The sequence below is a fragment of the Dermacentor variabilis genome, unplaced genomic scaffold (assembly GCF_050947875.1).
Source record: "Dermacentor variabilis isolate Ectoservices unplaced genomic scaffold, ASM5094787v1 scaffold_18, whole genome shotgun sequence".
Taxonomy (NCBI): Eukaryota; Metazoa; Arthropoda; class Arachnida; order Ixodida; family Ixodidae; genus Dermacentor; species Dermacentor variabilis.
Window position 1 is genome coordinate 2,590,291 of NW_027460346.1, and position 72,089 is coordinate 2,662,379.

At 46.0% G+C, this 72,089-nt stretch overlaps 2 protein-coding genes across 3 annotated transcripts; both read left to right on the forward strand.

Annotated features, from left to right (window-relative positions):
- The first annotated feature begins 11,975 nt into the window (after positions 1-11,975).
- LOC142568386 (uncharacterized) lies at positions 11,976-19,127 on the forward strand. 2 transcript variants are annotated; one of them, XM_075678383.1, is made up of 5 exons: positions 11,976-12,237; positions 13,786-13,950; positions 14,738-14,837; positions 16,430-16,525; positions 17,032-19,127. In XM_075678383.1, the coding sequence occupies exons 1-5, from the start codon at positions 12,098-12,100 to the stop codon at positions 17,395-17,397; spliced, it is 867 nt and encodes a 288-aa protein (XP_075534498.1). In that variant the 5' UTR covers positions 11,976-12,097; the 3' UTR covers positions 17,398-19,127. The 2 variants fall into 2 exon arrangements, with proteins under 2 accessions (XP_075534498.1, XP_075534499.1); XM_075678384.1 differs by having other exon boundaries at positions 13,791-13,950.
- Positions 19,128-37,905: 18,778 nt separating this feature from the next.
- LOC142568345 (uncharacterized) lies at positions 37,906-45,152 on the forward strand. Its single transcript, XM_075678349.1, has 5 exons — positions 37,906-38,152; positions 39,704-39,863; positions 40,651-40,750; positions 44,182-44,277; positions 44,784-45,152. The coding sequence occupies exons 1-5, from the start codon at positions 38,104-38,106 to the stop codon at positions 45,150-45,152; spliced, it is 774 nt and encodes a 257-aa protein (XP_075534464.1). The 5' UTR covers positions 37,906-38,103.
- The last annotated feature ends 26,937 nt before the right edge of the window (positions 45,153-72,089 follow it).

A 72,089-nucleotide genomic window follows, 5' to 3' on the forward strand; every position in this document is an offset into this window, starting at 1 on the left:
GCCACTGGTACCAGGCGGCCGGGGACTGGAGCTGCCTGCTGCGCCGCGAGTGGTGTTGCTTGGCGAGAACACCCACCACGGTGGCGATTTGCCAACCACGGTCGCCTCTCGTTGGATGTCGACGTCTCGCGGCATAGCGCGCAAGCCGGCGCCTTCGTTTGCAGTACCAGGCGGCTTACCAGGAAGCAGAACCATCGCCACTCCCGCCGGTTGTCCCAAAAGGCAGCCTCCTGCACCTGACTGCCGGAGGCAGACACGATGGGCAGCGTGGCGGTTTCCAACAGGGCGAAGCTGCAGCCGGCTTTCGCAACGTCCTCTCCGCCTTGAAACCACTTGCATGGCTGCGCGGTGGGCCTCAGCAAGCCGACGAGAGCAAGGCTGAGCGTCTCGATTGGTGCTCCCACCTGGACAACCCGAAAAGGCCCTGAGCGTGCTCCAGGGACCAGAACTGTCGATGTGTTCGTGAGGCGGATGCCCGTCACTTCCTTCAGTAACCTGCAAGTTTTGTTGAACGGGGCCTAGCATCAGGCGCCGAAATAGGCGCTTCGTTGTCGCGGTCGGGCCCAACTTCGGAGGCAGGTACCCCATAGCCGCAGGACTAGCGGCTACGCAGTGACAGCTGCGCTTCGACCTGGCCACGGCGTATCCTGCAGAGGGTGAAGATGGAGCGTCGCATCCTCGATGCTCACAGGGAAGCCTGGGCAATGGATGTTCCACTGAACCGTGGCTGCCAGAAGCGTGGCGGTCAGCAAATGTACGTGGCTCGCGACGGCTTAGGGCGACGTCGCAGAGGTGGACGTTAGCTGGAGCGAAGCCGCCCCGCCGCCTGGAGCGAACTTGGCAGTCGTCGACGCGGACGGCGCGTGGCAGCGGAATAGCTTGCTTCGGCAGAGGTCCAGGCGATGCTGAAGGAGCTGTGAGGTTACCGGACACAGCCGGCCCAGGAAAACGTCGCTGTCCACGCGCCTGCATCCACTTACGTGGCATTGGTTGGCGTTCCTGGTGCGTTGCATTCGATGAACAGCCCACAGGAGCGACGGGGATCCACGGACCTCGTTCTCGGAAGAAGCGCCAAGAGCACGCCGAGTCTGATGTGTTCTCGAGCGCGCGCTCGTTCTAGAGCTACGTGTCCTTCTGGCAGGTAGACTTCCACCAGCTTCCGGCAGGTAGACTGATGACGCGGCGAATGGCTGTCGGCTGGCTTGCCTACCCCTTAAATGGGCATCGGATCACGAGGCACGCGGAAAAAACGTCGTCGTCTCTCCTCGGGGCGACTGCCACGTCGATCTGCTCATGTGGATTTCTCTAATTTGGGCGTTGGAAGAAAGCGGACAGAAAATTTACGGGAAACTGGCGTTTGATTTCATATTTTCGTGAGCTGAAGTGAGAATTAATCCCGTGTAAACAATACAGGGCACAGGATTTGAAGCGAATTATATCATTTTCGCTAGTCAAAGACGGAGACACAAAGAGAATAGCGACAAAAAAGAGTGATGATGATGGTGATGATGATGATGATGATGCCTTATTTAATGAGACTATCCAACTGTGGGGGATAGGCCACGAACCGGGGATAAAATGATAAAAAAAAGGATCCACTAGAAACCGCCTCCTCTTCTGTGGGTCGTGTGTTTACAACATATTATACGCAGAAAGTCTCATTGGAGAATGATGTTTGAGTGCATTCACTTATTGCAGAGTAAGTTTGGATTCACTGCTCAATATTTTGAGGTTGGGGTTTGCTTTGTCCCTCCCTCCCTCTTAGACAGCAAGTCGTCGTCGTCGTCGCATCATCATCATCATCATCATCAGCATCAGCAGCAGCAGCAGCAGCAGCAGCTTAGCTTATGTCCACTGCAGGACGAAGACGATCTCCAATTACCCCTGTCCTGCGCCAACCGATTCTATAGTAGCGCCTGCGAATTCCTTAATTTCACCAGCCAACCTAGCCTTCTGCCATCCTCGATTGCGCTTCTCGTCTCTGGGCACCCATTCTGTAACCCTAATGGTCCACCTGTTAACTAACCTACAGATTACATGGCCTGACCTGCTCCATTTGTTTCTCTTAATGTCAATTACAATATCAGCTATCCCCGTTTGCTCTCTGATCCACACCGCTCTCTTCTTGTCTGTTAACGTTACGCCTAACATCCTTCGTTCCATCGCTCTTTGCGCAGTGCTTGTTCTCGAGCTTCTTTGTCAGTCTACAAGTTTCTGCCCTATATTCCAGGTGAGTCAGCACTGGCAAAATGCATTGATTGTACGCCTTTCTTTTTAATTATAATGGTAAGCTTACAGTCAGGATCTGTCAATGTCTGCCGTATGCTGCTCCAACCCATTTTTATTATTCTGTAAGTTTCCTTCTCATGATCAGTGTCCCCTGTGAGTAATTGACCTAGGTAAACGTACTCCTTCACATATTCTAGAGGCTGACTGGCGATCCTGAACTCTTGTTTCCTTTTTCGGCTATTCATCGTTATCTTTGTCTTCTGCATATCAATCTTCAACCCCACTTTTACACTGTCCTTGTTAAGGTCCTCAATCATTTGCTGTAACTCGTCTCCAGTGTTGCTGAAAGGGACAATGTCACCTGCAAACCGAATGTTGCTGAGATATTCGCCGTTGATCTTTACTCCTAAGCCTTCCCAGTTCAATAGCTTGAATACATCTTCCAAACACGCAGTGAATAGCATTGGAGAGATTGTGTCTCCTTGTCTGACACCTTTCGTTACAGGTATCTTTCTACTTTTCTTGTGTAGAATTAAGGTAGCTGTGGAATCGCTGTAGGTATTTTCCAACATATTTACTTAAGCGGCCTGTACTCCTTGATTCTGTAATGCACCTATCACTGTTGGTATGTCTACTGAATCAAATGCCTTTTCCTAATCTATGAAAGCCACATTGCTATTTGCTATTGTGCTGTGCGGATTTATCGATTGCCTGATTGACGACATGAATGTGATCCATTGTATAGTATAACTTTCTGAAACCAGCCTGTTCCCTTGGTTGACTAATGTCAAGTGTTGCCCTTAGTCTCTTGGATATTACCTTGGTGAATATTTTATATAATACTCGAATTACGCTGTTGGGCCTGTAGTTTTTCAATTCTGTAACGTCTCTCCTTTTGTGGATTAGTATAATGCTTGCATTCTTCCAGTTTTCTGGGACCCTTGAAGTATATAGACACTTCGTATAGAAGTGCCAGTTTTCTAAGAGTTATGTCTCGTCCATCTTTGATTAAATCGACTGTTATTCCATCTTCTCCTGTCGCTTTTCCCCGTTTCATGTCTTCCAAGGCCCTTCTAACCTCATCGCTAGTTACAGAAGGAGTCTCTGCAAGCTTTTCATTACTGCTTTGAATGGAGATATCGTGGCTCCTCTGGGTACTGTACAGGTCAGTGCAGAATTCTCCGCTGCTCTTCTATATGTTCAAAACTGCTGATGATATTACCCTGGTTATCTTTCAGGGCATATATCTTGGCTTGTCCTATGCCAAATTTTCTTCTCAATGATTTCATGCTGCATCCATTTTGTACTGCTTCCTCAGTCTTTCTCACGTTATAATTTCGAATATCCCCTACTTTCTCCGTCTTTATAAGTTTTCACAGTTGCACACATTCTATCTTACCTCTTGAGTTGGACACTTTCAGAAGACGACGTTGCGAGCGGTCGCATGTTGCCTCGGCTCCTGCATTTTTTGTGCCTACCCGATCACTTCAAGAGCCTGATTTCCTGCCTGGACCTTTGTGAGTGTTATCGGCACTTCTTGACAATTATTTTAGCAACTCCGACGTCCCTTACGTGAGCCGCAGCCCTTTTTAGGGCTCTCTGCTGACCGTCTCGCTGCTGGGCCTAGCTCCGTCTAGCATGGGCGCAGGAACGGAGCGCGATGGCGCGCGCACCTGGCGCGAGGTCCACGATAACCTCTCAAGACAGCGTCAGCTTCATTCGCCACCAGCACCACAGTGGCTCATGGGACTCAATCAAGAGCAGAACCGAAGCCCCCGCTGCTGCCGCGCAGCGATTATAAAATCATCCTAAGAGTTCGTGGGGGCCTCAACTGCGCTGGAATCCATGCATGCATCCTCAGACAAGTCATCCTCAAGGCTGAGGGGCTCCCTATCACCGACCGCACCAGTTCTGACCAAATTCGTGTCGACACCATCAACAATACCGTTCTAATCAGCACACCAGACATGGGACGTGCAGATCTCTACCACAACATCCAGAGTCTGCAATTCAATGGTAACCCTTACGAAGTCGCCACCCATGTGGCCGATCCCATCGATACCTGCAGAGGATGAAGTCACTTGCCCCCAGATTACTCAGAAGATGACATCGCCTCAACCCTCCGCAGATGCAACCCAACATTGATTATTGAGGGTGCACGACGCCTGGGCAATACTGAAACCATCATGGTCATATTCCAAGGCAAAATCATCCCTTTCTACGTCAACTACGACGGCTTCACTTCGATGCCGCCCCTTCAGGCAGAAGGTAGAAGCCTGCACCCGATGCCGCGGGATTGGTCATCGCCAGGACGTCTGCACTAATGCCACCGACACACTCTGCCCCACGTGTGGAATGAAAGACGCACCTATAGACCACGAATGTGACCCGATATGTGTTGTGTGCAACGGAAACCATCAAACCGGCTCCTCACTGTGCAAACAAAGGTTCAAACCGCGCCCTACACGTCCCAGGCATAAACAAGACACTTCACCCACCAACCGAACTCCCAGTCTCAACCGCACTCGCGACTCAAACCGGCGAAGAAGTCGCAGCAAAAGCAGGGACCGCGGTCCTGGCTATGCAACCCAAGACGTCGCCTGGCCAGCTCTATCATCAAGCCCTACTCTCGCCAACTCCTCGCGCAACCCACCCCAGGTAAGCTGGGCTAAGGTAGCCTCTTCCAGCTGCTTCTCAAGCGAGACTGCTAATAATGAATGCCTCCTTGAAGAAAATACAATTATAAAAGCCGAAATTGAAAGACTTAAACTAGAACTCCAATCTCGTCACCCCTCTACTTCAACCTCTGAAGCCCCTCTCTCTAACACGACCCTTTCGACTCATCATTCATCAGCCCTACCTGAAACTTCTTCGCACCGCCCCATGGACACTAGCCCCTCCACTGAACGGGAACCGCTTCACCCTCCCCCCAGCAAACCTAAAACTCCGAGCACTCCGCGATCAGAGGTCACCCTGGACGAGACAATCTTAAATTATAAGGACAGGCTAACTGCTTTGGAGACTAAATTCCATAATATACTCACTGCAATTGAAAAAAATCAATACAGATTACACAGCCAGGAATGAAAAGCTCGACAAATTTATTGAATTCGTACAAGCACACATCCAACAAACTACAAGTTGGATAGCTGGAGTCACCGCGAATCATCCTAACATAGTTGCACCTGCTCGATCCGCCTCCCCACCAGCTCCTCTTAACAATGGCCAATAACCCGACACGCTCCGAGTTTGAAGTGTGGCAGTGGAACTGTAGGGGGTTTCGAAAAAAGAAAGCACACCTCCAGCAATTTCTAGCTTTTTATTCTAATCTCCCAGCTGTCATCGCGCTTCAGGAAACTCACGGACTAATCAGCTTCCCAGGTTATAATGTCTATCAGAACAATAAGGTCTCCCGGCCCGATACGGCAATTCTTATGCAAAAGCACCTCACTTCCAATCACTCCAAATTCGACAGCGTCGATATAGAGCATGATTTTCTAGAAATTATTCCTCGCAAAAATAATGCATCTGGCCTTTACATTCTCAACATCTATAGTCGTCCACAAGACAAACATCACCGCTTTGACTCCCTTTTCGCTCAAGCTATTGACGGTGCCACCCACCACCCCCTCCTAATTCTTGGAGATTTCAACGCACCCAACCATTTGTGGGGTCACTCCGTTTCTACTCCTAAGGGCAGAGCCCTATGGATCCACATACAAGACCACAGACTCAAATTACATAACGACATCGATGCACCAACCAGGCTAGGCAATTGCGTAGATAAGGACACCTCCCCCGATCTTACGCTTACACACAGAATCCAACACGTCACATGGCACAACTCACAAGTTAACCTCGGTAGCGACCATTATATCATTCATCATCATCATCATCATCATCATCATCATCATCATCATCATCATCATCATCATCAGCCTGGTTACGCCCATTGCAGGGCAAAGGCCTCTCCTATACTTCTCGAACTACCCGGTCCGGTCCGCCGCTACACCCAAACCATGAATTTCGGACATTGCCCTTCCGACCATCTGTCCAACTTCCCCGCAATGCACTCATGTAACTCAATGGGCAGTATTTTTATAGATATTTCCAAAGACTGCCTGAATTTCAACAAGTGTACGCCCTTCTATATATTACCACTAGTATTTACGGCACTTACTTGTAACGTTTCTGCTCCGTTATAGTAGTGTATTAATACGGACCAAAATCTGCTGCAATGCAGCAGAGACGTTACGAGTTCTCATGGGACGTTGAGGATGTCATGGGTTTCGAGATATGCACCATCACACTAGCGCGAAAAATGCACTGTTGTTCTACTTAATTTTTTAACAAGCCGCTCTTTTACGCCTTGAAGCACAACAGCGTAACTGGAACGCTCATGCATTTCATCGCCCACTTTGGCAATGGATACATTGGAACTGGTGTCATACTGCAAATTAATTCTTAGAGGATACGCCTTGCAAACTCACCGGCAACAATTCCGGTATGTGCCGTAAAGTTACTAATTAAAAAGTTGAATTGGTGAATTTTTGTTAATTAGCTGAATAAATGTCCCGATTTCTCGGACAAGTAATATACGCCCCTGAATAATAGAAATCAAGAACAAGAATCATGCTATCTGCCATAGGCGATTTTTAGAAACTCTGTAAAATTTACAAATGATCACCCGGTATAGTTTTCCATATATGATCTCCTACACCCGCCGTGGTGGCATAGTAGCTTTGGTGTTGTTTCGCTAAGCGCGAGGTTACGGGATAGAATTCCGGCCGCGGCGACCGCATTTCGATGGGGGCGAAATGCAATAACACCCATTCATTGGGGGCACGTTAAAGAACCCCAGGTGGTCAGAATTGACCCGGAGTCTCCAACTACGCCGACCCTCAAGATCATATCGTGATTTTGGCGTGTAAAACTCTCAGAATTTAATTTCAAATGCTCTGCTTGCGCACGGGACGCACCTGAACTTCGGCTGAAACAGCCAGTTGCGACACAAGCGTGCATTCGCTCGTTTTTGTAGGGACGAGACTTAAATGTGGCACTGCGTGAAAGCGTGTAAATACAGTGTCCGAAAGTATGCGGTCCAGTTGTTTATTTTTTATTTCTTTATTTTATATATTTTTATTTACTCCAGAACAGCCCCGCGTTGCCCTTGGGCCTTACAGAAGTGGGGGAGGGGGTCATAGCATGGATTTGAATAACTCTTTATTTTATCAACGTACTTCGTCTTTACGCCATCTTGTTCCATTCCCTTAATGAATTTTGGAAAAAGGCAAATTATCGAACAGGCCCGTCCTCCCGGTATTCACGCATATTTAGGGTATGATCATTGCGCTTGGAAATATAAAATGGTTTCCTTATTAATCCCAACCCTATTGTAGAATATTTGAAAAATCAGCTATAACCTCACTTTTCTTCGCCGTAAAGACCTCGATTCCCAACTCAACTCTGCGATGTAAAAATCGATTTAAACGCCCCAATAATCCTTGGATGTCAGATGGTCTGCTGAAGAGATCGCGCAAAAAAGATAATTTGAATAAGAAGACTAAAAGACAACCATTTAACTGTTCTCTGAGAAATCGGTAAAAAATATACTGCAACGTTCTTAACAAGACTCTCAGAGAAACCAAAAGGCTTTACTATGAAACGGCGTTCTTGCAGAATAAAAACAATCCTAAAAAGCAATGGCAGTTGCTGAATGATTTTTTCAACAATGAGCCGCCTAAGTTAATCTCTAAAATTGTACGCGACAACCTGACTTTTTGTCAGCCTGCTCAGATAGCAAACGCTTTTTCTGATCATTTCGCATTACCTGAGAGAAACAAACAAACAACTTTTCAGCCTAAAATAGAACGCCTTAGCCATTCATTTTTCCTTCATCCTGTCACGCCGCATGAAGTGCTTTCTATTACGCGTAATCTTCGTAACACAAGTCCAGGATTAGATGGTACTGCAGTGCGCCACCTAAAGCAAGTCACTGATGCCATATGCGAACCCCTGAGCGTAGTAATTAACCTGATATTTAAATCTGGTGTATTTCCGCCATTGCTAAAGCGTGCAAAGGTTATTCCTGTTTTTAAAAAAAGGTAATAAAGAATTCATTTCAAATTACCGTCCAATTTCTATTCTTTCTTCCTTAAGTAATATAACTGAAAAATTATTTTTGATAAGAATAAGCAAGTATTTGGAAAAATTCCATATAATTAAATCCTGCTAGTTCGGTTTTCGGTCTGGAAGCTCCACCAACTTAGCTCTACTTTGCTTAACTGATTTTATTAAGAATAGTCTTGACAATAATGAATTCGTTGGTTCAGTTTTCTTAGACCTTACTAAGGAATTTGATACTATTAATCACATGATTTTATTTCGTAAACTTGAAGCATATGGAATAACTGGCCCTGCCCTAGCCTTCTTAAAAAGTTATTTGTCTGATAGGGAATTTATTGTTTATGCGTGTGAAACTTTTTTCAGTTATAAAAAAACTTAACCAATCAATACTGGGGCCTTTGCTTTTTTCTGTTTGCATTAATGATATGCCAGACGTCACTGACGTAAGTCATTGCGTTCTATATGCTGACGATACAACTATATCTATAGCTGATAAGTGTATCTCTTCTCTAGTAATCAAACTAAATAAAAGACTCTTGACCACCTAATGATTTGGTGCAATGACAACGATATAGTCATTAATCCATCTAAAACGAATTTTTTTAGTATTCCAGTCGCACCAAAAGTCACTAATTATTCCTCCTTCGTTAACCTTAGGCAATCATTTTATTCCCATTAGCGACTCCGTTTCATTTCTAGGGGTTATCCTAGACAGCCATCTGAAGTTTCACCTGCACATCAATCATGTCAAGCTGAAGTGCGCTTTTGGTATCCGTGCGCTTATCAAGGCACGACACTATTTTTCTCCTTCTACTTTGCTTTCACTCTACTTTGCGTTCATTTATTCACACATTAACTACGGATTAATCGTTTGGGGTAATACATATCTACGTTATTTTTCTTCAGTCCAGCATATACAAAATCGAGTAATCCATATCATCACCCACAGTTCACCGCGCTCTAATGCTATCGGCCTGCTTGAGCAGTACAAACTTTTATGTATAAAAAAGTTATTCAATTACAATTTAGCAATAATGTTTTATAAATTGCTTGATTCCCAGCTGACCGTTCAATATCTTCGAAGCAGCTCCCTTCGAAATACAAGCCCTACTAGGTTCGCTTCTAATTATAATTTTTTGTTACCATCAGTTCGCACTAACTATGGTAAAAAAACATCTACAATCGCTACCATTACACTTTGGAATCGTTTTCCTGCTTCGCTTAAAGTACTATATACTACAGTTCAGCGTTTCAAAGCTTCGCTAAAAGATTTTCTGCTAACCTCTGATAATTTTTCCTAATAAATATTTGTATTTTCATAGTCACCTAACTAATAAGTATCACCCGTCTTTCTTTTTTTGCAGTGTTCACATTGCGCCACATTTTTTTCTTTCTTTTTCTCTCTTTGTTCGTTCTTTTTTTTCCTTTTTGCCTTTAACAATTGTATAATTTTTGTCACTTCCGTTGTTATTTCTGTTACACTACATCGATTAGAGCATATTTTTTTGGTTTTTCTTCTTTTATCTTTCGTTATCATTTGGTTTTCTTGCAACTAATATATTATTATGCTATCCACTGTTATGCTGCCAACAATTTTACACTTCTGTTGTAGTTACTAACCGAGGGTCCCGTTTTCAGTATCATTACTTTGGGACCCTCGTCTTTATATTGCATTTATGTACCTATGTTTTGCACATGAATAAACTTCAACTTCAATGCTTGCTTCATCATGCTAACACTCTCCTTTCTTTTATACCTGCCCACGACAAACCTGGCCGCTCCACTTTGAATACACTCTATAGTTTGAGACATCAAAGTGGTTTCCGACGGATCCTTCGCGGGTTCCTCCGAACCGTTTAGACCTGTAAGTTCTCCTTGCATAAGGGTCTGAGCTGAGTCACCCTCCCTATAAAGGTGGTCTGGCCCAGCCTGACCAGCGCTCGTTCACCCAATAGCATTGACACGGGCATGACAGGTAAATTTCAGCACGAAAGGCTAACCCCGATCCAATCTGTTCGGATTCATGCGAACACCCTCTGTATTACTCCCTGCAGCATGCCATAAAGGTCGCTATAACGTAAAGCTATTCCAAACTTTTCTATTCTAAATTTGAAATCAGCCCTTCGCGATTGGTCAAAAACTTTTTTGAGACACACCACTGCGCCTGTCTGTCACACGACGTCACGGAAACCGCGATGGCTCCCCATCTGATATGACGCATACACACTGATTATGCATCATTGGACCGAACAGAAGAAAAATAGTTATTTTTGATTGGACGCCTTTTCGGAGATTGGAATAAAAACATATGGGAATAGTTTTACGTTATAGGGCCCAATATCTGTCTTTTTTTTTTAAAGCTGTTGTTCTCGGAGAACAGTTACAGTAACCTCCAACTGATCACGAGAAGGAGAGTTAAAGAAGGATAAAGATGGGTTGGTGTGCAGGCAGGCATTACCAAATCCTGACTGGGAGGTTACCACTGTTGCTGAGAATAAAAGTGCACACTCGTTGCATTTTACCAGTGTTAACATATAGGGCAGAAACTTGAAAGTTAACAAGTAAGCTTCAAATAATAACACCACACAAAGACCAATGGAACAAAAAACGTTAGGCGTAGCCTTAGCAGACGGAAAGAATGGTGCGAACCGCTAACAGAGATAGCAGATATTCTAGCTGGCAATAAAGATGGAGCTGGGCGGGTCATGTAATGCGTAGGGCAGACAACTGGCGGACCATTATAATTAGAGAATGTGTGCTGAGGGAAGGGAAGCGCGGTTGAGGAAGCCGGAAAATTAGGTGAGGTGATGAAATTAGAACATTTGCAGGCGCTAGTTGGAATCAGGTAGCGCAAGAGAGGGGTAATTGTCGTCCTGCAGTGGACATAAAGAAGTCGCAGTTTAGCCCGAAAGGCGAAGGATCGATTGCGATAGAAAATTATTAAACAGCTATAGTAGTTCCATCGATGCCGTAAACGTTCAAACTTTCTCTTACTAATTAAATTAATAAGCATGGTGGGACGAGCGCACGGGCAAACATAAACACATCTCATTCGATGACCGCGGACACTAGACAGTTTTAGTATAGCGTACGCTATTCCATTGCGTACGCTAAAGAATAGCGGGTCATCACTGCGCATGCGCTGAACGCTAAACGAAATAGCGGGTATAGCGGGCGTACGCAACGCAAACGAGTTAGCGTTAGCGTTTTTGCGGGATTTGCGGAGCTTGCGGGAAACATGGCGGCGGTCCCGGGCTGCCCACTTCGAATTGAATTTGGCGTTGCTTTTGTAAAATGCACTTCGTTCGTAGCAAATGACTGTGTAAACGGCTTTCGCTTAGTCTCAGGCCGCTTCGACGACAGAGTATTATGGATAACCTCGTGGTGTTTTCGAGATCGCTTCTCGTTTCGAACGAGTCGAAGCCTAACGAAAGAAACGTTCGAGATGTCAGCGCCACCTGTCGCTAAAGGCGCGAAATAGCCGCAACGACGGCATATGGCCTCTGAGATCCGAAGATATCGCCGGCCAACTAAAATTGCAAAAAACTTCCGCTGCTTAGAGTCCGCGTGCACGCCGACGGAAGCGCTACTGGTGGCGACCTTGCTCAGAACTCGTGGGAGAGCAAGCAGCCGACCACTGTGGTTGTCTGCGTCGTCGTTCGTGTGTCTCCGCTTCGTTCACGTTTTCGGTGTGAAATAAGCAACGTCCGTCGCACTTGTGTGGTAGCCGCAACTTCAAGGCATGTCCAATACTAATTGCTGTGTGGTAGGGTGCTCAAACACCTACAAGAACTCGCCGGCGACGCGGTTTTATTCATTCCCCGCGAGGCCTCATGAGCGGGAGCGACGGAAACAATGGATCGCCGCCGTTCGGCGTGAAAGGTGAGTGCCTTCCTGATTTTCTGCGTTAACGGTTGCATCTTGCTCTCACGCTTTCGTTCTGCCATCACTGTGTGTCCTGTATTCGGTCATGTTGACACGGGCAAGCGACGAAGTCAATCACGACGTGCCCATGTTTTGATTCGGTTCGGCCGCAGTGCAGCATGCTGGTTAAAGGCGTTCCGCTTAGGTTCTGTATGCCGCTTGCCGTATCATTGCCGCGTTGCTCTTGCTCAGGCACACAAATGCACGAACTCATCGTGCTGTGTGTTAAAGCTGCTGAACCTCCTTCCAAGCACTGATGTTGTTGGGTTTATGTGGCCCGTTAAGAAGCTTTAGCTCGGATGCTCCTATCTAAATACATGTAAAAAGAGAATTCGTTTTTCTCGGCAACCCTTGCGCCAAATTTGGCGAGGTTTGTTGCATTTAAAAGAAAAACTTAAATTCTAGTGACTGTTGCTTTAGAATAAATCATTTAGGTCGTCAATTTTTTATGAAAAAGTGGCGACAATTGGAACATTTTAGAAAACAAAACTATCAAGTTTACAACTCTGTAACTCGGCAATGCACAGTGATACCACAATTCTGTTAATTGCAGCTAATAGTACATCTAAAGCGGACAAAATTATTTTGTTACATATGAATCTCAAAAAATTTAATAATTGTAAAATAGAGCTTTACAGAACTCTTGCACACAATGTAACAAATTCACGTAAGGTATAAAATGACATATCGAATTTGTCCGCTTTCAACGATCTAATAGATGCCGTTTACAGAACCGCGATGTCTGTTTAGATGCAGAGCTATTAATTTGTAAACTTCGTGCTTCTATTTTTTTCAAACTTTTGTATTTTTGGAAATTATTTAAACAAAATTCAGCCCCTAAATCGAAATTCTGCTTCCAGCAATCAGTAGAATTTAACTTTCTCAAGTGCAGCAACTTTCAATAAATTCGGTCCAGGGGTTATCTCGGAAAAGCATTTTTCCGTTTTACATGCACTTGAATAGGCAGCATCGGAGTTGGGCCCAAGCTGAAGCTTCCTCTGAAATCGGCGCGCCAGCAGTTGAGCAGTTCACGTTTCTGGATCTATCCTATGTGTGCTTTCGCGCATGTTGACCGTTACTAATTTCTTCGTAGATAACTGTTTATTTTTTTTTTATACGAGGTTGTTACCTCGCCTCATGTGTTATGGAGTTAAATCACACTGTGTTGTTTCGGAATGATTACAGAAAAATGCTTCTTTAACAGCTTCATTATTTTCGCACGCGAATATCTTCGATGTTATGGTTGCTTGGAAAATGCGCTAGAAAAGATGTAAGGTTGCTGTTATCTGCAGCATGTGCTATGGCTGTTAGATTTAGGCAGAAAAATTCACGTCATGTTTGAGAAGGCATTAGTTTCCTATTGTCTGAACAGAGTTGCCACGCAGTGCTAATTCTAATTCTTTCTTAAAGTATTTTGCGGTGTAGGAGTGCAATGTCTGGTAACATTCTGTGTGCTTGCATTTCGTGCATGTTATGATGGACATTCTTGCGTATTGGTTCATTTAGTACAGATGGCAGTCCGTGGCAGCCTACCAAACACAGCAGGATCTGCAGCAGTCACTTTGTAAATGGCGAAAAGTCGGAGGATCAGAGAAGCCCAGCCTATCTACCAACCTTGTTTCCAAGTGTGTACAGGTCCACTAATGTTGCTGCTGCACACCGGTATGAAAGGTAAATGCTAAGTGCAGTGCTCAGTGTAAGTGTAAAAGAAATAAATTTATTCCTTTGTATAGCAGGGATCATCCATCACCAGCCTCCTGAAGTCTGCTGCAGGATATTCTTCTGCAACTATCCATACCGTGCGGCTTAAATGTTCCCTCTATACCTGTGCATTTCCTTTCCTCGTCTCTCCGCTTAGTTTTCTGCTTCTGTTCTCTCGCTATCCTATCTCTTTCCTTAATAGACCACCTTCTATCTGTTCTGTGCATTACATCATGACTAGTCCCAATCGTAACTAAATATAGATTCAACCAGGGAGACTATTTAAAACCAGTAACAGATAATTAGAATCGAAAGATGTATTTAAGCAACAAGTCCTTCACGCTGCAAGGAAGGTTACTGTACAGCACAAGTTTTGTTTTGCATGCGCACATGCCCTCCTCCTTAAGTGGAGAGAATGTTAATAATACTTTTGGTTTTATACTTGTGCTTTCACTGCATGTGACAGTCAAGCTTATCTGGTCTCTAAATTCAGGTTTTCAACATCTGCTGCCTTTATTTTAATACAGTAGTTATTGTGACATTCTAATGTTGTAGTTATAAATGGTCTGGACAACTCTTCTTGCCATCAATATAAAATTTCTCCCATTAGGAGCATTGTTCCGGCTACATTTCTGGTACACAAATGCCACCTGTTAACTTTGCCAATGTACACATGTTTGTATGAATAGACTTGTTTACTATGAACAAGTACAATCTCTCTGGTGCATAGCTCATTTTGCCTAAAAATATCATGCAGGCTCCGGTCACGTGAGCAGCACAAACAACCCACATGGAGCTGTGTGTTGCCAGTTCCTGACGACCAAGAATGTGGTGCTGCGACTACAGAGCACACAAGTGTAGGTATCCCCTTATCTGGACAGATTACAAAGTTTTTAGGACTTCAAACTGTTTGCTATTGTAGAGTCCAATATTCACAACTTGCAACGGATACACACAAAATGTTAGACAAACACTCACTACAAACTGTTTATTGCCACAAACAGAAGCCAACCTTTATGCCTTGATGCCCTTGCGTACCTTTATCATAAAAAAAATTTTTAAGCATTCCTCGACAAGATAATGTTATAAGCTAAGATAGTATTATAGACTTCTAGCAGCTGACCCTACAACTTAAATAGGAACAATCTTTAGTGCTAACTAATTCACAGTGGCAGTTGTTTACCTATGGTGTTACCAGGAGCTGAACATATTTGGATGTTGCTTACAGCAATAAGAATGCTTTTTAACACTCCATACAGCTACCGGTGTGTTGAACATTTTCAGGGTGACTTTCACCAAAGCAAGAGCTGAGAACAGCTCCATTCTCTGTCTCTGAAAGAAGGTCTGCCCCTAAAAAGAAATGTCACAGCCTCGGTGTAGATGAAATATGCGCTTGACTATGCAGCAACTCCCATTGCATACCTGTTATGGACATGCAACACATGTTGTAACAGCTGTTCATAGCAGTAATTCTAAGATGTCTAGCAACCAGGAAAATCCTATCAGGAAATTCGGTGTTTCAGGAAAGATTAGGCAAATGCCAGAACATTTCTGAGAACTCGGGAAAACTTTGCTTCAGTGTTATGACGAGGAGTACAAGCATTTTATTGATGCTTCTATTGCCATGTGCCACAAAGTTTCTCAAGCTAAAATCACAGTCGCAGCACCGACCACGCGAAAGGGTGCGCCATTGTCTTCATGGTCACAGCTTATTATGGCAAGAGGGTTATGTGTGTGTATTCGTACATTTATGCACACATCCATGCAATACCTACATGTGCACACCCTACACAAATAAGCTTCACTAGTGTTTATGCCAACTGCCTTAGAAAGTTGCGTTCATTATTTAACCAATAAGACACCTTTCACTAAATAGCTGACAAAATTCGCCCTTTGCTTGAGTTGAGTTGTTGGATGTGGTTACCTATCCTGCACTCAAATGGTAAACACAATAAAGTTGCAACGCTGGCTCTGTAGAAAAGATTACAAGAATATTGAGGGACATACCGGAGTGATTCCTATTATGTCTGTACATGTGAGTGCTACATAAGTGCTTATTTCATTTGTCATCTAGCTTTTGTTAAGGACCAACGGCTCTTTTCTCCCCTCCCTCTTGTTTTCATCCAATGTTACAAAGGTTGCACACTCATTTCAACTTGCACTGCTGGCCCTTGCATTAGCACTCAAGTTCACTCACTCTCTCTATGGCCATTTACTTTCATGTCAATTTTCGCTGATCACTTCACACTGATATCCACTCCTCAGAAGCAAGTGTGGTAAACCATGCATGATCACGTTTCTACTCTACATTTCTTCAGTAGTGCTTGCAGTCTGAGAGTAAAATAGGACAAGTGATTGCTACGCTGCTGTTGCTTTGCATAGCGCAAAAACGAAGTTGAAAGGAGAAATAGCAAGAAGGTAATCCCACTGTGGTTTTGAATTTGTGCAGGTAGGAACGCAGACAGACCCTTGCACATGGTTCTCGGAGGTGGACATGCCGAGCCTGTTCTTTTGTTGCTTAAAAGAATGCAAAGCTGAGACGCAGGTAGGCTGGGGCCTACTGAAGTAGCTTGTAAACATATGATCTCGCATGTGCTTGTTTACTGTGATGCAAAGCTACCTTTCTTCAATCACTTTAGTAGGATAGGCTTTTCAGTCCATTGTGTTCAGTAGTCGTCATTTTACAATGGTGCAATAACTGCTGAATAAAACAATAAATGACTACTGTCATACTCAGCCATTAGCTTATATCCTGCTGACTGATGAATGAATGTTTGCAGTAAGACTACAATCTGTACCCAGAAACTTCCTAATTTCATCTTAACATAAAATTTTCTGCTGGCATGGCTACACTTTCGTTTCATTGAATTTCACTCCATTACTCGAATATGCCATTGATTGATTGTCTTAAGTATTACATGCTGTGCCGAATCCACTTTCCTGTCACGTTGATATAACTTGTCCAAAGTGTTTCTCAATCTTGAAGCAATGTTTGGGCAAATAGTGGCTTTAAGATTGTTTTGTGTGTTCATTTGGTAACGTCTGCTCTAGGTTGTTCTTCCCTGCAAAAAAGAAAGCAATGCATCATGGGGAACATCCTATGACGTCAAGGACGCTGCATGTGACCCTGTGAATGTCGACCACACTATCTCAACCGCAGGCTTCCGTGGTTATGCCAGTGTCTCATCCTGCCTCAGTGAAAAAGCTGCAGACATACTTAAGTGTATTGCTGGGGTTTCACTGAGTGTTTTTACAAAGCTGCAAGGCATTGTAGTTCAGGCGCTCAATGTTAACGGGAAAGAGGAAACCGTAAGTGCTTCGAACAAACATGCTTATTTTTTTAATGAAACTAAAGCTAAACTTGTCCTACGCATCCTTAGCAGTGTTTTTTGGTTTGCACAGAACCACATGTTCTAGGCATTTTCTGCTGATCCTTGCCACTCTCCATGCAAAACTGCGGCCTGGAATTTACTGGCCGTCACGGTCAACCACACAGCTGATGATGCCTGACTGCTTCAAGCCAGACTATGTAAACTGCAGGGTTGTCATTGACTGCACAGAAGTGCCCTGCGCAGCACCAAGCACTGTCCATGAGAAAGTGCTCATGTATTCTAGTTACAAAGGAAATTATACTGTGAAATTCCTTGTAGGAATAACGCCAAGTGGCATCATAAGCTATGTGTCAAGGCCTTATGGTGGCCGTGCCACCGACTCTCTCATTACATCTGACTGTGGCATACTGCACATGCTTGAGCCAGGAGACCTTGCTGACAAGGGCTTTCCTCAAATCAGGAGTGCTCTTGTGGAGCGAGGAGTTAAGCTTCAGATGCCTATCTTTGCACGACCAAATTAGCCTTTCACGCGTGAGGAGCTTCTGAGCACATACAGGATAGCAAGTGCAAGAATACACGTTGAGCGATGCATACAGCGTATGAAGCTTTACGGGATATTGTCAGAAAGACTGTCTGCTGATCTACTTCCTCATATTGGCAAAATCATTGACGTGTGCAGTGCTGGCAAATTTGCAGGCTCCAATTATGAAAGACAAAGATTAGTTGGCATGCAACAAAATGTAAATGGCTTCTGTAATAGTGCTTTGTACATATCCATACCATTAGAAAAGAATGGTGCTGTAGCCCATATTCGCAAACTTTTTTTTTACTCAGTGCTACATCTTGTCTGTAGAGGGAAAGAAACACTCTACCACCCCTCGCGGTTCCCTAAATTTCAGAGTTACAGAAAGTATTTTATATGCTAGGAGGGCATTTCAATTCAGAAGTTAGTTGCGAGTAATGGCCTTAATCTGATGTCATACCTTTTTATATTGGCCTTAGTCTGATGTGTGTACCTCTGAGAAAACTAAGCTGTAGTGTATTGTTGCGTCTTATTACTAGTGCGCCAAGCTGCAGGCTATAATATGCTTCTTTATCCTAATTGTTCAGTGTTTGTGGGGCACGTGCAGAACACGTGGTCACCAAATTGAAGTGATGCATTATGTAGCATATGCACATGAAACTAGTCTGTAGCATTTGTGTTCGAGTCCGCTTGGCTATTCATCTTGTGAATTCGTAAGTTGTTTCAAACTTGTTTTTCTCACTGTTAGTTGGAATTGTTTTTTGCAGTATTTTTGTAACAGATTTTATTGACTTTGCAAATGTTTGTGAAGACCATTTGTAATTTATCCAGCTGTACAACAACACTAAACTTTCCTTGTTTCATCTTCTCATTATGCTGCTTGTTCATGGTAGTGCACGTAACTGTGCATGCATTTATACAGCTTTGAGATTTGTGACAGTGCAACACATTTTATTATTTTCACATCAATATAAATGTTGACCAACCAGTAATGTGAAAATGTATGATGTGATGATCTGTAGCAAGTGAAAAAAACATTTGTTTTGTTCTGAATGGTGTGTAACCATTTTTGATAGAGCTGTACCCATTTCTCTAGTAGTAGTTTAATTTTTCCGGCTTTAGTGGTTACTCACGTTTTGTACACTTTGTGTTGCCCGTACAGATGCCACTTTATACTTTGTAGTAGAAATTGTGTCCTCTGTGTACCCATGTAGGCTTCTATGGGACAGAAATGTGAAAATGGCACAAAACAGAGCACACCATTTTTGCAAAAATACAGGGTTTGGCACAACTGTCTGACTGATTTTCTGTATCAAGCATCCAGTATACATATGCACTTTGTGCTATAAGAAAGCAAGGACTGGCTGGGCTCTAACACTCAGAAACACGCACATGCCATGAATGCAGAAAAGCAATTGGACTTCGCTGCAGCACAGCAAACATATGCTCCACATCTTTTTGAGACTAAAACTGGGTATATATAAGCGGTTTCTCGGCCGTTACGTTTCGTGCGGCTACCACCCAGATGAGGACATGCGTTCTTACATTTTCTCTCCAACAGTTCAGTTTGATATGTAATAGTGCTGCGTTAAAAAGCAATGTGACATATAAGTCTCACAAATGCATAGCTCCCCATTAAGACAGACAAAACAACTTACTGGCATCAGTCACTTAGTTGATACAGCACCTGGCTGTTAGAAAATTTTTCTATTAATTATTTGCAGAAGGAGCTGAAAATCTATGATATTGCCAGGGGCAGGCTAAGGAAAAGCTTGAACACAGAGACCTTAAAATTTACCTTGTTTAATTTTATGTAAAAAATGTACATAAAATTGAACGTAGAAATTACATGGCTGACTCCAGTAAGTCATTCCCTTTCATTTTTTGACGGGTCCAGTGCATCTGGGAGGCGTACATATGACGTTTCTTTTTAATGCAGCAGCATTATAAAGATCACACTTGGCCTTTAGTGATGTAAATGTAAGGGTGCACACCCTCAGCTGGAAAGGACTCTTAGTGACGAACAGACACAATTTACACATTTGTGTGTAAAGTACCTCGAAATGTTAACTATATGTGGTGCTACCATGTGTAGGTACAAAAATTTAAGTGGAAGTTGTCGCCATCCTTTGAGTTAATGCTGGTAAAAAGTGCTTAAAGTAGAATTGCTCAAGTCGGGGGATGGCCTGTGCAATAAAGTCATTGTCAAGTGGCACTTCAATGCAGAACTGTTGGGCCCGTGAATAGACATAGAAAAAGCACTTGTTGAGGCCAAGAACGTACAGTGATATCTGCACTTGGGTGTAGTACTTGTGCGATGGCTTTAGTTCTACACACCCATTTCGGAACACCAGGTGTAAAACATTTGACACGGCTGCCTTGCTGTCAACAATTTCTTTGTCCCTGCACGAATAGGGACACTTCACTTCCAGTAATGACAATGTGGAGCCTTGCAAAACTACTGCGTCTGGTGTGCAACAAAGCCATGGCTGCTCCAGCATTATATGAAGCCCACATTTCCTAATTTGAGCCCCTGTGCTCTTTGCAAAACAGGAGACGGCTTCGTCTTCAAGGGCTATTCCATAAGCTGTTGCTTGTGAATAAAATGATTTGGCAGAAAGGAAGCTTTTCGCCAATACATTATATTCTTTCCTGGAACGCAAAATATCGTGAGGCCGGCTACTTGCTGATATGCGGCTGGCTCTCATTTCTTTCCAGTGCACCATGTCTCGACCTGAATCCCGTGCTTCCTTTTTTGTCTGCTATTTCCTCGGCAGTCATCACAATGTTTGCCATGTAATAGCACATCTCCTCGTCTGCGTTAGGTTGCATGCTATTTGCACGGTGCAGTTCAGAAAGACGAAAATGTCCCTTTACAATCTGTTCCTCGTGCACCAGAACTTCTTGTTCAGCATATTTAGGAATTGTCACTGATAGCTCATGTTTTATGGCTGTTACAAGCGAGCAGTTGTGTTCCCACAAGCCATCAAGTAATTCAGCTACCACAGTTGCATCCTGACTAGGTGGAGCATCGGGTGGCAGTTGCACAATGTCTTCCACTGCCTTGCCAAGGAAGCCGTCCAAACATGATCCCTTCTTGTACGTTCCAAGTGCACGCACAGAAGGCTTGCCCCAGAGCCTTGGGCCACTTGTGCATGACCTGTTTTCTTCACTGTTGATGTAAAGGACGACGACGGCAATGTGCTTGCACCGTCCAACTTTACCTGCCTTGCAGGTGCAGAGTGCATCTTGCAGCAAAAAGTCAGGTACTGATGCCTGCAAGAAAGCAAAAATTGTAAGCACTTCCTTTTGCATGCTAGCTGCTTTGATTACCATAGCACTTAGACCGAACACAAGTACAATTTGAGTTCTGATATTAGATTTTCAGTTTTCTGGTCAGTTACAAATATGCTTCTTCACCCTCCCCCCTTTTTTTCACTATTTACAATAGCTCGAATAATGACTCGCGAAACTCGACATATGCAGGGGTTAAGATAGTGGGCGTACATGAGCCCTCCCCAAAAATAAATCGAAAAAAAAGGTACATTAAAAGCTTCCAGCGCAATTGTGACCTGTGCAAAACTAAATATAGCTTTGGTGCATGTTGAGCTTAAGACAATAATATAGTTATCGCGGACACCTTAGAAAATGCTAGTCCGCAAAAAAAAAAAAAAGAAAACTGCTACCGTGCCCGCGATGCAATGTAGAAAAAGCTGCACAGGCAAACTGCTATAAAACAATATGGACCTTGCATCTCTGACGAAACTCCGCGTAAAGACGAAGAAACAGAGAACCTATGTAAAGCATCCGAATTATTGCTACGCGCATTAGACGATGAAACAAATTCCGACGTTGCTGCCCTACCCATCTAACTTGGCCGACGCTGCCCCGCCTTCAAATATATCGTGTGGATTCTCATCAGTAACATTAAAAGGCCAAAATACTCGTACTACAGCTGTGTATGATTTAAAGCAGACCACTAAGAGAATTTAAAGTAGCCAGAAATGCAGCGTGTAGTGCAATTCGAAGAAAGCAGCGGAACTGCATCGGTGGTGCAGCACTAACTCGCCCTTTTATTCACCCGTACGATTGGCGATTTTCTTGACGAGGGCACGCTTCTCCATTTACAATTTCACAACTGCTTTTGAGGCGACTGTGATGGTACTTATTCGGCGCTGTCGCGTGTAATCAGCGGTAGCAAGATCGCTACAATGTGTGCCGGCATCGTGCCGTGCGGAGTAGTTTCAGATTATCAGTCCGCCCGGTTAAACGACGTGCATTTATTATTAAGGTACAGAAACAGCAATTCGGCATGCGTCGAATTTTAAGAACAACAAAAAACGAATGAGACATCGCATTAGTCAACGAAACAAAGCGGCTACTTACCACGAGCTCCACTTCGTAACTGGGCTTTGTTACGCTCGTCTGAGGGACGCACATGGCACGTATGCGGACTGGGTTGTCCCAAATTCCTTTAACGTCATGCACATGTCCACTTTCATAGAGGGCCACGCCTTTCCTGCAGCTGTCGCCACAGAAGTAGCTGCCTGGCATTTGAATGAAGGGGAAATCGCAGCCTCGGACTTCAGCCATCCCCTTGCTGCAAAGCGTTGTCGGCTGCTGCGGCCTCCCATGGGTATCCCCGAGGGCGCCCGCTAGGTGGCCATCAGTGGCGCCTCTATAGGCGGTGCACGCGGCGTTATTATAGCGTATAGCGTACGCTATAGTTGCGGACGCTAAACTAAAACTGTCTACTCGCTGTCAAAAATACTGGCGTGAGGAAAAGGGGCAACAGAAGCGAGCAAATTGACCTTCGTGCTGGCCCTCGCTTCAACAACGCCAACTAAGCGGCGAGATCACAGCACACGCGAAGCTATCACGCCTCAGCGCACCTAGACTGCAATTCATCGCAGATCGCTCTCAAGATGGGGCCTGCGCGGCCGCTCTATAAGCCCTATACGCAGCCTTTTTCTTCCTTTTTTTTCCCACACTACATTTAAGTATTGTTCAAGTTGGCCGAAAATCTATCGTATATCTAGCCGCGTTCATGGCCGCATGCGTACGGGTGGCTCCGAAACCACGATGTTAGAACAATTGAGGAATACTATGCCGTGTCACCTGCTGCAATCAGCAAAGCTCCTATTGCGCGGAAAATTTCAAGCATGTTTTCAAGCATTTGAGATATATGAAATTGACTTTGACTGACTCGTAGTGAGCGCATCGTGCACGATATTATTACTATTATGTATATTTTTAGCCTAGCCGAATTCACGACCGCCTGCGTATGTGTGGTCTTCGGCACGCCTGTAGGGTTTACCTAGCCGAGTTCACGGCCGTCCGCACACGTGCGATTCCGGAACTACGAGGCCAGAACAGTTTAGAAATTGTTCTATATTGAGTTACCCATCGTGATCAGGAAAACACTTCTATCGTGGATAAATCAAAGAAGTCTTTAGGCATGTAGGGCCCTCAGGGCTGTACTTGTCGGCGATAAGGTAGCCTCGCCACCTGTGGGATTATCTGACTGAGCTATGTCCAATGCTCGGTTGCCATAGTCGGGAGTTCGAATCCCGCCATAAGAGTTCTTTTCTTTACGATGGTGAGCTTGAAATTCACCTCCTCCAGTGTACAACGCCTGCAGGATTGGAGTGACGCCTGTCACCGGCAAAAGATGCCGACAGCGAGTGGGACTATACTAATCCAGGTACAACCAAATTAGGAAGGCCCAATAAGCTTCAACAAGACACCCCTCACCACAACAGAAATTGGCCTCCCTGGTGCAGTATTCGGCCACCCCCTCGCAAATGGCTCACTCAATTACCCAATGACCTGACCAAGGCGGCGGTCAGACCTGTAACGGAGCAGAGGCTGCTAAGAATCTCTGGGTCCGGACAGGCCGCCAATGTAAATGGACCCTTGCAACGTTTAACACCCGAACCTTCTCGAGTGAGGCTAGCTTAGCAGGACTCTTTGAAGAACTATCAAACATTGTTTGGAATATCATCGGCCTTAGTGAGATTAGAAGAACTGGTGATGCTTATACACTGCTGAATAACGGACATGTCCTCTGCTATAGAGGTCTCCTAGATAAGAAGCAATACGGGGAAGGATTCCTAATCCATAAGCACATAACGGGCAACATTGACGAATTCTACGGCATTAATGAGAGGGTAGCTGTAGTTGTAATCAAACTTAATAAGAGGTATAGATTAAAGGTAGTACAAGCCTACGCTCCAACATCAAGTAACGATGATAGGAGCGTAGGAACGAGGAAGTAGATCAGCTTTATGAAGATGTTGAATTAGCGATCAGAAAAGTGCAAAATCAGTATACTGTAGTAAGGGGCGACTTCAAAGTAAAAATGGGGGAAAAGCAGGCTGGTAAACAAGCGATTGGCAACAACGACGTCGATTCTAGGAATGCTAGAGGAGAGATGCTGGTAGAGTTCGCAGAAAGGATTAAGCTTCGAATAATGAACACCTTTTTCAGGAAGCGTAGCAACAGAAAGTGGACCTGGAAAAGCCCTAATGGTGAAACAAGAAATGAAATTGACTTCATATTTTCTGCTGATCACAGCATAGTGGAGGATGTAGAAGCGATAGGTAAGGTAAAGTGCAGTGATCATAGGTTAGTAGGAGGTAAGATTCACCTCAATTTGAAGAGAGAAAGAGGAAAAATGTCAAGAAGAAACAGGTCAACCTAGAGACAGTAAGGGTAAAAGCCAACAAATTCAGGTTGGTACTTGCAAACAAATATGCAGCCTTAGAACAGAGAGATGATGATGACATAGAGCTTATGAATGAAACCGTTACTAGGTTGGCTTAAGAGGCAGCAATTGAAGTGGAAGACAAGGCACCAAGGCAACCAGTAGGCAAGCTCTCCCAAGCAACAAAGAACCTAATAAATAAACGACAAAAAATGAAAGTGTCCAACTCAACAAATTAGATAGAATTCGCGGAACTGTCAAAACTGATCAACAAGGCGAAAATAAGTGATATTCGAAACTATAACGTGAGAAAGGCTGAAGGAGCGGTAAGAAATGGACGCAGCCTGAAATCAGTGAAAAGCAAACTAAGCATAGGACAAACCAAGATGTATGCACTGTAAGATAAGCAGGGTAATATCATCAGCAATCTCTAAGATGTAGTAAAGGTAGCGGAAGAATTCTGTACTGACCTGTACAGTACCCTGAGTAGTCAGGATACCTCATTTAGAAACAGCAATGAACATGATACAGAAACTCCTCCTATAAGTAGCGATGAGGTCAGAAGGGCCTTGCAAGACATGAAACGAGGAAGAGCGGAAAGAGACGATAGAATAACAGTCGATTTAATTAAATATGGAGGAGTCATAATGCTTGGAAAACAGCCAGCTCTTTATACGAATGTCTATCGACTGCAAGGGTCCCAGAAAACTGAAAGAATACAAACATTTTACTAATCCACAAAAAGGGAGACGATAAAGAATTGAAAAATTATTGGCCTCTTAGTTTACTCCCAGTATAATATAAAATATTTACCAAAATAATCTCCAATAGAATAAGGGCAACACTGGACTTTAGTCAACCAAGGGAACAGGCTGGTTTCAGGAAGGGATACTCTACAATGGATCACATCCATGCCATTAATCATGTTATCGAGAAATCCGCTGAGTACAATAAGCCTCTCTGTATGGCTTTCATAGATTACGAAAGGCATTTGATTCAGTAGAGATACCAAAAGTCATAGAGGCATAACGTAATCAAGGAGTACGGAACGCTTACGTAAATGCCTTGGGAAATATCTACAGAGGTCCTACAGCTACCTTAATTCTACACAAGAAAAGTAGGAAGATACCTATAATGAAAAGGGTCAGACAAGGAGACAATCTCTCCAATGCTATTCACTCCGTGCTTGGAAGATGTATTCAAGCTATTAAACTGGGAAGGCTTAGGAGTAAGGATCAACGGCGAATATTTCAGCAACATTCGGTTTCCAGATAAAAGTGTTCTTTTCAGCAACACTGGAGACGAGTTGCAGCAAATGACTGAGGACCTTAACAGGGAGAGTCTAAAAGGGGAAGTTGAAGATTAATATGCAGGAGACAAAGATAATGATAAATGGCCGGGCAAAGGAACAAGAGTTCAAAATCGCCAGTCGGCCTCTAGAGTGCGTGAAAGAGTACGTTTACCTAGGTCAATTAACCACAAGGAAGCCTGATCATGAGAAGGAAATTAACAGAAGAATGGGCTGGATCGCATACGGTAGACATTGTCAGCTCCTGACTGGAAGCTTACCATTATCATTTAAAAGGAAGGTGTAGGGTCAGTGCATTTTACCGGTGCTGACATATAAGGCAGAGACTTGGAGAGTGACAAAGAAGCTTGAGAACAAGTTAAGGACCGCGCAAAGAGCGGTGGAACGAAGATTGCTAGGCAAAACGTTAAGAGACAGAAAGAGAGCGGTTTGGATCAGAGAGCAAACGGGTATAGACGATATTCTAATTGACATCAAGAGAAAGAAATGGCGCTGGGGAGGTCATGTAATGCGCCCGTTAGATAACCGTTGGACGATTAGGGTTACATAATGAGTACCAAGAGAAGGGAAACGCAATCGAGGACGACAGAAGACTAGGTAGAGCGATGAAATTAGGAAATTCGCAGGCGCTAGTTGGAATCGGTTAGCGCAGGACAGGAGTAATTGGAGATAGCAGGGATAGGCCTTGTCCTGCAGTGGACGTAAAACAGGCAGCTGGTGGTGATGATGATGATGATGATGATGATGATGACGACGACGACGACGTGAATGATGCGCCAGCTCCCGGGCATTCGCCTTGCCGATTTCACACCTATATTTCAGGCAGAATTATTATCGATTATATTAGCGTTACGAAAACTCCCCCAAAACGACTGATTAGCTGTTATTGTGACCGACTCGCTATCTGTATGTACAGCACTAACTGCATCTTTAGATACAAGAATTCAAAGAACATTTCGTTCGATGGTACCTCCGTACTTACGGAAAGTATGTTTACTTTGGGTACCGGGACATCACGGGTTACACTTGAATGAAATGGCCGATTCACTCTCACGAGCATCCCTCAATGGCCCTATCATATCTGTTTTGCCGACATCAGCTTATGTCACCGCGGCTAGGTACAGAAATTTCGCTATATCTCAAAACTCTGCAACATCCATGCTAACACCGTCTTCTGATTTCCACCATCTTGGATTCCCATGGAATAATAATTGGTGTCCTATACAAGACAATTGGAAGTTTCTTTTACAAAACTGAGATGTCGCATACCTCCGATAAATTTTTACTTACACAGGTCTGGTCTCGCTATGTCCCCTCTATGTTCTTTTTGCAGTGCACGTTAAACTACCGAACATTATTTTCTCTCCTGCCGCCGCTTTCTAAGACAAAGAAAAGTATTAGTATACTCATTCACCAAACTTGGGCTATCGCTAACCTCGCCAACCATTCTTTCTTTTGGTGCGACCTCACTGGGATCCAGCCACAGGGATGCTTTTCTTTCAATTTACAATTTTATTAGAGAGACAAAAAGAATACCTTGCTGAATTTCTAAAATTATCAATATTTTCTATTTCATTTATTTACGTTAACTTATTTTATCAAAATTATTAACAATATTTTCATCACACGTCTAAATTACAGTTCTAGTCCCACGCTCCACTATTTAAATCTAGTTTGGCTTTACTTCTAAGCATACGAAAAACCGCCTGCTTCTTGGCCAATCCCCCATAGTGGGTATGCGCCACTGTCTGGGACACAAGACAAGACATTCCGACTAGCAAAATGTATATGCATATGTGTGGTCCCGCCTTCATCCTCGCACTTGTACCAATATTTTCAAAAAACATACGTATACGAAGTCGCTAGAGAGTTATGCCGTATATAGTCGCGTATAAGCCGCACTTTCTTTCATCCAATTTTCTCCGGTGCGAGTACGCACGAATCAGGCCTATAGCTACACATTAACACACTGTAGTGCCACTGCGACTACTGTGTCAGATAATTAAAAAAAAACTGGCGACATATATGAACATTTTATTTGACTATCTATCGCCGCTTTCAAGCTAAGCACTGTCGGACGAACTCAGCTCAGCGGCACTCTCACCACTGTCGGGCGAGCTCGCCTCATCGAGGCCGCTCCTTAGGCTGGTCGTCCTCTGTGCCTTGCTGCACACTTGCTGAAAAGATGTGCGCTTCAGTCGCCCTGTTGGAGTTGTTTCGTGGTTGCCCCTGTTAATTCGACGCGCAACGATGATGATAACGGTATGCGGTGAGTGAAAAAAAACTAACTGGCGCCATCTTGTAGCGTTTTGTGGGACTAGGCACGTTTTTGGCGTGTTTCTTTTCTTAAAATTTTTGCGTTAGAAAGTTGCGGGTGTGGGCTATACACGAGGGGGCTTATACACGAATATATACGGGAATATATATCTCCGTAGCATTATTTTGGCTCAAATACATCCATTATGCGAAATGTTTTCTCAGAACTAATTTCCCACTACAACCGAAATATATAGAAAATATCAGGCAAGCAAACACACCTAATGTTGTTGAAAAATACTTTTTCTCCGGAATAAACTTGTTTATTTATCATATACTCGAGGTATATTTACCACATGGAGTCAGTGGCAAGTGAGGCCCTCTGTTGTCCTTGGTTTATTTTTTGCCGCTTACTTTCTACCTAAAAAGGAGCGGGAGAGACAAAATAAACACACCCTCTAAATATTCAGCAGTGAATCCACGCGGACACTGGAATAAGTTAATGTACTCGGATGCCCCATACACCTACAAAGCACACCACCTACAGAAGAAGAAAAGGTGGTTTCTTGTTCTTGTTCCCCAGTGAAATGGCGCAACCCACTATGTTGGACCGGCCATGATTCGGGCGGTGAAGGAACTGATGGCAAGCTTTTTTGATAAATTAGGGTGAAATTAAATATGTATCTTGCAGATTTTAGCAGTTTCTAGCGGAGCCTCGTCGCTCTTCTTCGTCGCTCTTCTTTTTGTGCCTCCGACTTTGACTAGCAAAAATGATCTAATTCGCTCCAAATCCTGTACCTTGTATTGTTTACAGGTGAATAATTGTCACTTCCGTCAACCAAAATGCGAAAGAAAATGTCAGTTTCACGTCAATTTTCTATCCGCTTTCTTCCAACGACCAAATGAGAGAAATCCACATCAGCAGATGGACGTGGCAGTCGCCCCGAGGAGAGACGATGACGTTTTTTCCTCGTGCCTCGTGATTCGATGCCCATATAAGGGGTAGGTAAGCCAGCCGACAGCCATTCGCCGCGTCATCAGTCTACCTGCCGGAAGCTGCTGGAAGTCTACCTGCCGGAAGGACACGTAGCTCTCGAACGAGCGCGCACTCGAGAACACATTGGACTCGGCGTGCTCTTGGCGCTTCTTCCGAGAACGAGGTCCGTGAATCCCCCCTCGCTTCTGTGGACTGCTCATCGAATGCAACGCACCTGGAACGCCAACCAATGCCACGTAAGTGGATGCAGGCGCGTGGACGGCGGCGTTTTCCTGGGCCGGCTGTGTCCGGTAACCTCGCGGCTCCTTCAGCATCGCCTGGACCTCTGCCGAAGCAAGTTATTCCGCTGCCACGTGCCGTCCGCGCCGACGCCTGCCAAGTTGGCTCCAGGCGGCGGGGTGGCTTCACTCCAGCTAACGTCCGCCTCTGCGACATCGCCCTAAGCCATCGCGAGCCACGTACGTTTGCCGACAGCCACGGTTCAGTGGAACATGCTTTTCCCAGGCTTCCCTGTGAGCATCGAGGATGCGACGCTCCACCTCCACCCTCTGCAGGAAACGCCGTGGCCAGGTCGAAGCGCAGCTGTCACTGCGTAGCCGCTAGTCCTGCGGCTATGGGTTACCTGCCTCAGAAGATGGGCCCGACCGCGACAACAAAGCGCCTATTTCGGCGCCTGATGCTGGGTCCCGTTCAACAAAACTGGCAGGTTACCAAAAAAAGTGACTGGCCTCCCTCTCACGAACACATCGACAGTTCTGGTCCCTGGAGCACGCTCAGCGCCTTTTCAGGTTGTCCAGGTGGGAACATCAGTCGAGACGCTCAGCCGTGCTCTCGTCGGCTTGCTGAGGCCCGTCGCGCATCCATGCAAGTGGTTTCAAGGCGGAGAGGTCGTTGCGGATGCCGGCTGCAGCTTCGCCCTGTTGGAAGCCGCCATGCTGCCCATCGTGTCCGCCTCCGGCCGTCAGGTGCAGGCGGCTGCCTTTTGGGACAACCGGCGGGAGTGGCGATGGTTCTGCTTTCTGGTAAGCCGCCTGGTGCTGCAAACGAAGGCGCCGGCTTGCGCGCTATCCCGCGAGACGTCAACATCCAACGCGAGACGACCGTGGTTGGCAAATCGCCACCGCGGTGGGCGCTCTCCCCAAGCAACACCACTCGCGGCGCAGCCGGCAGCTCTAGTTCCCGGCCGCTTGGTACCAGTGGCGAGATGGCCACCTTCGTGTCCGTCGTCGCGAAGCAGCTGGCTCGACGTGCCGCCTCGAGGGCTGCTGCTCTCGCGCAGCGCGAGGCGGAAAACCGAGAGCAGCGCGACCACAACACCAAGGTCGAAAGTGTCGCGGGCATGTAAACTTGAAGGAATATATAACAACATATTCCTTCTGGCTTCTGCCTGCCTAACTGCTGCGGGGCAACGCTTTAAAAAACGGCCTGCGCAACTGTTTCTCCGGAACCTGGCATGTCTATGTGCATTGAGCCAAGTACACCGTCGCTGCACACGTCGCCATCGGCAGTGGCTTCGTTCTCCCCGAGCCAACAGCCACGCCCACAGGAGCTGTTGTTTTGGCAATTTGCGGACGCCATTGAGTCAAGCATGATGAGAGGCGGCTGTGCGAAGCCAGGTGTTCCCGTGGAAGCACCCGGCAGCAAGCAAGTGTGCAATGCGCGAGAGTCGCTCCCTCGAGCCTTCAAAAGACGGTGGGGTCAGCGACGGCACAGCGAAGAAACCGACGACGTCGATACCATGCGAGGTGCGCTTCGCTACACGGTGAAGTTGGAGACAAAGAACACAAGTCACTGTTTAACGTAGAACTGTCGTCGCCGTGTTTGCGTTCAGTATAATCATGGGGTGTGTGAGAAACTTTTGTAATTGTGGAATTAACCGCGTCCCTTAATGCCTTCGCTATAATTTAGATGGATAATAAAATTGTAGTTCTTATATGGACACAAGCGTAATGTCATGTATATTATTCAACGAAGTGTTCGAAAGTGATTAACACAACCATTTCCCTAAATGCTTTCATAGCGCGCTTTTACTAAGAGCAACGCCACTGGATCATTATTTGCTGCAGACTCTTGCCCTGAGCTCCCAAAATGATTCGGATATGCAACATGCGGTCTTTAAGGTCCCCAATTTCACAGTTCCTCGATAAAATGTTAAGTTCATGGTGGGCTTGTAATGTTCCTTAAATTTCTTAATAAAAAAGGGCCATTCCACTCGGTAAAGGTGGATGACCAGCGTAGCTGTATATAACTATAAATAAAATAAAGTTACGAAGCAGTATTATACATATATGCATGTTATTTTTATTGGTACTTACGTTTACCTCATGACCGCAGTAATTATGGCTTTATGGTCGCTATAATAAACGCCCATGGGCTCTGTGACGACACTGGAGACGTTCTTAGGGAACGTTAAGCCTCTGCACGACCGATGGCGCGTCGTGGAGGCATTGGTCTTGGTGTAACACCGAAGGTCGAACCTTTCCAAGAAAAACGCCAAGAGCCACTTTTCATCGGGACGAAATCGACATTATATTCACCCACAATGAAGATGGGATTGGAGTTCACCGGGAGGATCGACCCAAATTTGTCGATCATAAGGTCTTTAAGGTCCATCTTTGACATTGCTGGATGAACGCTTACGGTGGCGACAGCTATTCCGTCGCCATTTTGTACGGCGCACGCGTCGTCGCATTCCACGGCAAGGCTCTCGCCCGTCGTCTGCAAGGCACAGGGCGCAACGGCCGCGCCGCCGTTGTTTGCGTAGATCGCAATGCAGCAAACCATCGCCCATCATCCATCGCCGGTTTAGACACATTTGGTTTCAAACTCGGCCGGGACACATACGATGATACCACATTGCTTTATGATTAAGCTATTTTAGCTCTTTATATGCCGCCATAGTTTTTGTCTAAGTACATCACGAAACGCTGGAAACACCACAGCTCCGATGCGAAAAAAATTGGCTCGCCATCCCGGCCCTACGAAAGTGGATGTTCAGGGAAGCTGTTAAAAATCACCACTACGACTGCTGTGTGACATATGCAATGCGTTATTGCTTTAGAGTAATCGTAGTAAAGGTAATTTTGACAGCACGCCGCCGCCAATAGCGGCGCTGCAACAACATTGAAATCATTTGCTAGGCTGGTTCCTTTACATACGAAGGGCTAGGGACGCCACTTGCCACGTCGCGAGCTGCCATCGGCGCGGCAGCTTGCTCAACATTTATCTTTGCTGGGAAACGAATGCGGGGACCGCCACGTGCCCCGCATTGTTTTCAGGAGGGCTTATCATCAATTATGTGGTTCAGATTATTGTTTTGTGATTGTTCTTTATTGAAACGTATGCAGTTCTGCATGTTGTACGTGTGATTCTAAAGAATGCATGCGCTGTTCACTTTGCTGACTGCTTGAAGCCTCTGCCTTGCGCGGGTACGAGCCACTTGCTCCTGGCCCTACGCTGCCGCCGCGATTGGCCAACATTTTTTGCTGACGGACTCGGACACGAAGTTCCCGGACAGCCGGCCACGAATTTTGGCAGCGAAAACAGCGGGCAACAGTTTCCTTCACTGGAAAGCTTCTTCATCATTTCTGTCCTCCGCTTCCTCAAACTTGAAGCTACTGTACGACTTCCAAACCTCTTCGCCTATGGTAACAAGCAACGTGGCTGAACGTCTTCTGGCTGCTTGTTCAATTGCGTAGCAGTGAAAAACAGCAGAAAGTCACTTCTATACAAGTTTTCCACGCAATCCAAGGGTCCCACAATGCGTCCTCGGGGTTCAGGGGTGATAACAGCGCCGGTGCCAACGGCACGTCGGCAGGGTTTCGCTGCCGCCATGTAGCCAGGGCAGAAGTTGGGCGAACGAGGACGTCATTGCGGTTGAGCAAGTAATATATAAAGGGAATCAACGTAGCGTAAGATATCACGTGATTATGGCTGCTTGGTGGCGACTGCAGATTCAGCCGTGCTACACCAAAGCTCGTTGGTGTGGTAATGGTTTGGAGCTTTTAGTGGTGCCCGTCTGCAACCCCCTACTATATGCCTAAGGGACCCGGGTTCTCCACAGAAGCGGCATTGCGGAGAGAATTGTGTACAGAAAGCCTATGAGGCGATTTGTGGTTGGGTGGGGGAACGCATTGACTTGCAGAGCTCGGAGCAATCTTTCCTGCTCTCTAGGTAGCGACTTGTGTGGGGGAGGGTATGTTCTGCGGTTTAGCTTGTAATGTTGTGTGATGTCTTGGTACGAGATTAGAAGGTGCATGCGCTTGGATTCGGATTCCTCGGCGTCGGCTCAGCGGGTCAAATCTCGAGCCACGAGATTGGCGATCTTGTTGCCAGGAATGCCGTGGTGAGGTGACGCCCATGTGATCATGACTCGTCTCGTTGGCGGATTTTTATTTATGATTCTGGGTGTGTTCGAATGAATGCTGCCGCCAGCGAAGCTCCGACACGTCTGTTGAGGGTTGGTTAGTTTGACTTCAACCTCTCTTTGGGAGAGCGCGTGGGCTGTGGCTGTTCCCTCGGCTTGGAGGGATTTGTTTCGAGGGAATGAAATGCTTCTCCGACGTTCTTTGTTTCACGATTACGATGGCTGTTGCGGCTGCTCGTTCGGGGTAAGACGCCGCATCCATGTAGCCTGGAGAGGGTTGATTCCTGTACTGCTTTTTTACGGCCCGGGCCTTCTCTCGATGCGCGTGGTGTACTGGGTGCATGTTGCGAGGTAGAAGAGGTACACTGATGTTGCTCCGGATAGCAGGAGCTAAGCTCACAGTCTGAGGCGGCGGGTGGCTGAGGAGGCAGAGAGCCCCAGGAGTGAGAGGATGGAACTCCCAGTTTCCGTATATACGTGCCTCGATCAGCTTCCTCGCCCGTATTTTGCACTCCTTTCCGGAGTAGACGTTGTGCGGACATACTTATCAGCAGACCCATCGCCTGCTTGTATGCCTTTCTGATCATCGTGTCGATTTTCTTGAATTCCGCCACGTTGAGTAGTGCGTATGAGACAGCGCACGTTATTTGAGACACGACAAAAGCTCAGACATGCCGAAGCATGTCCACCTCCCTCACGTCTCTTGTCTCGGTTCCTATTCGCCGGATCATGTGTGTCCATCGGGCTGTTGTATTCTTTTGCAGTGTTCACATTGCGCCACATTTTTTTCTTTCTTTTTTCTCTCTGTGTTCGTTCTTTTTTTTTCCTTTTTGCCTTTAACAATTGTATAATTTTTGTCACTTCCGTTGTTATTTCTGTTACACTACATTGATTAGAGCAAAAATTTTTGGTTTTTCTTCTTTTTTCTTTCGTTATCATTTGATTTTCTTGCAACTAATATATTATTACGATATCCACTGTTATGCTGCCAACAATTTTACACTTCTGTTGTAGTTACTAACCGAGGGTCCCGTTTTCAGTATCATTACTTTGGGACCCTCGTCTGTATATTGCATTTATGTACCTATGTTTTGCATATGAATAAACTTCAACTTCAATGCTTGCTTCATTATGCTAACACTCTCCTTTCTTTTATACCTGCCAACGACAAACCTGGCCGCTCCACTTTGAATACACTCTATAGTTTGAGAAATCAAAGTGGTTTCCGACGGATCAATCGCGGGTTCCTCCGAACCGTTTAGACCTGTAAGATCTCCTTGCATAACGGTCTGAGCTGAATCACCCTCCCTATAAAGGTGGTCTGGCCCAGCCTGACCAGCGCTCGTTCACCCAATAGCATCGACACGAGCGTGACAGGTAAATTTCAGCACGAAAGGCTAACCCCGATCCAATCTGTTCAGATTCATGCGAACACCCTCTGTATTACTCCCTGCAGCATGCCATAAAGGTCGCTATAACGTAAAGCTATTCGAAACTTTTCTATTCCAAATTTGCAATCAGCCCTTCGCGATTGGTCAAAAACTTTTTTGAGACACACCACTGCGCCTGTCTGTCACACGACGTCACGAAAACCGCGATGGCTCCCCATCTGATATAACGCGTACACACTGATTATGCATCATTGGACCGAACAAAAGAAAAATAGTTATTTTTGATTGGACGCCTTTTCGGAGATTGGAATAAAAACATATTGGAATAGTTTTACGTTATAGGGCCCAATGTCTGTCTTTTTTTTTTAAAGCTGTTGTTCTCGGTGAACAGTTACAGTAACCTCCAACTGATCACGAGAAGGAGAGTTAAAGAAGGATAAAGATGGGTTGGTGTGCATACGGCAGGCATTACCAAATCCTGACTGGGAGGTTACCACTGTTGTTGAGAATAAAAGTGCACACTCGTTGCATTTTACCAGTGTTAACATATAGGGCAGAAACTTGAAAGTTAACAAGTAAGCTTCAAATATTAACACCACACAAAGACCAATGGAACAAAAAACGTTAGGCGTAGCCTTAGCAGACGGAAAGAATGGTGCGAACCGCTAACAGAGATAGCAGATATTCTAGCTGGCAATAAAGATGGAGCTGGGCGGGTCATGTAATGCGTAGGGCAGACAACTGGCGGACCATTATAATTAGAGAATGTGTGCTGAGGGAAGGGAAGCGCGGTTGAGGAAGCCGGAAAATTAGGTGAGGTGATGAAATTAGAACATTTGCAGGCGCTAGTTGGAATCAGGTAGCGCAAGAGAGGGGTAATTGTCGTCCTGCAGTGGACATAAAGAAGTCGCAGTTTAGCCCGAAAGGCGAAGGCTCGATTGCGATAGAAAATTATTAAACAGCTATAGTAGTTCCATCGATGCCGTAAACGTTCAAACTTTCTCTTACTAATTAAATTAATAAGCATGGTGGGACGAGCGCACAGGCAAACATAAACACATCTCATTCGATGACCGCGGACACTAGACAGTTTTAGTATAGCGTACGCTATTCCATTGCGTACGCTAAAATATAGCGGGTCATCACTGCGCATGCGCTGAACGCTAAACGAAATAGCGGGTATTGGCCTCGAGCTCCACCACTGGAAAAGCTGGCGCCACCGTCGGCGTGACGTGCTCGGAGGGATCACGTGGACATAGCGGCAGCGTCGGCTGCATCGGGCGCGCCGAAGCGAGCTGAAAACGAGTTTAAATTCCCTCGTACGCTGCGGTCCTCATTTAGTGGCGAAATTTTCCCCCTTCGAGTGTCTCCTTTAGAACGCTTGAAAGCACTACAATAGGTAGTGGCTGCCTTTGAAGGCGCGCAACATGGTAGGCTACTGCTCGGTGCCGTAGGGCCGGACGCACGTAACGGAGGCCGGTGTCAGCCTTATTCACACGTAGCCGCAGGACAAGAAGCTGCGTGAAGCTTGGCTCGCGAAACATAAAACCGGCAAACAGTCATCGGCTACAACTCGGGTATGCAGCAAGCACAGACGCGAGGAAGATTTCTGCTACGGCGCCCGGTCTGCGATGTTCTGAAAACGCGCACTGAGACGCTCGCCCGAGTCCGCTGCTCGACTAATGTCATGATGGTTTGGTCTATGAACTTGTCGATGGTATAGATACTGGCAAGTTCAGTGGGGTGGAAAGGCAGCGGTAAGAAGCACATTTAAAGAAAGCATGGCATATGGTCATGTTTATGTTATGAATTAATGCACCGGATTACAAAAAAGAAGCAGCGGGAAATTGCACGCTGAGAACACCGATGAACATACAGTGCGACGCAACTCGAGAAATAATATTGAAAGTTCAAAGAACTTAGAAGAAAAAAAATATTGAATCGCCGCGACGGGACATCACAGTCCGTGTAGGCGTCGAAGTCTCTACAATGAAATTATTTTTGAACAGCTCTGATAGCGCCCACGCAACAATGGTTGCTTGTATACTGTCAAATGCTCATATTCTGCGGCCTAAAGCTCATGGCACGGTGCGAAAACGCGCGCGTAGAAAAGCGAAACAGTGCGCGGACAAGCATGCAGACGCGCAGTCGGTCGCTGCGAACCTGCGCGATCACTGCATTGAGGCTTCGTTCTATTACGCTCCATTTAGTTATACAAACACTATAGGAACATATTTCACATAGTTTGCTCTCAGCGTTTACCTACCTTTCCCGCAAGAAGCTGGTTCGGGAGGCTTCATCGCGGCGACCGCGCGCAGTGGCGTTCACTGTACGTATTCGGTAAAGAGACAGCGTCTATAAACGATTGTGTGCTTTCAGTTTGCCCAAGATTATTATTTACAGTAAAAAAACTTCTCTCGTTTTTAAAGTGCTTACAGAAATGTCCGGGAGAGCTCGCGCGTGTTGTTTTCAGTGAGCGCTGACAGCAAAACCTATGAGGAGCGCGCCACGTGATCCCTCATACTACGCCAGCGAGGCGCTTCCGATAGATGGCGACTCCGTAACTCCTCGCCGCCAATAGCGGGCGTACGCAACGCAAACGAGTTAGCGTTAGCGTTTTTGCGGGGTTTGCGGAGCTTGCGGGAAACATGGCGGCGGTCCCGGGCTGCCCACTTCGAATTGAATTTGGCGTTGCTTTTGTAAAATGCACTTCGTTCGTAGCAAATGACTGTGTAAACGGCTTTCACTTAGTCTCAGGCCGCTTCGACGACAGAGTATTATGGATAACCTCGTGGTGTTTTCGAGATCGCTTCTCGTTTCGAACGAGTCGAAGCCTAACGAAAGAAACGTTCGAGATGTCAGCGCCACCTGTCGCTAAAGGCGCGAAATAGCCGCAACGACGGCATATGGCCTCTGAGATCCGAAGATATCGCCGGCCAACTAAAATTGTAGAAAACGTGCGCTGCTTAGCGTCCGCGTGCACGCCGACGGAAGCGCTACTGGTGGCGACCTTGCTCAGAACTCGTGGGAGAGCAAGCAGCCGACCACTGTGGTTGTCTGCGTCGTCGTACGTGTGTTTCCGCTTCGTTCACGTTTTCGGTGTGAAATAAGCAACGTCCGTCGCACTTGTGTGGTAGCCGCAACTTCAAGGCATGTCCAACACTAATTGCTGTGTGGTGGGGTGCTCAAACACCTACAAGAACTCGCCGGCGACGCGGTTTTATTCATTCCCCGCGAGGCCTCATGAGCGGGAGCGACGGAAACAATGGATCGCCGCCGTTCGGCGTGAAAGGTGAGCGCCTTCCTGATTTTCTGCGTTAATGGTTGCATCTTGCTCTCACGCTTTCGTTCTGCCATCACTGTGTGTCCTGTATTCGGTCATGTTGACACGGGCAAGCGACGAAGTCAATCACGACGTGCCCATGTTTTGATTCGGTTCGGCCGCAGTGCAGCATGCTGGTTAAAGGCGTTCCGCTTAGGTTCTGTATGCCGCTTGCCGCATCATTGCCGCGTTGCTCTTGCTCATGCACACAAATGCACGAACTCATCGTGTTGTGTGTTAAAGCTGCTGAACCTCCTTCCAAGCACTGATTTTGTTGGGTTTATGTGGCCCGTTAAGAAGCTTTAGCTCGGATGCTCCTATCTAAATACATGTAAAGAGAGAATTCGTTTTTCTCGGCAACCCTTGCGCCAAATTTGGCGAGGTTTGTTGCATTTAAAAGAAAAACTTAAATTCTAGTGACTGTTGCTTTAGAATAAATCATTTAGGTCGTCAATTTTTTATGAAAAAGTGGCGAAAATTGGAACATTTTAGAAAACAAAACTATCAAGTTTACAACTCTAACTCGGCAATGCACAATGATACCACAATTCTGTTAATTGCAGCTAATAGTACATCTAAAGCGGACAAAATTATTTTGTTACATATGAATCTCAAAAAATTTAATAATTGGAAAATAGAGCTTTACAGAACTCTTGCGCACAATGTAACAAATTCACGTAAGGTATAAAATGACATATCGAATTTGTCCGCTTTCAATGATCTAATAGATGCCGTTTACAGAACCGCGATGTCTGTTTTGATGCAGAGCTATTAATTTGTAAACTTCGTGCTTCTATTTTTTTCAAACTTTCGTATTTTTGGAAATTATTTAAACAAAATTCAGCCCCTAAATCGAAATTCTGCTTCCAGCAATCAGTAGAATTTAACTTTCTCAAGTGCAGCAACTTTCAATAAATTCGGTCCAGGGGTTATCTCGGAAAAGCATTTTTCCGTTTTACATGCATTTGAATAGGCAGCATCGGAGTTGGGCCCAAGCTGAAGCTTCCTCTGAAATCGGCGCGCCAGCAGTTGAGCAGTTCACGTTTCTGAATCTATCCTATCTGTGCATTCGCGCTTGTTGGCCGTTACTAATTTCTTCGTAGATAACTGTTTATTTTTTTTTTATACGAGGTTGTTACCTCGCCTCATTTGTAATGGAGTTAAATCACACTGTGTTGTTTCGGAATGATTACAGAAAAATGCTTCTTTAACAGCTTCATTATTTTCGCACGCGAATATCTTCGATGTTATGGTTGCTTGGAAAATGCGTTAGAAAAGATGTAAGGTTGCTGTTATCTGCAGCATGTGCTATGGCTGTTAGATTTTGGCAGAAAAATTCACGTCATGTTTGAGAAGGCATTAGTTTCCTATTGTCTGAACAGAGTTGCCATGCAGTGCTAATTCTAATTCTTTCTTAAAGTATTTTGCGCTGTAGGAGTGCAATGCCTGGTAACATTCTGTGTGCTTGCATTTCGTGCATGTTATGATGGACATTCTTGCGTATTCGTTCATTTAGTACAGATGGCAGTCCGTGGCAGCCTACCAAACACAGCAGGATCTGCAGCAGTCACTTTGTAAATGGCGAAAAGTCGGAGGATCAGAGAAGCCCAGCCTATCTACCAACCTTGTTTCCAAGTGTGTACAGGTCCACTAATGTTGCTGCTGCACACCGGTATGAAAGGTAAATGCTAAGTGTAGTGCTCAATGTAAGTGTAAAAGAAATAAATTTATTCCTTTGTATAGCAGGGATCATCCATCACCAGCCTCCTTAAGTCTGCTGCAGGATATTCTTCTGCAACTATCCATACCGTGCACCTTAAATGTTCCCTCTATACCTGTGCATTTCCTTTCCTCGTCTCTCCGCTTAGTTTTCTGCTTCTCTTCTCTCGCTATCCTATCTCTTTCCTTAATAGACCACCTTCTATCTGTTCTGTGCATTACATCATGACTAGTCGCAATCATAACTAAATACAGATTCAACCAAGGAGACTATTTAAAACCAGTAACAGATAATTAGAATCGAAAGATGTATTTAAGCAACAAGTCCTTCACGCTGCAAGGAAGGTTACTGTACAGCACAAGTTTTGTTTTGCATGTGCACATGCCCTCCTCCTTAAGTGGAGAGAATCTTAATAATACTTTTGGTTTTATACTTGTGCTTTCACTGCATGTGACAGTCAAGCTTATCTGGTCTCTAAATTCAGGTTTTCAACATCTGCTGCCTTTATTTTAATACAGTAGTTATTGTGACATTCTAATATTGTAGTTATAAATGGTCTGGACAACTCTTCTTGCCATCAATATAAAATTTCTCCCATTAGGAGCATTGTTCCGGCTACATTTCTGGTACACAAATGCCACCTGTTAACTTTGCCAATGTACACATGTTTGTATGAATAGACTTGTTTACTCTGAACAAGTACAATCTCTTTAGTGCATAGCTCATTTTGCCTAAAAATATCATGCAGGCTCCGGTCACGTGAGCAGCACAAACAACCCACATGGAGCTGTGTGTTGCCAGTTCCTGACGACCAAGAATGTGGTGCTGCGACTACAGAGCACACAAGTGTAGGTATCCCTTATCTGGACAGATTACAAAGCTTTTAGGACTTCACACTGTTTGCTATTGTAGAGTCCAATATTCACAACTTGCAACGGATACACACAAAATGTTAGACAAACACTCACTACAAACTGTTTATTGCCACAAACAGAAGCCAACCTTTATGCCTTGATGCCCTTGTGTACCTTTATCATTAAAAAAATTTTTAAGCATTCCTCGACAAGATAATGTTATAAGCTAAGATAGTATTATAGACTTCTAGCAGCTGACCCTACAACTTAAATAGGAACAATCTTTAGTGCTAACTAATTCACAGTGGCAGTTGTTTACCTATGGTGTTACCAGGAGCTGAACATATTTGGATGTTGCTTACAGCAATAAGAATGCTTTTTAACACTCCATACAGCTACCGGTGTGTTGAACATTTTCAGGGTGACTTTCACCAAAACAAGAGCTGAGAACAGCTCCATTCTCTGTCTCTGAAAGAAGGTCTGCCCCTAAAAAGAAATGTCACAGCCTCGGTGTAGATGAAATATGCACTTGAATATGCAGCAACTCCCATTGCATACCTGTTATGGCCATGCAACACATGTTGTAACAGCTGTTCATAGCAGTAATTCTAAGATGTCTAGCAACCAGGAAAATCCTATCAGGAAATTCGGTGTTTCAGGAAAGATTAGGCAAATGCCAGAACATTTCTGAGAACTCGGGAAAACTTTGCTTCAGTGTTATGACGAGGAATACAAGCATTTTATTGATGCTTCTATTGCCAACGTGCCACAAAGTTTCTCAAGCTAAAATCACAGTCGCAGCACTGACCACGCGAAAGGGTGCGCCATTGTCTTCATGGTCACAGCTTATTATGGCAAGAGGGTTATGCGTGTGTATTCGTACATTTATGCACACATCCATGCAATACCTACATGTGCACACCCTACACAAATAAGCTTCACTAGTGTTTATGCCAACTGCCTTAGAAAGTTGCGTTCATTATTTAACCAGTAAGACATCATCATCATCATCATCAGCCTAGTTACGCCCACTGCAGGGCAAAGGCCTCTCCCATACTTCTCCAACTACCCCGGTCTTGGACTAATTGTGGCCATGTTGTCCCTGCAAACATCTTAATTTCTTCCGCCCACCTAACTTTCTGCCGCCCCCTGCTACGCTTCCCTTCCCTTGGAATCCAGTCCGTAACCCTTAATGACCATCGGTTATCTTCCCTCCTCATCACATGTCCTGCCCATGCCCATTTCTTTTTCTTGATTTCAACTAAGATGTCGTTTACCCGCGTTTGTTGCCTCACCCAATCTGCTCTTTTCTTATCCCTTAACGTCACACCCATCATTCTTCTTTCCATAGCTCGTTGCGTCGTCCTCAATTTCAGCAGAACCCTTTTCGTAAGCCTCCAGGTTTCTGCCCCATATGTGAGTACTGGTAACACACAGCTGTTATACACTTTCCTTTTGAGGGATAGTGGCAACCTGCTGTTCATGATTTGAGAATGCCTGCCAAACGCACCCCAGCCCATTCTTATTCTTCTGGTTATTTCAGTCTCATGATCCGGATCCGTGGTCACTACCTGCCCTAAGTAGATGTATTCCCTTACCACTTCCAGTGCTTCGCTACCTATCGTAAACTGCTGTTCTCTTCCGAGACTGTTAAACAATACTTTAGTTTTCTGCAAATTAATTTTCAGACCCACTCTTCTGCTTTGCCTCTCCAGGTCAGTGAGCATGCATTGCAATTGGTCTCCTGAGTTACTAAGCAAGGCAATATCATCAGCGAATCGCAAGTTGCTAAGGTATTCTCCATCAACTTTTATCCCCAATTCTTCCCACTCCAGGCCTCTGAATACCTCCTGTAAACATGCTGTGAATAGCATTGGAGATATCGTATCTCCCTGTCTGACGCCTTTCTTTATAGGGATTTTGTTACTTTCTTTGTGGAGGACTACGGTGGCTGTGGAGCCACTATAGATATCTTCCAGTATTTTTACATATGGCTCATCTACACCCTGATTCCGTAATGCCTCCATGACTGCTGAGGTTTCGACTGAATCAAACGCTTTCTCGTAATCAATGAAAGCTATATATAAGGGTTGGTTATATTCTGCACATTTCTCTATCACTTGATTGACAGTGTGAATATGGTTTATTGTTGAGTAGCCTTTACGGAATCCTGCCTGGTCCTTTGGTTGACAGAAGTCTAAGGTGTTCCTGATTCTATTTGCGATTACCTTAGTAAATACTTTGTAGGCAACGGACAGTAAGCTGATCGGTCTATAATTTTTCAAGTCTTTGGCGTCCCCTTTCTTATGGATTAGGATTATGTTAGCGTTCTTCCAAGATTCCGGTACGCTCGAGGTTATGAGGCATTGCGTATACAGGGTGGCCAGTTTCTCTAGAACAATCTGACCACCATCCTTCAACAAATCTGCTGTTACCTGATCCTCCCCAGCTGCCTTCCCCCTTTGCATAGCTCCTAAGGCTTTCTTTACTTCTTCTGGCATTACCTGTGGGATTTCGAATTCCTCTAGGCTATTCTCTCTTCCACTATCGTCGTGGGTACCACTGGTACTGTATAAATCTCTATAGAACTCCTCAGCCACTTGAACTATCTCATCCGTATTGGTAACGATATTGCCGGCTTTGTCTCTTAACGCACACGTCTGATTCTTGCCAATTCCTAGTTTCTTCTTCACTGTTTTTAGGCTTTCTCCGTTCCTGAGAGCCTGTTCAATTCTATCCATATTATAGTTTCTGATGTCCGCTGTCTTACGCTTGTTGATGAACTTAGAAAGTTCTGCCAGTTCTATTCTAGCTGTAGGGTTAGAATAGAACTGGCACCTTTCACTAAATAGCTGACAAAATTCGCCCTTTGCTTGAGTTGAGTTGTTGGATGTGGTTACCTATCCTGCGCTCAGATGGTAAACACAATAAAGTTGCAACGCTGGCTCTGTAGAAAAGATTACAAGAATATTGAGGGACATACCGGAGTGATTCCTATTATGTCTGTACATGTGAGTGCTACATAAGTGCTTATTTCATTTGTCATCTAGCTTTTGTTAAGGACCAACGGCTCTTTTCTCCCCTCCCTCTTGTTTTCATCCAGTGTTACAAAGGTTGCACACTCATTTCAACTTGCACTGCCGGCCCTTGCATTAGCACTCAAGTTCACTCACTCTCTTTATGGCCATTTACTTTCATGTCAATTTTCGCTGATCACTTCACACTGATATCCACTCCTCAGAAGCAAGTGTGGTAAACCATGCATGATCACGTTTCTACTCTACATTTCTTCAGTAGTGCTTGCAGTGTGAGAGTAAAATAGGACAAGTGATTGCTACGCTGCTGTTGCTTTGCATAGCGCAAAAACGAAGTTGAAAGGAGAAATAGCAAGAAGGTAATCCCACTGTGGTTTTGAATTTGTGCAGGTAGGAACGCAGACAGACCCTTGCACATGGTTCTCGGAGGTGGACATGCCGAGCCTGTTCTTTTGTTGCTTAAAAGAATGCGAAGCTGAGACGCAGGTAGGCTGGGGCCTACTGGAGTAGCTTGTAAACATATGATCTCGCATGTGCTTGTTTACTGTGATGCAAAGCTACCTTTCTTCAATCACTTTAGTAGGATAGGCTTTTCAGTCCATTGTGTTCAGTAGTCGTCATTTTACAATGGTGCAATAACTGCTGAATAAAACAATAAATGACTACTGTCATACTCAGCCATTAGCTTATATCCTGCTGACTGATGAATGAATGTTTGCAGTAAGACTACAATCTGTACCCAGAGACTTCCTAATTTAATCTTAACATAAAATTTTCTACTGGCATGGCTACACTTTCGTTTCATTGAATTTCACTCCATTACTCGAATATGCCATTGATTGATTGTCTTAAGTATTACATGCTGTGCCGAATCCACTTTCCTGTCACGTTGATATAACTTGTCCAAAGTGTTTCTCAATCTTGAAGCAATGTTTGGGCAAATAGTGTCTTTAAGATTGTTTTGTGTGTTCATTTGGTAACGTCTGCTCTAGGTTGTTCTTCCCTGCAAAAAAGAAAGCAAGGATGCATCATGGGGAACATCCTATGATGTCAAGGACGCTGCATGTGACCCTGTGAATGTCGACCACACTATCTCAACCGCAGGCTTCCGTGGTTATGCCAGTGTCTCATCCTGCCCCAGTGAAAAAGCTGCAGACATACTTAAGTGTATTGCTGGGGTTTCACTGAGTGTTTTTACAAAGCTGCAAGGCATTGTAGTTCAGGCGCTCAATGTTAACGGGAAAGAGGAAACCGTAAGTGCTTCGAACAAAAATGCTTATTTTTTTAATGAAACTAAAGCTAAACTTGTCCTACGCATCCTTAGCAGTGTTTTTTGGTTTGCACAGAACCACATGTTCTAGGCATTTTCTGCTGATCCTTGCCACTCTCCATGCAAAACTGCGGCCTGGAATTTACTGGCCGTCACGGTCAACCACACAGCTGATGATGCCTGACTGCTTCAAGCCAGACTATGTAAACTGCAGGGTTGTCATTGACTGCACAGAAGTGCCCTGCGCAGCACCAAGCACTGTCCATGAGAAAGTGCTCATGTATTCTAGTTACAAAGGAAATTATACTGTGAAATTCCTTGTAGGAATAATGCCAAGTGGCATCATAAGCTATGTGTCAAGGCCTTATGGTGGCCGTGCCACCGACTCTCTCATTACATCTGACTGTGGCATACTGCACATGCTTGAGCCAGGAGACCTTGTGCTTGCTGACAAGGGCTTTCCTCAAATCAGGAGTGCTCTTGTGGAGCGAGGAGTTAAGCTTCAGATGCCTATCTTTGCATGATCAAATGAGCCTTTCACGCGTGAGGAGGTTCTGAGCACATACAAGATAGCAAGTGCAAGAATATACATGTTGAGCGATGCATACAGCGTATGAAGCTTTACGGGATATTGTCAGAAAGACTGTCTGCTGATCTACTTCCTCATATTGGCAAAATCATTGACGTGTGCAGTGCTGGCAAATTTGCAGGCTCCAATTATGAAAGACAAAGATTAGTTGGCATGCAACAAAATGTAAATGGCTTCTGTAATAGTGCTTTGTACATATCCATTCCATTAGAAAAGAATGGTGCTGTAGCCCATATTCGCAAACTCTTTTTTTTACTCAGTGCTACATCTTGTCTGTAGAGGGAAAGAAACACTCTACCACCCCTCGCGGTTCCCTAAATTTCAGAGTTACAGAAAGTATTTTATATGCTAGGAGGGCATTTCAATTCAGAAGTTAGTTGCGAGTAATGGCCTTAATCTGATGTCATACCTTTTTATATGGGCCTTAGTCTGATGTGTGTACCTCTGGGAAAACTAAGCTGTAGTGTATTGTTGCATGTTTACTACTAGTGCACCAAGCTGCAGGCTATAATATGCTTCTTTATCCTAATTGTTCAGTGTTTGTGGGGCACGTGCAGAACACGTGGTCACCAAATTGAAGTGATGCATTATGTAGCGTATGCATATGAACCTAGTCTGTAGCATTTGTATTCGAGCCCGCTTGGCTATTTATTCATCTTGTGAATTTGTAAGTTGTTTCACAACTTGTTTTTCTCACTGTGAGTTGGACTGTGAGTCATTCCCTGTAATAGTGCCTTGTACATATCCATTCCATTAGAAAAGAATGGTGCTGTAGCCCATATTCGCACTCTTTTTTTACTCAGTGCTACATCTTGTGTCCGTAGAGGGAAATAAACACTCTACCGCCCCTCACGGTTCCCTAAATTTCAGAGTTAGAGAAAGTATTTTATATGCTAGGAGGGCGTTTCAATTCAGAAGTTAGTTGTGAGTAATGGCCTTAATCTGATGTCATACCTTTTTATATTGGCCTTAGTCTGATGTGTGTACCTCTGGGAAAACTAAGCTGTAGTGTATTGTTGCGTCTTATTACTAGTGCACCAAGCTGCAGGTTATAATATGCTTCTTTATCCTAATTGTTCAGTGTTTGTGGGGCACGTGCAGAACACGTGGTCACCAAATTGAAGTGATGCATTATGTAGCATATGCACATGAAACTAGTCTGTAGCATTTGTGTTCGAGCCCGCTTGGCTATTCATCTTGTGAATTCGTAAGTTGTTTCAAACTTGTTTTTCTCACTGTGAGTTGGAATTGTTTTTTGCAGTATTTTTGTAACAGATTTTATTGACTTTGCAAATGTTTGTGAAGACCATTTGTAATTTATCCAGCTGTACAACAACACTAAACTTCCTTTGTTTCATCTTCTCATTATGCTGCTTGTTCATGGTAGTGCACGTAACTGTGCATGCATTTATACAGCTTTGAGATTTGTGACAGTGCAACACATTTTATTATTTTCACATCAATATAAATGTTGACCAACCAGTAATGTGACAATGTATGATGTGATGATGTGTAGCAAGTGAAAAAAACATTTGTTTTGTTCTGAATGGTGTGTAACCATTTTTGATAGAGCTGTACCCATTTCTCTAGTAGTAGTTTAATTTTTCCGGCTTTAGTGGTTACTCACGTTTTGTACACTTTGTGTTGCCCGTGCAGATGCCACTTTATATTTTGTAGTAGAAATTGTGTCCTCTGTGTACCCATGTAGGCTTCTATGGGACAGAAATGTGAAAATGGCACAAAACAGAGCACACCATTTTTGCAAAAATACAGGGTTTGGCACAACTGTCTGACTGATTTTCTGTATCAAGCATCCAGTATACATATGCACTTTGTGCTAGAAGAAAGCAAGAACTGGCTGGGCTCTAACACTCAGAAACACGCACATGCCATGAATGCAGAAAAGCAATTGGACTTCGCTGCAGCACAGCAAACATATGCTCCACATCTTTTTGAGACTAAAACTGGGTATATAAGCGGTTTCTCGGCCGTTACGTTTCGTGCGGCTACCACCCAGATGAGGACATGCGTTCTTACATTTCCTCTCCAACAGTTCAGTTTGATATGTAATAGTGCTGCGTTAAAAAGCAATGTGACATATAAGTCTCACAAATGCATAGCTCCCCATTAAGACAGACAAAACAACTTACTGGCATCAGTCACTTAGTTGATACAGCACCTGGCTGTTAGAAAATTTTTCTATTAAGTATTTGCAGAAGGAGCTGAAAATCTATGATATTGCCAGGGGCAGGCTAAGGAAAAGCTTGAACACAGAGACCTTAAAATTTACCTTGTTTAATTGTATGTAAAAAATGTACATAAAATTGAACGTAGAAATTACATGGCCGACTCCAGTAAGTCATTCCCTTTCATTTTTTGACGGGTCCAGTGCATCTGGGAGGCGTACATATGACGTTTCTTTTTAATGCAGCAGCATTATAAAGATCACACTTGGCCTTTAGTGATGTAAATGTAAGGGTGCACACCCTCAGCTGGAAAGGACTCTTAGTGACGAACAGACACAATTTACACATTTGTGTGTAAAGTACCTCGAAATGTTAACTATATGTGGTTCTACCATGTGTAGGTACAAAAATTTAAGTGGGAGTTGTCGCCATCCTTTGAGTTAATGCTGGTAAAAAGTGCTTAAATGCTCAAGTCGGGGGATGGCCTGTGCAATAAAGTCATTGTCAAGTGGCACTTCAATGCAGAACTGTTGGGCCCGTGAATAGACATAGAAAAAGCACTTGTTGAGGCCAAGAACGTACAGTGATATCTGCACTTGGGTGTAGTACTTGTGCGATGGCTTTAGTTCTACACACCCATTTCGGAACACCAGGTGTAAAACATTTGACACGGCTGCCTTGCTGTCAACAATTGCTTTGTCCCTGCACGAATAGGGACACTTCACTTCCAGTAATGACAATGTGGAGCCTTGCAAAACTACTGCGTCTGGTGTGCAACAAAGCCATGGCTGCTCCAGCATTATATGAAGCCCACATTTCCTAATTTCAGCCCCTGTGCTCTTTGCAAAACAGGAGACGGCTTCGTCTTCAAGGGCTATTCCATAAGCTGTTGCTTGTGAGTAAAATGATTTGGCAGAAAGGAAGCTTTTCGCCAATACATTATATTCTTTCCTGGAACGCAAAATATCGTGAGGCTGGCTACTTGCTGATATGCGGCTGGCTCTCATTTCTTTCCAGTGCACCATGTCTCGACCTGGGTCCCGTGTTTTCTTTTCTGTGTCTGCTATTTCCTTGGCAGTCATCACAATGTTTGCCATGTAATAGCACATCTCCTCGTCTGCGTTAGGTTGCATGCTATTTGCACGGTGCAGTTCAGAAAGACGAAAATGTCCCTTTACAATCTGTTCCTCGTGCACCAGAACTTCTTGTTCAGCATATTTAGGAATTGTCACTGATAGCTCATGTTTTATGGCTGTTACAAGCGAGCAGTTGTGTTCCCACAAGCCATCAAGTAATTCAGCTACCACAGTTGCATCCTGACTAGGTGGAGCATCGGGTGGCAGTTGCACAATGTCTTCCACTGCCTTGCCAAGGAAGCCGTCCAAACATGATCCCTTCTTGTACGTTCCAAGTGCACGCACAGAAGGCTTGCCCCAGAGCCTTGGGCCACTTGTGCATGACCTGTTTTCTTCACTGTTGATGTAAAGGACGACGACGGCAATGTGCTTGCACCGTCCAACTTTACCTGCCTTGCAGGTGCAGAGTGCATCTTGCAGCAAAAAGTCAGGTACTGATGCCTGCAAGAAAGCAAAAATTGTAAGCACTTCCTTTCGCATGCTAGCTGCTTTGATTACCATAGCACTTAGACCGAACACAAGCACAATTTGAGTTCTGATATTATATTTTCAGTTTTCTGGTAAGTTACAAATATGCTTCTTCACCCTCCCCCTTTTTTTCACAATTTACAATAGCTCGAATAATGACTCGCGAAACTCGACATATGCAGGGGTTAAGATAGTGGGCGTACATGAGCCCTCCCCAAAAATAAATCGAAAAAAAGGTACATTAAAAGCTTGCAGCGCAATTGTGACCTGTGCAAAACTAAATATAGCTTTGGTGCATGTTGAGCTTAAGACAATAATATAGTTATCGCGGACACCTTAGAAAATGCTAGTCCGCAAAAAAAAAACTGCTACCGTGCCCGCGATGCAATGTAGAAAAACCTGCACCGGCAAACTGCTATAAAACAATATGGACCTTGCATCTCTGACGAAATTCCGCGTAAAGACGAAGAAACAGAGAACCTATGTAAAGCATCCGAATTATTGCTACGCGCATTAGACGATGAAACGAATTCCGACGTTGCTGCCCTACCCATCTAACTTGGCCGACGCTGCCCCGCCTTCAAATATATCGTGTGGATTCTCTCATCAGTAACATTAAAAGGCCAAAATACTCATACTACAGCTGTGTATGATTTAAAGCAGACCACTAAGAGAATTTCAAGTAGCCAGAAATGCAGCGTGTAGTGCAATTCGACGAACGCAGCGGAACTGCATCGGTGGTGCAGCACTAACTCGCCCTTTTATTCACCCGTACGATTGGCGATTTTCTTGACGAGGGCACGCTTCTCCATTTACAATTTCACAACTGCTTTTGAGGCAACTGTGATGGTACTTATTCGGCGCTGTCGCGTGTAATCAGCGGTAGCAAGATCGCTACAATGTGTGCCGGCATCGTGCCGTGCGGAGTAGTTTGATTATCAGTCCGCCCGGTTAAACGACGTGCATTTATTATTAAGGTACAGAAACAGCAATTCGGCATGCGTCGAATTTTAAGAACAACAAAAAACGAATGAGACATCGCATTAGTCAACGAAACAAAGCGGCTACTTACCACGAGCTCCACTTCGTAACTGGGCTTTGTTACGCTCGTCTGAGGGACGCACATGGCACGTATGCGGACTGGGTTGTCCCAAATTCCTTTAACGTCATGCACATGTCCACTTTCATAGAGGGCCACGCCTTTCCTGCAGCTGTCGCCACAGAAGTAGCTGCCTGGCATTTGAATGAAGGGGAAATCGCAGCCTCGGACTTCAGCCATCCCCTTGCTGCAAAGCGTTGTCGGCTGCTGCGGCCTCCCATGGGTATCCCCGAGGGCGCCCGCTAGGTGGCCATCAGTGGCGCCTCTATAGGCGGTGCACGCGGCGTTAATATAGCGTATAGCGTACGCTATAGTTGCGGACGCTAAACTAAAACTGTCTACTCGCTGTCAAAAATACTGGCGTGAGGAAAAGGGGCAACAGAAGCGAGCAAATTGACCTTCGTGCTGGCTCTCGCTTCAACAACGCCAACTAAGCGGCGAGAACACAGCGCACACGAAGCTATCACGCCTCAGCGCACCTAGACCGCAATTCATCGCAGATCACTCTCAAGATGGGGCCTGAGCGGCCGCGCTAAGCCCTGTACGCAGCCTTTTTCTTCCTTTTTTTTTCCCACACTACATTTAAGTATTGTTCAAGTTGGCCGAAAATCTATCGTATATCTAGCCGCGTTCATGGCCGCATGCGTACGGGTGGCTCCGAAACCACGATGTTAGAACAATTGAGGAATACTATGCCGTGTCACCTGCTGCAATCAGCAAAGCTCCTATTGCGCGGAAAATTTCAAGCATGTTTTCAAGCATTTGAGATATATGAAATTGACTTTGACTGACTCGAAGTGAGCGCATCGTGCACGATATTATTACTATTATGTATATTTTTAGCCTAGCCGAGTTCACGGCCGTCCGCGCACGTGCGATGCCGGAACTACGAGGCCAGAACCATTTAGAAATCGTTCTATGTTGAGTTACCCATCGTGATCAGGAAAACACTTCTATCGTGGATAAATCAAAGGAGTCTTTAGGCATGTAGGGCCCTCAGGGCTGTACTTGTCGGCGATAAGGTAGCCTCGCCACCTGTGGGATTATCTGACTGAGCTATGTCGAATGCTCGGTTGCCATAGTCGGGAGTTCGAATCCCGCCATAAGAGTTCTTTTTTTTTACGATGGTGAGCTTGAAATTCACCTGCTCCAGTGTACAACGCCTGCAGGATTGGAGTGACGCCTGTCACCGGCAAAAGATGCCGACAGCGAGTGGGACTATACTAATCCAGGTACAACCAAATTAGGAAGGCTCAATAAGCTTCAACAGGACACCCTCACCAGAACAGGAATTGGCCTCCCTGGTGCAGTATTCGGCCACCCCCTCCCAAATGGCTCACTCAATTACCCAATGACCTGACCAAGGCGGCGGTCAGACCTGTAACGGAGCAGAGGCTGCTAAGAATCTCTGGGTCCGGACAGGCCGCCAATGTAAATGGACCCTTGCAACGTTTAACACCCGAACCTTCTCGAGTGAGGCTAGCTTAGCAGGACTCTTTGAAGAACTATCAAACATTGTTTGGAATATCATCGGCCTTAGTGAGATTAGAAGAACTGGTGATGCTTATACACTGCTGAATAACGGACATGTCCTCTGCTATAGAGGTCTCCTAGATAAGAAGCAATACGGGGAAGGATTCCTAATCCATAAGGACATAGCGGGCAACATTGACGAATTCTACGGCATTAATGAGAGGGTAGCTGTAGTTGTAATCAAACTTAATAAGAGGTATAGATTAAAGGTAGTACAAGCCTACGCTCCAACATCAAGTAACGATGATAGGAGCGTTGGAACGAGGAAGTAGATCAGCTTTATGAAGATGTTGAATTAGCGATCAGAAAAGTGCAAAATCAGTATACTGTAGTAAGGGGCGACTTCAATGTAAAAATGGGGGAAAAGCAGGCTGGTAAACAAGCGATTGGCAACAACGACGTCGATTCTAGGAATGCTAGAGGAGAGATGCTGGTAGAGTTCGCAGAAAGGATTAAGCTTCGAATAATGAACACCTTTTTCAGGAAGCGTAGCAACAGAAAGTGGACCTGGAAAAGCCCTAATGGTGAAACAAGAAATGAAATTGACTTCATATTTTCTGCTGATCACAGCATAGTGGAGGATGTAGAAGCGATAGGTAAGGTAAAGTGCAGTGATCATAGGTTAGTAGGAGGTAAGATTCACCTCAATTTGAAGAGAGAAAGAGGAAAAATGTCAAGAAGAAACAGGTCAACCTAGAGACAGTAAGGGTAAAAGCCAACAAATTCAGGTTGGTACTTGCAAACAAATATGCAGCCTTAGAACAGAGAGATGATGATGACATAGAGCTTATGAATGAAACCGTTACTAGGTTGGCTTAAGAGGCAGCAATTGAAGTGGAAGACAAGGCACCAAGGCAACCAGTAGGCAAGCTCTCCCAAGCAACAAAGAACCTAATAAATAAACGACAAAAAATGAAAGTGTCCAACTCAACAAATTAGATAGAATTCGCGGAACTGTCAAAACTGATCAACAAGGCGAAAATAAGTGATATTCGAAGCTATAACGTGAGAAAGGCTGAAGGAGCGGTAAAAAATGGACGCAGCCTGAAATCAGTGAAAAGCAAACTAAGCATAGGACAAACCAAGATGTATGCACTGTAAGATAAGCAGGGTAATATCATCAGCAATCTCTAAGATGTAGTAAAGGTAGCGGAAGAATTCTGTACTGACCTGTACAGTACCCTGAGTAGTCAGGATACCTCATTTAGAAACAGCAATGAACATGATACAGAAACTCCTCCTATAAGTAGCGATGAGGTCAGAAGGGCCTTGCAAGACATGAAACGAGGAAGTGCGGAAAGAGACGATAGAATAACAGTCGATTTAATTAAATATGGAGGAGTCATAATGCTTGGAAAACAGCCAGCTCTTTATACGAATGTCTATCGACTGCAAGGGTCCCAGAAAACTGACAGAATACAAACATTTTACTAATCCACAAAAAGGGAGACGATAAAGAATTGAAAAATTATTGGCCTCTTAGTTTACTCCCAGTATAATATAAAATATTTACCAAAATAATCTCCAATAGAATAAGGGCAACACTGGACTTTAGTCAACCAAGGGAACAGGCTGGTTTCAGGAAGGGATACTCTACAATGGACCACATCCATGCCATTAATCATGTTATCGAGAAATCCGCTGAGTACAATAAGCCTCTCTGTATGGCTTTCATAGATTACGAAAGGCATTTGATTCAGTAGAGATACCAAAAGTCATAGAGGCATTACGTAATCAAGGAGTACGGAACGCTTACGTAAATGCCTTGGGAAATATCTACAGAGGTCCTACAGCTACCTTAATTCTACACAAGAAAAGTAGGAAGATACCTATAACGAAAAGGGTCAGACAAGGAGACAATCTCTCCAATGCTATTCACTCCGTGCTTGGAAGATGTATTCAAGCTATTAAACTGGGAAGGCTTAGGAGTAAGGATCAACGGCGAATATTTCAGCAACATTCGGCTTCCAGATAAAAGTGTTCTTTTCAGCAACACTGGAGACGAGTTGCAGCAAATGACTGAGGACCTTAACAGGGAGAGTCTAAAAGGGGAAGTTGAAGATTAATATGCAGGAGACAAAGATAATGATAAATGGCCGGGCAAAGGAACAAGAGTTCAAAATCGCCAGTCGGCCTCTAGAGTGTGTGAAAGAGTACGTTTACCTAGGTCAATTAACCACAAGGAAGCCTGATCATGAGAAGGAAATTAACAGAAGAATAAAAATGGGCTGGATCGCATACGGTAGACATTGCCAGCTCCGGACTGGAAGCTTACCATTATCATTTAAAAGGAAGGTGTAGGGTCAGTGCATTTTGCCGGTGCTGACATATAAGGCAGAGACTTGGAGAGTGACAAAGAAGCTTGAGAACAAGTTAAGGACCGCGCAAAGAGCGGTGGAACGAAGATTGCTAGGCAAAACGTTAAGAGACAGAAAGAGAGTGGTTTGGATCAGAGAGCAAACGGGTATAGACGATATTCTAATTGACATCAAGAGAAAGAAATGGCGCTGGGGAGGTCATGTAATGCGCCCGTTAGATAACCGTTGGACGATTAGGGTTACAGAATGGGTACCAAGAGAAGGGAAACGCAATCGAGGACGACAGAAGACTAGGTAGAGCGATGAAATTAGGAAATTCGCAGGCGCTAGTTGGAATCGGTTAGCGCAGGACAGGAGTAATTGGAGATAGCAGGGATAGGCCTTGTCCTGCAGTGGACGTAAAACAGGCAGCTGGTGGTGGTGATGATGATGATGATGACGACGACCTCGACGACGACGACGATGACGACGTGAATGATGCGCCAGCTCCCGGGCATTCGCCTTGGCGATTTCACACCTATATTTCAGGCAGAATTATTAGCGATTATATTAGCGTTACGAAAACTCCCCCAAAACGACTGATTAGCTGTTATTGTGACCGACTCGCTATCTGTATGTACAGCACTAACTGCATCTTTAGATACAAGAATTCAAAGAACATTTCGTTCGATGGTACCTCCGTACTTACGGAAAGTATGTTTACTTTGGGTACCAGGACATCATGGGTTGCACTTGAATGACATGGCCGATTCACTCGCACGAGCATCCCTCAACGGCCCTATCATATCTGTTTTGCCGACATCAGCTTATGTCACCGCGGCTAGGTACAGAGATTTCGCTATATTTCAAAACTGTGCAACATCCATGCTAACACCGTCGTCTGATTTCCACCATCTTGGATTCCCATGTAATAATAATTGGTGTCCTACAAAAGAATTGGAAGTTTCTTTTACAAAACTGAGATGTCGCATACCTCCTCTAAATTTTTACTTACACAGGTCTGGTCTCGCTATGTCCCCTCTATGTTCTTTTTGCAGTGCACGTTAAACTACCGAACATTATTTTCTCTCCTGCCGCCGCTTTCTAAGACAAAGAAAAGTATTAGTATACTCATTCACCAAACTTGGGCTATCGCTAACCTCGCCAACCATTCTTTCTTTTGGTGCGACCTCACTGGGATCCAGCCACAGGGATGCTTTTCTTTCAATTTACAATTTTATTAGAGAGACAAAAAGAATACCTTTCTGAATTTCTAAAATTATCAATATTTTCTATTTCATTTATTTACGTTAACTTATTTTATCAAAATTATTAACAATATTTTCATCACACGTCTAAATTACAGTTCTAGTCCCACGCTCCACTATTTAAATCTAGTTTGGCTTTACTTCTAAGCATACGAAAAACCGCCTGCTTCTTGACCAATCCCCCATAGTGGGTATGCGCCACTGTCTGGGACACAAGACAAGACATTCCGACTAGCATAACGTATATGCATATGTGTGGTCCCGTCTTCATCCTCGCACTTGTACCAATATTTTCAAAAAACATACGTATACGAAGTCGCTAGAGAGTTATGCCGTATATAGTCGCGTATAAGCCGCACTTTCTTTCATCCAATTTTCTCCGGTGCGAGTACGCACGAATCAGGCCTATAGCTACACATTAACACACTGTAGTGCCACTGCGACTACTGTGTCAGATAATTAAAAAATATGGCGACATATATGATCATTTTATTTGACTATCTATCGCCGCTTTCAAGCTAAGCACTCTCGGACGAACTCAGCTCAGCGGCACTCTCACCACTGTCGGGCGAGCTCGCCTCATCGAGGCCGCTCCTTAGGCTGGTCGTCCTCTGTGGCTTGCTGCACACTTGCTGAAAAGATGTGCGCTTCAGTCGCCCTGTTGGAGTTGTTTCGTGGTTGCCCCTGTTAATTCGACGCGCAACGATGATGATAACGGTATGCGGTGAGTGAAAAAAAAAAAATCTGGCGCCATCTTGTAGCGTTTTGTGGGACTAGGCACGTTTTTGGCGTTTTTTTTTTTCTTCCAATTTTTGCGTCCGAAAGTTGTGGGTGTGGGCTATACACGAGGAGGCTTATACACGAATATATACGGGAATATATATCTCCGTAGCATTATTTTGGCTCAAATACATCCATTATGCGAAATGTTTTCTCAGAACTAATTTCCCACTATAACCGAAATATATAGAAAATATCAGGCAAGCAAACACACCTAATGTTGTTGAAAAATACTTTTTCTCCGGAATAAACTTGTTTATTTATCATATACTCGAGGTATATTTACCACATGGAGTCAGTGGCAAGTGAGGCCCTCTGTTGTCCTTGGTTTATTTTTTGCCGCTTACTTTCTACCTAAAAAGGAGCGGGAGAGACAAAATAAACACACCCTCTAAATAGTCAGCAGTGAATCCACGCGGACACTGGAATAAGTTAATGTACTCGGATGCCCCATACACCTACAAAGCACACCACCTACAGAAGAAGAAAAGGTGGTTTCTTGTTCTTGTTCCCCAGTGAAATGGCGCAACCCACTATGTTGGACCGGCCATGATTCGGGCGGTGAAGGAACTGATGGCAAGCTTTTTTGATAAATTAGGGTGAAATTAAATATGTATCTTGCAGATTTTAGCAGTTTCTAGCGGAGCCTCGTCGCTCTTCTTCGACGCTCTTCTTTTTGTGCCTCCGACTTTGACTAGCAAAAATGATCTAATTCGCTCCAAATCCTGTACCTTGTATTGTTTACAGGTGAATAATTGTCACTTCCGTCAACCAAAATGCGAAAGAAAATGTCAGTTTCACGTCAATTTTCTATCCGCTTTCTTCCAACGACCAAATGAGAGAAATCCACATCAGCAGATGGACGTGGCAGTCGCCCCGAGGAGAGACGATGACGTTTTTTCCTCGTGATCCGATGCCCATATAAGGGGTAGGCAAGCCAGCCGACAGCCATTCGCCGCGTCATCAGTCTACCTGCCGGAAGCTGCTGGAAGTCTACCTGCCGGAAGGACACGTAGCTCTCGAACGAGCGCGCACTCGAGAACACATTGGACTCGGCGTGCTCTTGGCGCTTCTTCCGAGAACGAGGTCCGTGGATCCCCCCTCTCTTCTGTGGACTGCTCATCGAATGCAACGCACCTGGAACCCCAACCAATGCCACGTAAGTGGATGCAGGCGCGTGGACGGCGGCGTTTTCCTGGGCCGGCTGTGTCCGGTAACCTCGCGGCTCCTTCAGCATCGCCTGGACCTCTGCCGAAGCAAGTTATTCCGCTGCCACGTGCCGTCCGCGCCGACGCCTGCCAAGTTGGCTCCAAGCGGCGGGGTGGCTTCACTCCAGCTAACGTCCGCCTCTGCGACATCGCCCTAAGCCATCGCGAGCCACGTACGTTTGCCGACAGCCACGGTTCAGTGGAACATGCTTTTCCCAGGGTTCCCTGTGAGCATCGAGGATGCGACGCTCCACCTCCACCCTCTGCAGGAAACGCCGTGGCCAGGTCGAAGCGCAGCTGTCACTGCGTAGCCGCTAGTCCTGCGCCTATGGGGTGCCTGCCTCCGAAGATGGGCCCGACCGCGACAACAAAGCGCCTATTTCGGCGCGTGATGCTGGGTCCCGTTCAACAAAACTGGCAGGTTACCAAAAAAAGTGACTGGCCTCCGCCTCACGAACACATCGACAGTTCTGGTCCCTGGAGCACGCTCAGCGCCTTTTCAGGTTGTCCAGGTGGGAACACCAGTCGAGACGCTCAGCCGTGCTCTCGTCGGCTTGCTGAGGCCCGTCGCGCAGCCATGCGAGTGGTTTCAAGGGGGAGAGGTCGTTGCGGATGCCGGCTGCAGCTTCGCCCTGTTGGAAACAGCCACGCTGCCCATCGTGTCCGCCTCCGGCAGTCAGGTGCAGGAGGCTGCCTTTTGGGACAACCGGCGGGAGTGGCGATGATTCTGCTTTCTGGTAAGCCGCCTGGTGCTGCAAACGAAGGCGCCGGCTTGCGCGCTATCCCGCGAGACGTCAACATCCAACGCGAGACGACCGTGGTTGGCAAATCGCCACCGCGGTGGGCGCTCTCCCCAAGCAACACCACTCGCGGCGCAGCCGGCAGCTCTAGTTCCCGGCCGCTTGGTACCAGTGGCGAGATGGCCACCTTCGTGTCCGTCGTCGCGAAGCAGCTGGCTCGACGTGCCGCCTCGAGGGCTGCTGCTCTCGCACAGCGCGAGGCGGAAAAGCGAGAGCAGCGCGACCACAACACCAAGGTCGAAAGTGTCGCGGGCATGTAAACTTGAAGGAATATATAACAACATATTCCTTCTGGCTTCTGCCTGCCTAACTGCTGCGGAGCAACGCTTTAAAAAACGGCCTGCGCAACTGTTTCTCCGGAACCTGGCATGTCTATGTGCATTGAGCCAAGTACACCGTCGCTGCACACGTCGCCATCGGCAGTGGCTTCGTTCTCCCCGAGCCAACACCCACGCCCACAGGAGCTGTTGTTTTGGCAATTTGCGGACGCCATTGAGTCAAGCATGATGAGAGGCGGCTGTGCGAAGCCAGGTGTTCCCGTGGAAGCACCCGGCAGCAAGCAAGTGTGCAATGGCCGAGAGTCGCTCCCTCGAGCCTTCAAAAGACGGTGGGGTCAGCGACAGTACAGCGAAGAAACCGACGACGTCGATACCATGCGAGGTGCGCTTCGCTACACGGTGAAGTTGGAGACAAAGAACACAAGTCACTGTTTAACGTAGAACTGTCGTCGCCGTGTTTGCGTTCAGTATAATCATGTGGTGTGTGAGAAACTTTTGTAATTGTGGAATTAACCGCGTCCCGTAATGCCTTCGCTATAATTTAGATGAATAATAAAATTGTAGTTCTTATATGGACACAAGCGTAATGTCATCTATATTATTCAACGAAGTGTTCGAAAGTGATTATCACCATGAGTATGTAAAGTGCGCTATAACTTTTTTTGCAATACCATTTCCCTAAATGCTTTCATAGCGCGCTTTTACTAAGACCAACGCCACTGGATCATTATTTGCTGCAGACTCTTGCCCTGAGCTCCCAAAATGATTCGGATATGCAACATGCGGTCTTTAAGGTCCCCAAATTCACAGTTCCTCGATAAAATGTTAAGTTCATGGTGGGCTTGTAATGTTCCTTAAATTTCTTAATAAAAAAGAGCCATTCCACTCGGTAAAGGTGGATGACCAGCGTAGCTGTATATAACTATAAATAAAATAAAATTACGAAGCAGTATAATACATATATGCATGTTATTTTTATTGGTACTTACGTTTACCTCATGACCGCAGTAATTATGGCTTTATGGTCGCTATAATAAACGCCCATGGGCTCTGTGACGACACTGGAGATGTTCTTAGGGAACGTTAAGCCTCTGCACGACCGATGGCGCGTCGTGGAGGCATTCGTCGTGGTGTAACATCGAAGGTCGAACCTTTCCAAGAAAACCGCCAAGAGCCACTTTCCATCGGGACGAGACACATCGACATTAAGTTCACCCACAATGAAGATGGGATTGGAGTTCACCGGGAGGATCGACCCAAATTTGTCGATCGTAAATTCTTCAAGGTCCATCTTTGACATTGCTGGATGAACGCTTACGGTGGCGACAGCGATTCCGTCGCCATTTTGTACGGCGCACGCGTCGTCGCATTCCACGGCAAGGCTCTCGCCCGTCGTCTGCAAGGCACAGGGCGCAACGGCCGCGCTGCCGTTGTTTGCGTAGATCGCAATGCAGCAAACCATCACCCATCATCCATCGCCGGTTGAGACACATTTGGTTTCAAACTCGGCCGGGACACATACGATTGATACCACATTGCTTTATGATTAAGCTATTTTAGCTCTTTATATGCCGCCATAGTTTTTGTCTAAGTACATCACGAAACGCTGGAAACACCACAGCTCCGATGTAAAAAAAATTGGCTCGCCATCCCGGCCCTACGAAAGTGGATGTTCAGGGAAGCTGTTAAAAATCACCACTACAACTGCTGTGTGACATATGCAATGCGTTTATGCTGTGGAGTAATCGTAGTAGAGGTAATTTTGACAGCACGCCGCCGCCAATAGCGGTGCTGCAACAACATTGAAATCATTTGCTAGGCTGGTTCCTTTACATACGAAAGGCTATATATGGACGCCACTTGCCGCGTCGCGAGCTGCCATCGGCGCGGCAGCTTGCTCAACAGGTATCTTTACTGGGAAACGAATGCGGGGAGCGCCACGTGCCCCGCATTGTTTTCAGGAGGGCTTATCATCAGTTATGTGGTTCAGATTATTGTTTTGTGATTGTTCTTTATTGAAACGTATGCAGTTCTGTATGTTGTATGTGTGATTCTAAAGAATGCATGCGCTGTTCACTTTGCTGACTGCTTGAAGCCTCTGCCTTGCGGGGGTACGAACCACTTGGTCCTGGCCCTACGCTGCCGCCGCGATTGGCCAACATTTTTGCTGACGGACTCGGACACGAAGTTCCCGGACAGCCGGCCACGAATTTTGGCAGCGAAAACAGCGGGCAACAGTTTCCTTCACTGTAAAGCTTCTTCCTCATTTCTGTCCTCCGCTTCCTCAAACTTGAAGCTACTGTACGACTTCCAAACCTCTTCGCCTATGGTAACAAGCAACGTGGCTGAACGTCTTCTGGCTGCTTGTTCAATTGCGTAGCAGTGAAAAACAGCAGAAAGTCACTTCTGCAAGTTTTCCACGCAATCCAAGGGTCCCACAATGCGTCCTCGGGGTTCAGGGGTGATAACAGCGCCGATGCCAACGGCACGTCGGCAGGGTTTCGCTGCCGCCATGTAGCCAGGGCAGCAGTTGGGCGAACGAGGACTTCATTGCGGCTGAGCAAGTAATATATAAAGGGAATCAACGTAGCGTAAGATATCACGTGATTATGGCTGCTTGGTGGCGACTGCAGATTCAGCCGTGCTACACCAAAGCTCGTTGGTGTGGTAATGGTTTGGGGCTTTTAGTGGTGCCCGTCTGCAACCCCCTAGTATATGCCTAAGGGACCCGGGTTCTCCACAGAAGCGGCATTGCGGAGAGAATTGTGTACAGAAAGCCTATGAGGCGATTTGTGGTTGGGTGGGGGAACGCATTGACTTGCAGAGCTCGGAGCAATCTTTCCTGCTCTCTAGGTAGCGACTTGTGTGGGGGAGGGTATGTTCTGCGGTTTAGCTTGTAATGTTGTGTGATGTCTTGGTACGAGATTAGAAGGTGCATGCGCTTGGATTCGGATTCCTCGGCGTCGGCTCAGCGGGTCAAATCTCGAGCCACGAGATTGGCGATCTTGTTGCCAGGAATGCCGTGGTGAGCTGACGCCCATGTGATCATGACTCGTCTCGTTGGCGGATTTTTATTTATGATTCTGGGTGTGTTCGAATGAATGCTGCCGCCAGCGAAGCTGCGACTCGTCTGTTGAGGGTTGGTTACTTTGACTTCAACCTCTCTTTGGGAGAGCGCGAGGGCCGTGGCTGTTCCCTCGGCTTGGAGGGATTTGTTTCGAGGGAATGAAATGCTTCTCCGACGTTCTTTGTTTCACGATTACGATGGCTGTTGCGGCTGCTCATTCATTCATTCATTCATTCATTCCATGATTCCTGTATTGCTTTTTTACGGCCCGGGCGCGTGGCGTACTGGGTGCATGTTGCGAGGTAGAAGAGGTACAATGATGTTGCTCCGGATAGCAGGAGCTAAGCTCACAGTCTGAGGCGGCGGGTGGCTGAGGAGGCCGAGAGCCCCAGGAGTGAGAGGATGGAACTCCCAGTTTCCGTATATACGTGCCTCGATCAGCTTCCTCGCCCGTATTTTGCACTCCTTTCCGGAGTAGACGTTGTGCGGACGTACTTATCAGCAGACCCATCGCCTGCTTGTATGCCTTTCTGATCATTGTGTCGATTTTCTTGAATTCCGCCACGTTGAGTAGTGCGTATGAGGCAGCGCACGTTATTTGAGACAAGACAAAAGCTCAGACATGCCGAAGCATGTCCACCTCCCCCACGTCTCTTGTCTCGGTTCCTATTCGCCGGATCATGTGTGTCCATCGGGCTGTTGTATTCTTAAGCGTGTTGAATAATATTGCGTTTGCGCGATCCGACTGGAAAGCCATTGCAAGTATTTTCACGCTCTAAGACAGAACGATGGTGATAGTTGGCGAATCTGGTGCATGATTCTTTCGCGGTGAGACCAAGAGTAGCTCCGACTTTTGGGGGATGCAGCTAAGGCCGCATGACTTAGCGTAGTCGCTCACCACGTCTGTGCCTTCTTCCACGCGGCTCTCTATTGCCCTAATGTACCCTGTGGATTGTTTTGTCGGCGTAGAGGCCATGCTGGATCGCCGGGATGTTATTGAGGAGCAGCGGAAGACATATTAGGGCGATATTGAACACGAGACGACATAACACTGCGTCCTGAAGTGTGCCGCGGCCACCCAGTAGAAGGCGATTTGTGGCTTAGCTGCCTGACCTTTGGGATGACTTTTCTATCTGAGAGGAAATCTCTGATGTAGCAATACGTCCTGGGGTCAAATCCTAGTGTGCTTGGCATCTGTAAGATTGCTGCATGCTTGACGTTATCGAACGAGGCCCCTTTAAGATACAAGGTGAGGATAGGGGTGGGGAAGTTGCGCGTCGCTGGTACAGTCACCTCCTATTTCAGCTGAAGTAGGATGGTCTAGGTCTAGATGTGCAGACGGAATCCTGTCACCGTTGTTGGAAATTTCCCTGAGTGCTCCAGGAATGGTTGTAGCCGGTTGAGAACGATGTGCTTTAGGTGGTGGTGGTGGCGATAAACTTTAATGAAAGGGGGAGGGCAAGGGGGAGGTAATTTAGAAATAAATGCAATCAAATACGTTAGATATAATGTGCTTTACGAGCTTATCCGTGCACGAAGTGAGGAAGATGCGCTGTCGGTTCCTATTGGCTGGTGGCTTGCTTCTAGGAAGCGATGCTGACCTGCTTTTGACACTCAGACCGAGGTACTTTCCCATACAACCATCGGAACTTCTGCCAACCAACGCCGGCAGACCAAACGAGCTACTAGATGAGGATATTCAGCTACATGAACTAACAGCGGCAATAGTAGGATTAAGACGTCATAAAGCCCCGGGAATGGACCAAGTCACCAATAAAGCGCTTGTCAATCTTGACAACCCCTCACTACTGGAGCTTACCGCCCATGTGAACAAAGTATGGAGGAAAGAAAGTCTTCCCTAGGACTGGGAAACGGTGGAGGTTTATCTCATACCAAAGTCAGACCATTAATGCTTTCGCATTCACAACTCATTAGAAGTGCTTAGGTGTCCAAGGAATTTTACATCGGAGCTGTTTATGCGGACCCTGTGCCGTCGTTGTCGGACTTCGCTAAAAAGAGCCCACGTGACCTAGCGGGAGAGGAAAAGAAGAGCTCAACAGGGGGATGTGGTGGGAGTGGCTCCTTTCCCCCTGTGAGAATACTATCTTAAACGCGAATCTTATACGGTTGTCACATGGTGCATTTTCGTCGATCAAGCCAGACCGGCATCGAATTTATCGACGATTGATTCCGCCGTGCCTTGAAAGAAACAAATGTTATGCTGGCGGTTTGCGGCCAACGAACAATGCCCAGCGATTGAAACGCAATACTAGGAGCGCGTGGCTTTTTGCGCACTTCTTGCACCTGCAAGAAGTGCCGGCACCCACGTCAATCGTCAAAAGGATTGCAGCGCCCGCATCTCCAGCGGTGTGGGCCTTCCGCCCAATATACGGAGCTTTGGATTACTGGTTCCGCACATTCCATCCCACCTACAACTATGGGAAGACCACGCGTAGTGCGTACTCCTGAGGAAGAAGCTGCCTACCGGGAGCGTCACCGAGAGTTGGCTGGTGAACGGGCTCGTTGTCGTAGGGCCGACCCCGAGATGCGCGCCAGAGATGCCGAGTTTAAACGGCAGCGCCGGGAGGCCGATCCCGAAGTGTGCATCCGAGACGCGGAAACACATCGGCAGCGCCGGGAGGTGAGAGAAGGGTGAAGCCAAAGTTCTACAGTATAGATTGCGTGCGAAGTTCGACTTGCATGGTGTAACACTCGGTGTAACTAACACAGCTTCGCTGTTCGACCATCTTCACGGACTTGAAGGGGCGGTGATTTTTTTTTGAAGAGAATATTTGCAATTTAATGAAAAATTTTTTGGCTTCTACTTATTTTATCTCAACTCATTACTTCAAGTACTTTTGAATTATTAAAATTGGCAAGTCTGCATTACATCACATCACATGTACTATGTACAGTCCACCACAAAGGTTTACAGACCGCAAATTCTGAGAAAACGTTGATATTCAGAGCAGGTTTCGACCATAGCCAGTAAAACCTTGAAACACTATGTTCCTATCTACTACTAGTCTGGAAATGTCAATACCAGGCTGCGTTCTGAGCCTGCTTAAATGTTCAACTTTCAGATTCCGCGGTTCATAATCTTTGGGGCCGACTTTCATGTCTCTGTTTGAGGGAGCCATCACTGGTTGTGGGCGCGGTGTGAACACCATATATCATTATCAGTAACTGTCTTGTCTCGAGAAGACTATGAAAGCGTGTGTATTTTGGGGCATTTAAAACTCGCGACAACCTTTCCAAAAGCATTTGCCTCGGAAAGACGTCGCCGTGGTCGGTGGAGCTTCACACAATGAACATCGTCCGGAAACATAAGAGTGTGGGAGGTCACTCTATGGAATGCTGTGTTCACACCCAGCTCCACGCGAAATTTGAACTGGGCGAGCTGGCCTGGGTTCTTCTCGTCACACAAGGCTAAAACATGCCGCTTATGTCACTTCATGTGTCGTAGGTGCTCTGGGATAACACTGGTCGGGAAATTAAACAAAAGAGGATTCGCTCAATTGCATGATTTTCGTTTTGTACACATCAGCGCGATTCTGCGGAGAAGTGTAAAGTTTCTGCGGTATACGCTTGCACTTATTTCGTGGGACTAGCCGACACACCGTTTACGGTTCAACCGAACTGTCAGTCACTATAGTCCCTGTGCCAGCTAGCCTGGGCTTGATCCGTCAGTGCAATCATCGTCAAGCCAGTAGAGGCACGCGCCGCGTTGGGTCCAAGGCTAAGTCCGCGAGCGAAAGACTGAGAACATACCAGGCCGAAGGCAGGAGCAGAAGAATGTTTTTTGAAGTGAGTTATTTGCCGCCACTTTTCCATATCAGATTTGTCTGTTCCCAACATCTCGTGATGTAGCCTTCGGGATCGGCCTACGGCCGATCCCGAAGATAGTACAGTGAAATTTAAGTGTCACTGGGGCCATTGGGTGTGCGATACCGGATATCTGCCATGGGGTATATGGCCCTGGGGTCGCAGGGTATACGATGAATATGATGATGGTAATTATGACGATGATTGTGATGATAAGTAATGACGATAAGTTGGGAGGCGATTTAATGACTTGTTAACGCCGATCAGGCATTGCCGCTCCAACGCGGCTATCAAAATAAATTATACGGTTCGTACTCCCCGTTCTCAACCTCAGCTCTCTTTCTTCGCCTTCAGCCTTCAGTTTTTCTAACGGGCGCATTAACCTTCTAACGGGCGCATTACATGACCTTCAGGTCATGTAATGCGCCCGTTAGATAACCGTTGGACGATTAGGGTTACAGAATGGGTACCAAGAGAAGGGAAACGCAATCGAGGACGACAGAAGACTAGGTAGAGCGATGAAATTAGGAAATTCGCAGGCGCTGTTGGAATCGGTTAGCGTAGGACAGGAGTAATTGGAGATAGCAGGGATAGGCCTTGTCCTGCAGTGGACGTAAAACAGGCAGCTGGTGGTGATGATGATGATGATGATGATGATGATGATGACGACGACGACGACGACGACGACGACGACGTGAATGATGCGCCAGCTCCCGGGCATTCGCCTTGCCGATTTCACACCTATATTTCAGGCAGAATTATTATCGATTATATTAGCGTTACGAAAACTCCCCCAAAACGACTGATTAGCTGTTATTGTGACCGACTCGCTATCTGTATGTACAGCACTAACTGCATCTTTAGATACAAGAATTCAAAGAACATTTCGTTCGATGGTACCTCCGTACTTACGGAAAGTATGTTTACTTTGGGTACCGGGACATCACGTGTTACACTTGAATGAAATGGCCGATTCACTCTCACGAGCATCCCTCAATGGCCCTATCATATCTGTTTTGCCGACATCAGCTTATGTCACCGCGGCTAGGTACAGAAATTTCGCTATATCTCAAAACTCTGCAACATCCATGCTAACACCGTCTTCTGATTTCCACCATCTTGGATTCTCATGGAATAATAATTGGTGTCCTATACAAGACAATTGGAAGTTTCTTTTACAAAACTGAGATGTCGCATACCTCCGATAAATTTTTACTTACACAGGTCTGGTCTCGCTATGTCCCCTCTATGTTCTTTTTGCAGTGCACGTTAAACTACCGAACATTATTTTCTCTCCTGCCGCCGCTTTCTAAGACAAAGAAAAGTATTAGTATACTCATTCACCAAACTTGGGCAATCGCTAACCTCGCCAACCATTCTTTCTTTTGGTGCGACCTCACTTGGATCCAGTCCCAGGGATGCTTTTCTTTCAATATACAATTTTATTAGAGAGACAAAAAGAATACCTTGCTGAATTTCTAAGATTATCAATATTTTCTATTTCATTTATTTACGTTAACTTATTTTATCAAAATTATTAACAATATTTTCATCACACGTCTAAATTACAGTTCTAGTCCCACGCTCAACTATTTAAATCTAGTTTGGCTTTACTTCTAAGCATACGAAAAACCGCCTGCTTCTTGGCCAATCCCCCATAGTGGGTATGCGCCACTGTCTGGGACACAAGACAAGACATTCCGACTAGCAAAATGTATATGCATATGTGTGGTCCCGTCTTCATCCTCGCACTTGTACCAATATTTTCAAAAAAACATACGTATACGAAGTCGCTAGAGAGTTATGCCGTATATAGTCGCGTATAAGCCGCACTTTCTTTCATCCAATTTTCTCCGGTGCGAGTACGCGCGAATCAGGCCTATAGCTACACATTAACACACTGTAGTGCCACTGCGACTACTGTGTCAGATAATTAAAAAAAACTGGCGACATATATGAACATTTTATTTGACTATCTATCGCCGCTTTCAAGCTAAGCACTCTCGGACGAACTCAGCTCAGCGGCACTCTCGCCACTGTCGGGCGAGCTCGCCTCATCGAGGCCGCTCCTTAGGCTGGTCGTCCTCTGTGCCTTGCTGCGCACTTGCTGAAGAGATGTGCGCTTCAGTCGCCCTGTTGGAGTTGTTTCGTGGCTGCCCCTGTTAATTCGACGCGCAACGATGATGATAACGGTATGCGGTGAGTGAAAAAAAAAACTAACTGGCGCCATCTTGTAGCGTTTTGTGGGACTAGGCACGTTTTTGGCGTTTTTTTAGAGCGCAGCTCTTTGGCGTCCGTTCCTGGGTTTCGCGTCGTCGTCGGCGTTGTCGTCGGCCTCGTAACCAGCTCCGCCCCCCTTTCATCCCCCCAGCGCTAGCAGCGACCGACTGATACCGCTGGATGCCGCTGACGCCGCTAGAGAGTCAAGATAACGTGACTGCATAGAACACCGTCGCCGCCATGCAGAAAGAGGAGGTAAGGATCCCCCCCCCCTGTTCTTGTGTGGCGGATAGGGTGCTCTTCAGTTGCCGACGCGCCGGTTATTTCACGTAGGCCCCGGCACGTCGACGAATACGTGACCACCTTCCCACGGCTAGACCTGGTTCTTAGCGCTGCGGAAGCGAGGGTATCATATTGTTTGTGTCGGCATCGGCGGCGTTGTCCCTGAAACCAACTCCGCAGCTGGGGTTGACTCACTATCGGCGTCAGCGGCATCAGTCAGTCGCTGCTATCTATTCCCTCCTCCCTTTATCTTGTTGTCCGCTTGCTGCGCGCGCTTCTGCCCCCATCGTTTGCCGCTGGGTGTACACGCCGCACCCCTCCCCCCTCTTCCTGCGAGTCTCCGGTTGTCAAAGCGCCGGCTCGAACTTAATTCCTTTCTTCGCTCCTCCTCCAATGCAACCCCTGTGCGGTGGCAATCAGAGAGCCAGATCGGTGGCAGCGGATCTGTATATGTGCACCGCCCGAGCCGAAATTGCCGCTGCCGTTCGCCCTGTGCGGTGGCAATCAGAGAGCCAGATCGGTGGCGGCTTGACATAAAGACAAACAGCAATTTCCTAACACTTATGCGGGAGAACATCCCGTTCCTCTCGCTCGTAACGCGTCCCACGGCTGTGACAACCTCGCGAGGCACTTGTATAGATCTCGTCTTTGAGAATCAAGCATTGGTGTACCAAGTCGAACATATATCAGTCTATTTCTCCGACCACAAAGCTTCCTTCATGACTGTCAAGAACTGTTAGTGGAGTCTTTGTTAAAGGAATACGTGTGAAAAATTAAAAAAAATTCTGTGATAGCGCATACATGTGTTGCTCGATTTCTTTGCCTCAATCTATCGAAAAGGTGAAACAGCTTATTTGCTGCGCTCAAATTTCGCATTAGGAAGTAACGTAATCGTCGGTAATTTTTTTCTTCCAATTTTTGCGTCCGAAAGTTGTGGGTGTGGGCTATACACAAGGAGGCTTATACACGAATATATACGTGAATATATATCTCCGTAGCATTATTTTGGCTCAAATACATCCATTATGCGAAATGTTTTCTCAGAACTAATTTCCCACTATAACCGAAATATATAGAAAATATCAGGCAAGCAAACACACCTAATGTTGTTGAAAAATACTTTTTCTCCGGAATAAACTTGTTTATTTATCATATACTCGAGGTATATTTACCACATGGAGTCAGTGGCAAGTGAGGCCCTCTGTTGTCCTTGGTTTATTTTTTGCCGCTTACTTTCTACATAAAAAGGAGCGGGAGAGACAAAATAAACACACCCTCTAAATATTCAGCAGTGGATCCACGCGGACACTGGAATAAGTTAATGTACTCGGATGCCCCATACACCTACAAAGCACACCACCTACAGAAGAAGAAAAGGTGGTTTCTTGTTCTTGTTCCCCAGTGAAATGGCGCAACCCACTATGTTGGACCGGCCATGATTCGGGCGGTGAAGGAACTGATGGCAAGCTTTTTTGATAAATTAGGGTGAAATTAAATATGTATCTTGCAGTTTTTAGCAGTTTCTAGCGGAGCCTCGTCGCTCTTCTTCGTCGCTCTTCTCTTTGTGCCTCCGACTTTGACTAGCAAAAATGATCTAATTCGCTCCAAATCCTGTACCTTGTATTGTTTACAGGTGAATAATTGTCACTTCCGTCAATCAAAATGCGAAAGAAAATGTCAGTTTCACGTCAATTTTCTATCCGCTTTCTTCCAACGCCCAAATGAGAGAAATCCACATCAGCAGATGGACGTGGCAGTCGCCCCGAGGAGAGACGATGACGTTTTTTCCTCGTGCCTCGTGATTCGATGCCCATATAAGGGGTAGGCAAGCCAGCCGACAGCCATTCGCCGCGTCATCAGTCTACCTGCCGGAAGCTGCTGGAAGTCTACCTGCCGGAAGGACACGTAGCTCTCGAACGAGCGCGCACTCGAGAACACATTGGACTCGGCGTGCTGTTGGCGCTTCTTCCGAGAACGAGGTCCGTGGATGCCCCCTCGCTTCTGTGGACTGCTCATCGAATGCAACGCACCTGGAACGCCAACCAATGCCACGTAAGTGGATGCAGGCGCGTGGACGGCGGCGTTTTCCTGGGCCGGCTGTGTCCGGTAACCTCGCGGCTCCTTCAGCATCGCCTGGACCTCTGTCGAAGCAAGTTATTCCGCTGCCACGTCCCGTCCGCGCCGACGCCTGCCAAGTTGGCTCCAGGCGGCGGGGTGGCTTCACTCCAGCTAACGTCCGCCTCTGCGACATCGCCCTAAGCCATCGCGAGCCACGTACGTTTGCCGACAGCCACGGTTCAGTGGAACATGCTTTTCCCAGGCTTCCCTGTGAGCATCGAGGATGCGACGCTCCACCTCCACCCTCTGCAGGAAACGCCGTGGCCAGGTCGAAGCGCAGCTGTCACTGCGTAGACGCTAGTCCTGCGGCTATGGGTTACCTGCCTCAGAAGATGGGCCCGACCGCGACAACAAAGCGCCTATTTCGGCGCCTGATGCTGGGTCCCGTTCAACAAAACTGGCAGGTTACCAAAAAAAGTGACTGGCCTCCGCCTCACGAACACATCGACAGTTCTGGTCCCTGGAGCACGCTCAGCGCCTTTTCAGGTTGTCCAGGTGGGAACACCAGTCGAGACGCTCAGCCGTGCTCTCGTCGGCTTGCTGAGGCCCGTCGCGCAGCCATGCGAGTGGTTTCAAGGGGGAGAGGTCGTTGCGGATGCCGGCTGCAGCTTCGCCCTGTTCGAAACCGCCACGCTGCCCATCGTGTCCGCCTCCGGCAGTCAGGTGCAGGAGGCTGCCTTTTGGGACAACCGGCGGGAGTGGCGATGATTCTGCTTTCTGGTAAGCCGCCTGGTGCTGCAAACGAAGGCGCCGGCTTGCGCGCTATCCCGCGAGACGTCAACATCCAACGCGAGACGACCGTGGTTGGCAAATCGCCACCGCGGTGGGCGCTCTCCCCAAGCAACACCACTCGCGGCGCAGCCGGCAGCTCTAGTTCCCGGCCGCTTGGTACCAGTGGCGAGATGGCCACCTTCGTGTCCGTCGTCGCGAAGCAGCTGGCTCGACGTGCCGCCTCGAGGGCTGCTGCTCTCGCACAGCGCGAGGCGGAAAAGCGAGAGCAGCGCGACCACAACACCAAGGTCGAAAGTGTCGCGGGCATGTAAACTTGAAGGAATATATAACAACATATTCCTTCTGGCTTCTGCCTGCCTAACTGCTGCGGGGCAACGCTTTAAAAAACGGCCTGCGCAACTGTTTCTCCGGAACCTGGCATGTCTATGTGCATTGAGCCAAGTACACCGTCGCTGCACACGTCGCCATCGGCAGTGGCTTCGTTCTCCCCGAGCCAACAGCCACGCCCACCGGAGCTGTTGTTTTGGCAATTTGCGGACGCCATTGAGTCAAGCATGATGAGAGGTGGCTGTGCGAAGCCAGGTGTTCCCGTGGAAGCACCCGGCAGCAAGCAAGTGTGCAATGCCCCAGAGTCGCTCCCTCGAGCCTTCAAAAGACGGTGGGGTCAGCGACGGCACAGCGAAGCCGACGACGTCGATACCGTGCGAGGCGCGCTTGGGTACACGGTGAAGTAGGAGCCAAAGAACACAAGTCACTGTTTAACGTAGAACTGTCGTCGCCGTGTTTGCGTTCAGTATAATCATGGGGTGTGTGAGAAACTTTTGTAATTGTGGAATTAACCGCGTCCCGTAATGCCTTCGCTATAATTTAGATGGATAATAAAATTGTAGTTCTTATATGGACACAAGCGTAATGTCATCTATATTATTCAACGAAGTGTTCGAAAGTGATTATCACCATGAGTATGTAAAGTGCGCTATAACTTTTTTTGCAATACCATTTTCCTAAATGCTTTCATAGCGCGCTTTTACTAAGAGCAACGCCACTGGATCATTATTTGCTGCAGACTCTTGCCCTGAGCTCCCAAAATGATTCGGATATGCAACATGCGGTCTTTAAGGTCCCCAAATTCACAGTTCCTC

Coding starts and splice junctions, on each gene's coding strand:
- LOC142568345 (XM_075678349.1), top strand. CDS start 38,104: ATGAGCGGGAGCGACGGAAACAATGGATCGCCGCCGTTCGGCGTGAAA. Junction 39,864..40,650: donor GCTGCACACCGGTATGAAAG/GTAAATGCTAAG, acceptor AATATCATGCAG/GCTCCGGTCACGTGAGCAGC. Junction 44,278..44,783: donor AATGCGAAGCTGAGACGCAG/GTAGGCTGGGGC, acceptor CGTCTGCTCTAG/GTTGTTCTTCCCTGCAAAAA.
- LOC142568386 (XM_075678383.1), top strand. CDS start 12,098: ATGTCCAATACTAATTGCTGTGTGGTAGGGTGCTCAAACACCTACAAG. Junction 12,238..13,785: donor GCCGCCGTTCGGCGTGAAAG/GTGAGTGCCTTC, acceptor TGGTTCATTTAG/TACAGATGGCAGTCCGTGGC. Junction 14,838..16,429: donor CGACTACAGAGCACACAAGT/GTAGGTATCCCC, acceptor GAATTTGTGCAG/GTAGGAACGCAGACAGACCC.